This window comes from Camellia sinensis, chromosome 5, assembly GCF_055761805.1.
Source record: "Camellia sinensis isolate YWXY chromosome 5, ASM5576180v1, whole genome shotgun sequence".
Taxonomy (NCBI): domain Eukaryota; kingdom Viridiplantae; phylum Streptophyta; class Magnoliopsida; order Ericales; family Theaceae; genus Camellia; species Camellia sinensis.
The window spans coordinates 14,670,835-14,742,923 of record NC_138965.1 but is presented as its reverse complement, the minus strand read 5'-3'; the positions used below and the strand labels follow the sequence as shown (position 1 = coordinate 14,742,923).

Below are 72,089 nucleotides of genomic sequence, written 5' to 3'. Positions count from 1 at the left end.
TTTTAAAGATCATTTCATAAAATCAAAACCCAAAAGTATGACAATTGAACACCAATTCCACTTCAAATAAAAGAACATGATATAATTATGCCACGCATGTTTATTTGATTTCATAGCTTCTAACACATGATCAAATGAGCCATTCTTTCCAAAAACATGATGAATTCTTAGACTACAACTATAATATGAACATGCATGGAAGAACTTTATGCAAAATAACTTCAAACTCCATGATATAGACATGCATGCATGCATTGATGTTTCCTAAGCTTAAATCTCATATCTCACAATTCAATTCACTTGAAATCATAGGTGATTTAACTTAAATTCAAGACTAGGGACTTGGTTTCCTTACCTTAGATGTTCAATTGGGCTTAGGATAGTAAAATCTTGAGCTAGATGAACTAATCTCCAAAACTCCTTCAATTTCCTCCAAATTCAAGCAATACACTTGTTGAATTAAATTTTCCCCTATTCTTCCTCTCTCTCACGTTTTGGGAAAGGAGGTGGGTGGAGAATGGTGTCAACAAAAATGAAATCAACAAATGGCCTTGTAAAGGCCCACCAATGGCAAAAGTGTAATAAACTCAAGCCAAAGTAATTTAACATTATTTACTCTAATTTAACCAATCCAAATTAAATTTTAATTAAACCTACCATAAAATCATATAAATCCTAATTAGCATATAACACAAATCAATTTCTGAATCGGTCGCCGATAAGGCTTTCAATTCGCAATTCGAAATTAAAACATGAATAGATCATTCTGTAACAAACAGATAGAAATGCAATTGAAGCAACACACTCATGCAATCAATTTAGGATTTCTCTTAACCAATTACTTATCATTCTTAATCACAAATTAACGCTAATCAGAGGTGAGGATTGTCACAGTCTTCCCCCCCTTAAAAAGAGTTTGGTCCTCCAAACTCGAATTACCTTCATTTTAGAAGAACACTAGATCTAGGGAGAACAATTCAGGATATCTTTTCATCATATCGTCTTCTCTTTTCCAAGTGGCATAAACGCCACCATGGTTTTGCCAACCCACTTTCACTAACAGGATTTCCTTATTTCTTAATCTCTTGATTCATCAGTTTACAATCTGAATAGGCCGTTCTTCATAAGTGTAATTATCACTTAACACCACACGGGTAGGCTCAATAACATGGAAGGGATCCCGAAGATAATCCCACAACATCGAAATATGAAAGACATTATGCATGTGTTCCATTTCAAGAGGAAGTGCTACTTGATATACTACTGGATTAATCTTTTCAATGATTTCATACGACCCGACATGCCTTGGTGCTAACTTACCCTTGGCTCCAAAGCGAGTCTGTCCCTTCATTGGTGTCACTTTAACAAAAAAATGATCACCCACTTTATATTCCCTGTCTCGCCTTCAGACATCCGCATGACTTTTCTGTCGGCTTTGTGCGGTTTTCAACCTTTGTTGAATCAGTTTCACCTTTTCTGTAGTCTCATGTACAATCTCGGGCCAAAGTAAGGGCCCATCTCCGACTTTTGCCCAACAAATAGAAGATCGACATTTTTTGCCATATAAAGCCTCGAAAGGCGCCATACCAATACTCAAATGAAAGCTGTTGTTGTAGGCAAATTTAGCTAAAGGCAAATGACTTTCCCAATTCCCTTGGAAATCAAGCACACATATACGCAGTAAGTCCTCCAGAGTTTGGATTGTTCTTTCTGATTGGCCATCTGTCTGAGGTTGGTATGCACTACTTAGTCTCAATTCGGTACCCAATGCCATTTGCAGACTTTGCTAAAATCTCAATGTAAACTTCGAGTCCCTATCTGAAACAATGGACACAGGCACTCCATACAATCTAACAATCTCATTAATATAAATTGTAGCCAGCTTATCCGCACTGTAAATTGTTTTGACATGTAAGAAATGAGCAGATTTAGTCAACCGATCAACAATAACCCAAATTGAATCCATACCTTTACTGGAGCGAGGCAATCCAACAATGAAATCCATAGTAATATGTTTCCATTTCTACTCCGGTATTGGCAAAGGTTGAAGTAAGCCTGAGGGTCATTGATGTTCAGCTTTGACTTGTTGACAATGTAGGCATTTTGACACAAACTCAGCAATTTCTTTCTTCATTCCCGACCACCAGAAATTAACCTTCAAATCTTGGTACATTTTTGTATTTCCTGAATGGATAGAAAGTTTTGAACTGTGGCCTTCTTGCAAGACTCGCTTTCTCAATTCAGGATCATTTGGTACACATAACCTTCCTTGAAATTTGAATACATTGTTTTCAAATTTAAAATCTGGCCTTGGTTTGGATTCCTTTTCATCAATGATCTTCTTCAAAAAGTCATCTTGTTGTTGTTTCTCTTTGATCTCTTCAACGAGTGCTGGTTGAGCAGAAATAACGGCAAATATCCCACCTTGTTCTCATAAAGCAATCTCAACTTAAAATTTTTCAAGATCACATAGCAGTTCTTTCTGTCCGGTGAGTAAACAAGCTAAATTCCCAATTGATTTCTGACTAAGTGCATCAGCAATGGTGTTAGCTTTCCCCAGATGGTATAAAATTTGCAAGTCATAGTCTTTTATCAATTCTAACCATATCTGTTGTCTCATGCTTAACTCTTTCTGTGTAAAGAAATATTTTAAACTCTTGTGATCGGTGTACACCTCACATGTTGCCCCATAAAAGTAGTGGCGCTAAATTTCAATGCAAATACCACTACGACAAGTTCCAGGTCATGAGTTGGGTAATTCTTTTCGTGTGGCCTCAGTTGTCGGGAAGCATACGCAATAACTTTACCATTCTGCATTAATACACATCCCAAACCCTTATAAGAAGCATCACTAAAAATTGTAAATTCATCCGTACCTGAGGGTAGGGTGAGAATCGGTGCAGTCACAAGTCAAGTCTTCAATTCTTGGAAAGATGATTCTCTCTGATTGGTCCAGTCAAATGATATTCCCTTTTGAGTTAACTGAGTCAATGGCAAAGCAATTTTGGAAAAATCTTTCACAAACCTCCTGTAGTACCCGGTTAAACCCAAGAAACTCCGAACTTCGGTAACATTAGTCGGTCGAGGCCAATTCACCACTGCTTCAATCTTCTGCGGGTTAACTGAAATGCCATTCTTACTAATCACATGCCCCAAGAACATGGCATTATCAAGCCAAAATACACACTTTGTTAGTTTTGCATATAGTTTCTGTTCTCTTAAGGTCTGTAAAGCAATCCTCAAATGATGTTCATGTTCCTCCTTACTTTTGGAATAACTCAAAATGTCATCTATAAAAACAACCACAAATTCATCGAGGAATGGTTTGAAAATTTTGTTCATAAGATCCATAAATGCAGCAGGCGCATTAGTAACTCCAAAAGGCATAACAAGAAATTCATAATGTCCGTACCTTGTTCGGAAGGCGGTCTTCTCAATGTCCTCTGCTTTGACTTTCAACTGGTGATATCCGGATCTAAGGTCAATTTTGGAGAAAATCTGAGCACCTTGCAATTGGTCAAATAAGTTATTAATACGAGGCAATGGGTACTTGTTTTTCACCGTCACCTTGTTCAATTCACGGTAGTCAATGCAAAACCTTAATGAGCCATCCTTCTTTTTCACAAATAAAACTGGTGCGCCCCACGGTAAAGTATTGGGCTTGATAAACTTCTTATCCAACAATTCTTGCAGTTGAATTTTCAATTCTTTCAATTCAGTAGGTGTCATTCTGTACGGAGCTTTGGAAATTGGCTGTGTACCCGGTAACACCTCAATGGTGAACTCAATCTCCCTATCAATCAAATCCCCTGGCAAATCATCTGGAAAAACATCTGGGAATACTCTGACTATAGGAATACTATCCACATTAGCTTTAGTATCAGCAGGTATAGTCAATATGCAACATAAATACCCTTTACACCCCTTTTTAATTAATTTGAATGCTTTCATGGACGAAATCAGATATGGGGGAGGTACTATACCAACTCCGTTAAATACAAATTCAGGTAAACCAGGTGGACGAAAAATAACTTGTTTTGTTACACAATCACTAAAAGCATGATATTTTGTCAACCAATCCATTCCCAAAATTACATCAAAATGATGAAGGTTCAAGGGTAGCAAGTCAACATACAAAAGTACATCTCCAATAACAATCTCACATGCAGGATACACATGAGCACAAGTCATAGATCCCCCAGCAGGTGAAAATACAACTAACAAATAGTTCATGAGTTCCAGTGGTCTATTTAATTTTCGTGAAAAAGTATGCGAGACAAACGAATGTGTAGACCCCGAATCAATCAGAATATAAGCAGTTTGGGCACAAATTAAGAGCATACCTGACACAACTGTCTTGGTGTTCTGCACGTCTCCCGGTACAAGTGCAAAACCCGGCCTTGCCTTAAAAGTTCCTTTCCAGTAGCTTTGGGATTGGGTTTTGGTGTAACAGTTGATGTTGCGGCACTAGCTGCAGCCCTATTAGTGCCTTGAGACGTGGAAGGGCAATCTTTGACCATGTGACCTACCTTGCCACACCTGTAACATGCCCTAGAAATTCTTTAGCAAACCCCCTTATGTCTTTTGCCACATTCGGAGCAGAGTGCTATGGAACTGTTTCCCTGACTAGAGCTGCTTGTTGACCCTGTGTTTTGCTTCTTATTCAATAAGGTGTTCCGGCCCTTTTGAAATTAAAGCCTTGCCTCTTACCCCGCCATTCAGTTACCGGTGTCTTAGTTTGTTTCAATGCTGCAACATTTGTTTCGGCTATAATTGCTCGGTCAAGGACATCCACATATTTGAGCAGTTTCAAGACATTAATTCGATCGAGTATTTCCACGTTAAGCCCACCTTCAAACTTTCTGGCCTTCTTATAGTCGGTATCCACCATGTGTGGTGCATATCGGGCGAGCTCTGTGAACTTAGATTTATATTCCGTTACTGACATGGTACCCTGCTTCAGTTGTTCAAATTCCGTTACCTTGCGGTCTTTGACACACTGGGGAAAATACTTCTCATAAAAGGCTTCTTTAAACTAAGCCCAAGTCATAGCATCATTTGTATCACGAATAAGCATCCACCACCGTCTAGCTTTTTCTTGTAAAGTAAACGTAGCCAACAACATCTTATGTGCCTTTGAACAAGGAAACACTTCAAACAACTTTTCAATTTCTAATACCCATGCTTCGGCCTTTAGTGGCTCAAGACCTCCTTGAAATGTTGGTGGCTTCATTTTGTTAAACTTTTGCTTCAAGGCAATCACATCATCATTGATATTTGGTTCTGGCTATACTGGAGGAGGTGGGGGCTGTTGGTTTTGTTGTTGCCTTAGAGCCTCAGTCAACAGTTCAACCATTCTTTCCAACCTTGTTATTCTTGCTTTAGATGATTCAGATCCATCGACATTTCTTGCATTCTCCATTTCACTATATGCAATACGGTAATAATAAACATAGGAAAATTATTTACTTAAGCACATTAGCACATATATTCGTATCATGGCCACACACACTTTCTCATACTCATGCAATGCCCTAATTACTTTTCTAGGACATCCTATAGTTCATTTGGACACGTGTGTGCGGTATAACTCGTGCTCTTATACCACTCTGTCATGACCCAAAACCCATCCCTAAGGGTTTAGCATCGTAACCGGACAGTAATCCATGATTACCGAAGGCCTGAATGACAGTAATGACAGTAATAACAGTAATACAGTATAAAAGGGGCTGGCAGAAGCCAAACAGTAATAACAAGGTGTCCAATGAGCTGTGAAAACCTGAATGGGAGAAAGCTTTTATGGACTAATCCACATTCATAACCACACACATATATATATATAACAGATACACATAATATGCAGGTTAGGGATCCAATCCCTACACCATAAGTATACAACCAAGTCTTAAACATTCGATACATAATAGAGACAAAAGGGTGAATTTGAAACACCCCAAAAACAGCCTTGGCTCGAGCAAACTCGAAGCCTCGAAGTGAGGCACAGCGGTTGGCTAAACAAAACATGAGCTTAACTCGACGTTGCTAGCTTTGGTCCGGTGCCTGGCCACCTACATACATATATAAACTGTGAACTAAAGCCCAGTGAATAACAAATGCGTAAAGGGGTTAAGAATGAATGTCTTTTCAGTAATTAAAATATTCAATTGCATCTATAGATCAGTTATTCAATCAGTGACTCATAGTTCAGGTCATAACAGTAGTTTAGAAACCATAGCAGTCATACGTGGTACATCCAATAGTAGAACAGTACAGTAGGTCTTAATAGACCGAACAGTTAGTTGATGGCCATCGAAACAGTAAACAGTATTGGTTCCAAACATTGGAACTAACAGAGATCTCTGTAACAGTAGCAGTAACAGTAACAGTACAGTAGCAGTAACAGTACAGTAGCAGTAACAATAAGTTATTATGGATGCCATGAGTACAGTTCATAAAATAGGACAAACATTCATTCAGTAAATAATGTTACTTCAGAAAGTAGTACAGTCGATCGTTCAGAAAATAATCATAATTGAACATATCTTTACAACATCGTTACTCACAGATTCTTGGGCTATAGGCAGGCTAAACAGCGTCCTCGGGTGCCAACCTTACACAATTGCAGAACGAACACACACTAAATTACACACTCGAGATTAATAACTTAGCCCCTAACTTGACTTGGTGTGGTTCTATAACATTATCCTCATTATGATGCCTTAAACATGGCCTAGGAATGCCTAGGATGGAATAAGGATGCAAAAATATACTGAACAATATTTTTCAAAACTTGCTGAAAATAGGGGTCTCACTCGAGCGTGGCTTTCTTCGCTCGAGCGAACTTACCGAATGAGAGAGGTCGCTCGAGCGTAGACTCCCTCGCTCGAACGATCTGCAAAAGTGTGAAAAGTACTAGTTACTGAAATTCTCCGCTCGATGCTTACTCGAGCGTGAGACACAGTTCTTCGCTCGAGCGTAGGTCTCATCGCTCGAGCGTGCGTCTGGACACGCAAAAACCTGAGAGCTTGCAATTTACGCTCGAGCCAGCATTCCGTTGCTCGAGCGAAAGTCAAAAAACAAAGGTAGTCGCTCGAGCATAGAATCCTTCGCTCGAGTGAGGAAGCCAAATTCTGGGTTTTCCAGATTTGCTCTCAAAGCTCAAACCATGGATCAAACATTTCAAAACTCATCATTTTGGGCCAATTTTCTGGAAAATACTTAGAAACTCATAATACCTCATGTTTTAAAGATCATTTCATAAAATCAAAGCCCAAAAGTATGACAATTGAACACCAATTCCACTTCAAATAAAAGAACATGATGTAATTATGCCATGCATGTGTTTATTTGATTTCATAGCTTCTAACACATGATCAAATGAGCCATTCTTTCCAAAAACATGATGAATTTTTAGACTACAACTATAATATGAACATGCATGGAAGAACTTTATGCAAAATAACTTCAAACTCCATGATATAGACATGCATGCATGCATTGATGTTTCCTAAGCTTAAATCTCATATCTCACAATTCAATTCACTTGAAATCATAGGTGATTCAACTTAAATTCAAGACTAGGGACTTGGTTTCCTTACCTTAGATGTTCAATTGGGCTTAGGACACTAAAATCTTGAGCTAGATGAACTAATCTCCAAAACTCCTTCAATTTCCTCCAAATTCAAGCAATACACTTGTTGAATTAAATTTTCCCCTATTCTCCCTCTCTTACGTTTTGGGCAAGGAGGTGGGTGGAGAATGGTGTCAACAAAAAATGAAATCAACAAATGGCCTTGTAAAGGCCCACCAATGGCAAAAGTGTAATAAACTCAAGCCAAAGTAATTTAACATTATTTATTCCAATTTAAGCAATCCAAATCGAATTTTAATTAAACCTATCATAAAATCATATAAATCCTAATTAGTATATAACACAAATCAATTTCTGAATCGATCGCCGATAAGGCTTTCAATTCGCAATTCGAAATTAAAACATGAACAGATCATTCTGTAACAAATAGATAGAAATGCAATTAAAGCAACACACTTATGCAATCAATTTAGGATTTCATTTTAATCAATTACCTATCATGCATAATCACAAATTAATGCTAATCAGAGGTCAGGGTTGTCACAATAATATAAATAAAAATAAAAATAAAAATATGGAGCAAATCATTCAATATCTTGCCTGTTTGAATTCAGAATTCAAAGTTATGAATATTGTGTTATATTATCTATAATGTTCACATTGCCTACAAAAGAAAAGAAAAAAAAAATTGGCTCCATGTTTGAAAAAATAAGAAAAAAAAAAAAGGGGGAAAAGATGGTTTGAATTCAAAGATGTGAAAATTGTATTATATTATTTATAATGTTCAAATTGCCTTTAAGAGAAAAAACAGTGGCTCCATGTTTGAAAACAAAAAAGAAAAAGATGGTTATACTTTTATCATTTTTTCAAACATTATCTTTTGTGTGTCAAGGAGCATGCCCATGTAATCCATGATGTTAGTAAGGAGCGTCCTACCTCTAACGAATATATTTTTGGGTATAAATAGAAGTTTTGTGTGTGGAAAAAAATATAGAACTTGAAGAGAAAAAATCTGTGTGCTCCAAAATTTTGAGTGTTTTGTATTCTGCTATTTCACTTTCAAATCTAAGTGTAACTTTTGTTTTTACACTTTCATATCTATTCTTTGTTAGAGAATCATTGTAAAAGAGGGTTTAAGTACCTCTTATTTTTATTCATTATTTTCTCAGAGATTTTTGTAACGGTAAGGCATTTACTAATTGAGTGAGGCTTAACAGATAAAAGTAAGACCTGTGCAAAATTCACAAGCTTGATAAAGACTTGGTGGTGTATTGATTCATTTTGATAGTAAATAAATTCTCAAGGAGGTTCCTTGGGGAGTGGACGTAGGTTCAGTGTGCCGAAGCACTATAAATCTCAGTATTTGATTTTCTCTCCCTATCTCTCTTACTTTTATATTGATAATAATAATAATTATTATTATTTTTGTTAAAATTCTAAATATTATGTTTATTAATTTTAATATTGTAAATTTTTTTTTAAACCCAATTCTCCCACCTCTTGAGTTGTTTACCTGAGATAACAATTGTAATAAAAAAAATTAAAAATTGGAGGGTCCAAAAAATTTAGGCATGTGCTAATAGCAAGACTCTTTTAAAATTTTAATTGAACATACTTGATGAATTTTTTTTTGGAGCCAAGTGTTAGGCCTGGTTTGGGGAGTTTGAATTTTAACATAAAAATGAAAATGTCAAAAAATCAAAAAAGTATACAAAAAGTCAACTATTCTTGTAAAAAATTAAAAAACCATTACAAACATATAATTTAACTAAAAAATTAAAAAATTACTAGCATGTTCCAAATTATTTTACAAATATTTGCTTATGCTTCAATGTATTTTTAATTATAGTTTAATTTTTTGTGATTTTAACTTCAACTCCCTCGACTAGACTTTTTAGTTTAGTAAATATTAATTATGGTATTATTATTCTAAAAAATTAATAAATATATCATATGTTTGATAATATCATTTAAATTCTAAGACAAAATCTTAATAAAAGATATTAAATGTAATAAAATAATAATTCCAATTAATTGTTGCATTTCAAAATTCAACGGAATAAACTGGAAATGAGTCATGGTTATGATTTAAAGAGATACTGTAATTTATCTAAAAATTTAGGACAAATAATCGTGAGAGGATCATCAATTATGCGTGTCTTCTATTTGGCAGGGCCGTGGGGTATCGTGTCTGATTACGTTTGCGCACGTGTATGTTCATTAGATTAACAAAAATAACTGTTTAACTTGGAAACAAGTAAAAAAAAAAAAAAATCAAAAGTTAGTTTTTTAATTTATTTTGAGCCATACTTTTCACATAAAAAATTTAAAAAATTAATTTTTAACCATATTTTTAAAACATCTCATTATATCCTCCTTTGGCAAAAGAGTTGGGTTTTTTTAAAAAATAGGTTAGTTTTTTAATTTTTTAATTATTTTAATTTAGGATTAAAAAGTTTTATGATTTTCATGTAATATTTTATTTTATTAATTTTTTAATTTATTTTATTTTTTGGTGTCTATTTTAGTCTGGTAATCACATGCCAAACGAAATCTAAAAAAGTATAAAAAGGCAAAATAAGTTAAATAAATTAATAAGATAAAATATTATATCTAAATTATAATTATTTCACTTTTTCTCTCACAAAAAAATTCAAAAGTTAAAAAAAAATCTCAAACGAAACTAATTTGACTAGTCTAAAATTAGTCAAAAAAACTAAAAAGTCAGGCTAAAAAGTTTTTCTCAAATAAATCCTATGACTTCAAACTTAATTGTTCAAAAATTATTCATATTTATCATCTTATAATTTAAATTTATTATATATATATATATATATATAGATTCTTTACTATATAAATTTAATCTTCACCAAATAATTTCTTGTCCGGAAAAATCTAAGAATTTAAGGTCTTGTTTGGAAATAACCTACTTCAATATTTTTTAATTCTTTACAAAAAAATTTTAAAATTTTTTTTTAAAAAAAAATGAAATGATAACTTATAATTACGTATTAATTTTTAAAATAAAATATTTAAGTTTGGGTCCAGACTTTCTTTTGTTGGAGGCCTCGCAATCATCACTTTTTTTTTTTCATTTTTTTTAAATGTAAAGAAACGTAATAAAAAATTTGAATAGGAAAAAGATAATACTAAAATAATTAAAAGAGTTATTTATACGAAAACTCTTTAAATTATTGAGAAGCATTATTTTGACCCTCTAAATTTAGAAGAATATAAATTAATCTCCTAAATTATTGACTTAGTGGTTGTGTAACATCTTCGTAGTGTGAGATCTCGCGTTCAATTTCTATGAAGAAGAGTTTGATACTTTTTGTGATAGTTTATCTCTCTCTCATTATGTACTTAGTGGTGCTTGTGTTGTGCTTGGACTAGTTTGGTTGTTAGACTTTGTCAACTTTCTAATTATTATGGGCTAATAATTTGTTTGATGATTTAAGTATTTCTCATATTTGTAATTACTTTCCTATCTATTAACAACAACAACAACAACAACAAAAATTGAGAAGTATCATTTTGTCCTCCTAAATTATAAAAACGTACAGATTGACCCTCTAAACTATTGACATGTTTTATTTTGACCCCTTCCGTTAACGGTTCAATTTGTACATTTTTTTAATTTAGAGATATTTGTATGCTTTTAGAGTTTAGATGACAAAGTGATATTTCTCAATAATTTAAGATATTCATTTATATGTTTTTATAATTTAGGAGGTTAAAGTGATATTTTTCAATAATTTAGGGAGTCTTAATGTAAATAACCTAATTAAAATCTTAATGAATTTATCAGGTTTTTATGAATATTTTTGCACACTAACATAGAAACTAATAATAATAATTAGTCATTAATTAATTATTAACACTTTTCAGTCCAGTATACTATAAAATGTTTAACCCACGTAAGTGGTAAATCGCAATTATGACACATAAAATGATAAATCTTTTTACATATATAAATATGATCATTATAATATTATTATATTTGTGAAGGTAATTGTTGTATGTTAATATGTTGTATGCTGGTTTGATGTGAAAAGAAAATTATGAGTGGCAATAGGATTTTTAATTTGGAAAACATTTCATTAGAAAGTGAATTTTTTTTTTTTTCACTCTCAGATTTTTCTGAGCTATAAAGACCTCACAGTTTATTTTTAGAAAAATAACTAGAGATCAAAAAAGTTAAGGAAAAGGTGTGATTTTTTAACTGTTGCTAAATGGAGGTTAAGTTTATGTATTAATACCTATTTTTGGGTCAATTTTATCGAGAAAAACTTATCTAGATGTGTAATTTTTTTTTGACAATCAGTAAAAAAAAGAATAGAAAAAATGAAAGTTACATGATATAATGATAAGATTTAAATTCAAATATGTCATCTAATATTGAAATACCTCATCCACTAGGTTAACTCATTTTAATCTTATATGGTAGGATTCAGAGCGCCTATTTTTTGTGCTGAATATTGTTGCACATGAGCCGGGCATAGTATTTCATAGGAAAATTATTCAATATTTTCAGAATATCACATATATTTCTTAATCAATCATTATTCAATATGCCCTTTCATATTCTCTAATCACTTAACACAATATCTCATCTATTTATATTTTTTACCAATCACAATATTATGGAATACCATGGATTTATACTTTGGGGTTACTGAATAATTGCTTGTATTCCACGTTGCCAAACAAGCCTTTGTTGAGAAGCGTTTGCATATGGTATGGAGTAATTATATTGTCGTCAAGAATTTTATATTGGCGATATGTCTAATTAATAGTAGAGACCTAAATGATTATATAATCCTAAAAATAAAAAAAGTGGTGAAAAAAAATGATAAGATACCATTAGATAGGCACATAATTACAACGTCTTCCTAACTCAATGATAATTTCTAATATGGCTGATGATTAATTTTAGCTAATCCATGATGTTGATCCATTGCACGAGGCTTGTATGTACACGCACAAGTATAAGTGTAAGACACAATTATTACTATGGAGGAGTTTGAATTTTCTTAAATCATGTTTATTTAGACGGACAGTGTGATTTGATTAATAATTTATCAAATTATATAATTTGATTTTTTGCTAACAAAATTGAAATTCAAATTAAGAGTTCATCCAAATATACCTCCAATATGAAGAAACTATTAAATTTCATGAGATATAAAATGGATAATTAAGAAAATGTTCGAATTAATTAATTAAATTATAAAATATATAAAATTTTGTCAATCCTTCCACATAAATCTAGACCCGTTAAGCAGAATTTGAGTCTAAAGTTTCAGCTCACAATCAAAACCTGTTAAAAAAAGAAAAAAAAAAGAAAAAATTAAACTTAATCCACAGGTAAATCTAAACTCTATTTTGAAGCTCGACCCGTCTTACCTAATATGCCTCAAGGCACTGCATACATTAGCTTCCGACAACATGGCTGGCTCATCCTCACAAAACAGCATATCGATATGTGATTGGTCGATTGACTCCTCACACCCCATGAGGTTGAAATGTGGGTCCCAATGGCGATGACGTAGCATGCCACGTCAGAAATTTGGACACATATCACCCCATACTTTAATTGGAAACAATTTTTTAACTTCTAAGTGGAATCTAACAGTATATCATATTCGGTGGTTAGGGTTGATAATTTTAAAGTTTAAACTTGTTTTTAAAGTTAAGTGGCTCCATTCAAATTTTAATAAGTGTATCATGGACTTTTGTGACACATGGTGGACCATAGATCCTAGTCTATCATAAAATTTCTTTGATAGAGGAAATTAATTTTTTCAAAAACTTTATTCATGAAACTCTTGGTGAAACTTTCTAGATGTAATTAGTCAATATATGATAAAGCAAAATGCTTACTGTGTAGCCTATGCTTATAGAGTTCTATTTTGCAATAAAATCATGTCGGTTGACTAAAAATCTCTTACGTTACGTTTGGTCAGAGGAGTTAAGAAACGATTTAGAAATAAAAATAAAAAAGATATGTAAAATTATGTAAAATATAATTATACTTTATTTACATTTTATCTATATTTTTTCTTTCCCTTTTCAAATCTATTCCTAAAATTTTCAACTGTGGAGATATATTTTTGAGTACCAACACATGGCAAGGTGACGCCGACGTGTCAACCGAGGTGCCACGTGTCCTGGTCGATATGCCGAGGTCATCTCGGTTTGGCCGAAGTTATCTCCGAAGATATCGAAATCCGAGATAAGTGGATAAAAGATAAGGGACGAGAGTCCTAGAATAAAGAAGAGTTGTTTATGTACTTAGCCGTTTTAAAACATGCGACAAGTGCAGTACTAATCCGAGAAGAAAAAGGGGAGCAAAGGGCTGTTTACTATGTAAGCAAAACCCTAACTGATGCAGAAACTAGGTATCTACCCTTAGAGAAATTGGCACTAGCTTAATGGCTTCAAAGAAGTTGAACCATTACTTCTAGGCTCATAAAATTGTGGTGCTAACAGAATACCCTTTGAAGTCCTTACTGCAACAAGGAGACCTGACAGGAAGAATAGCTAGATGGGCAGTCACCCTAGGCCAGTATGACTTGGAGTACAGGCCAAGGACAGCAATCAAAGGCTAGGTTCTGGCAGACTTCGTGGCCGAGTTCACACCAGAATCCATCGAACCTTGGGCTCCGTTGAGCCAGGATGAACGATGTCCAACCAAGTAAGGAGAAACACAGCTAAAGGCAAAAGAACCAAGGAAAGAGGACAAACTCAGATCCTGCAGCATTTACATCGGCGACTCCTTTCGACTGTTTGTTGATGCGAGTTCAAACCGACAAGGAGCAGGGGCAGGAGTAGTATTGATATCCCCAGATGGGCAGGTACTAGAACAGTCAATTCGTTTGGGGTTTAAGGTCTCAAACAATGAAGCAGAGTATGAAGCACTCATTGCAGGACTGAAGTTGGCAGCAACAGTGCAAGCAGATGAGGTAATAATTTTTTGTGATTCACAACTAATAGTTAACCAGACAACAGGTGAGTTTGCAGCTCGAGATGAAAGAATGTCGGCCTATGCAAAAGAAGTAATCAGATTGTCAGTCCTGTTTTAGAACTGCCGACTACTTCAGGTAAGCCGAGATGATAACAGCCACGCCGATGCGTTGGCCAACTTAGCTAGTGCAGTACAACCTGGAAAGCAAGGACAATAATGATTGACTACTTGTCGGGCCCGAGCATTGAACCAGCAACCACAGAACATGAAACAATGTGTGCGTAGACATGGGACCAAGCTAAATGGACGTAATTGTTGCGTTCCTAAAAGAAGGAAAGCTACCAGACGACTGCAAGGAGGCACACAAGATCAGATTGAAGTCAGCAAGATTCAGTCTAACAACAGAAGGACACTTCTACAGAAGATCCTTCACTGGACCCCTTTTAAGGTGCGTACACCCTTTGTAGGTTGAAGATTTTTTTATACGAAATCCATGAAGGAATTTGTGGAAGCCACGCTAGGGGCAGATCACTAGCTCACAGGGCCATTACCCAGGGATATTGGTGGCCTTACATGGATCTCGTTGGGCAATTACCCCAAGCAACTGGACAAAGAAAGTACTTGCTGGTAGCAATAGATTACTTCACAAAATGGATAGAAGCAGAACCTCTTGCCAAGATCCAAGATGTGGATGTCAAGAACTTCATATGGAGAAACATCATCACTAGATTTGGGATTCCGGGAGCAATTATTGCAGACAATGGAACTCAATTTGACAGCAAGCTAATCAAGAACTTCTATGCAAAGTTCAAGATCAAAAACTACTTTTCAACCCCAAGCTTTTCACAAAGCAATGGACAAGAAGAAGCATCCAACAAAGTAATTTTGGATGGAATAAAGAAGAGGCTGCAGGCAGCAAAAGACAAGTGGGTAGACGAATTGCCCAATGTACTCTGGGCATATCGGACTATGCCGAGAAGATCAACAAGAGAATCCCCCTTCGCCATGGCTTATGGCACAGAAGCAGTCATTCAGCTAGAGATCTGCATCCCAGGAATCAGAACCTAGGGAGTAGAAAACAGGACTAATGATGTACTCTTAGCCCGAGATCTGGATCTTTTAGAAGAAAGAAGAGAGAAAGCTACAATCCAGCTTGCAGCATACCAGCAGCAACTTGCAAAAGCTTATAACAAGAAGGTCAATCCAAGAGAGTTTCAAGTCGGCGACCTAGTCCTGAGGAAAGTTTTCGGCAATAAGAAGGATCCCAGAGAGGGCAAGCTTGGCCCAACTTGGGAAGGGCCCTACAGAATCATCTCGGTACTGGGTAATGGGGCATATCGGCTTGAAGATAATGAGGGCAAAGAGTTGCCAAGACCTTGGAACACTTGTAGTTTGAAATTTTTTTATCATTAGAATTTCTTTGTTCCTTTGCCATTTGCCGAAGTAAATAAATAAAGATTCAGTTCTCTTTTCAAGATACTTGACATTATCTCTATAATACATGCATAATGAGAACCCAAGTGGAACTCAGGTTCACATTAGGGGGCAGAAAGAAGAAGAATATGTTTAACACTTGTTGAAATTTGTGGACAATTTACAAGTTAAGTTAAACCGAAATCATTGTTCATTTGTTACGATTTACAAGTTAAGTTAAACCAGTATAATGTACAACACTTGTTAAAAGTTTACAAGTTAAGATTAAAACCAAGAAGTTCGTCTACCCGAGGTGTGTCACTCCGAGAAGATTGTACAAAGAATGAAGAGTATGTTAAAGACATACAGAATATTTTAAGTATAGAATCACACAAAAACAGTCAAAAGAAGACAGTGGTACATGTAAAAGTTGTATTAGCATTCAACAAAGAGAAAGAACATCGGCCATACAGAGGGCTTACATTGTTTCAAAAACAAAGAAAAACAAAGTACAAAAGAAAAGACATGGAAATTAAGACTCCTCAGCGTCGGTAACAGGCTCGGTTTGGACCTTGGAAGGCTATTGAGAAGCCACCTCGGCCGCATTTTCTACCGCAAGCTCGGCATCAATTTCTTGCAAAGTTTCCTCAAGACTCTTCTCGGCAATGGTGACATCGGCTGATGTTTTCTCGGAAGTAGCATCTTTGCGAACCTCTTCATCCTCCTCATCCTCATCTTGAGTCAAGTCCAGGACTTGCTCATTCTGAGGAGGAGACTTGGCCCCAACAACATCTTTTGACTTCCTTACCAAAACTTCCTCCTCGGCCTCATCCTCATAATCAGATTCATCACCAAACTGAGCAGGAGTTGGAGTTGGGGCTGGAGAGAATGGAAGAGGAATGAGGTCGCCATTTCTGAAGGCGAGTCCTCGGGGACATTGAGATTTTCAGAAGGGACATCCAACTAAGGGTGAAATCCTTGTTGCATGCCTCCTTCACCTGTTTTTCATGAGCCTCAGCGACATTGGCCATGCCTTGGGCGTACGCCTTTTCATCGGCGTCTTTGATTTCAGCCTCTTTGGTGGCCAAGGCTTTTTGAAGCTCTTTTTCGGCTTAGGCCGTCTTCTTCTTAGCCTCTTTTCTTTGGGCCTCAGAGACCTTCCTGATGACCTTGGCAGATTCAGCCTTTTCTTTGGCATTAGTTTGGGCTTTGATGGCGGCCTCGGCTTGGTTTTCCAGCTTCTTCATTTTTGACTGTAAGCCTTTATTGGTCTTTTGAAGAGAAGAGAACTCCCTCTTCATCTCGGCCAACTTCTCCCGATTTTCAAAAGACTGAATTGAAAAGGAATGAGCATGCTGAATGGCCTAAAAGTAAAACGAAAGTTATTAGAAAATTTCTAAGTATGAAAAAGAAAAGTGCCAGATAAAAGACACTTACTTGGACAGAACGCTGAAGCATCAAGGCATAGTTCTCGTACTCGCTGAACCTGGCGTTTCGCTTCAGATCGCCTGGTAAAAGCAGAGCAGTACTGAGCATAATGCCGACATTGATATCCTTGGCGCTATCATTGGCCATGACTGGCTTATCTTCCAAAGTTATTTCAGGGGCCCAGGGGGCAGCATGCTTCTTAGACCCCGAGGTCGTTGCAGAAGATGATCACGGCTTCTTCGATTTTGGCGATTCGGATGGTTGGACCTCAGAGTGCCTCTTCCTAGTAGAGGGTTGAGATTTTTCACTCTCAGCCAACTTGGATATTGGCAAAGCATCCTCAGACTCAACTTGAGTAACTTTAGCCTTTGGCTGAGCTTTTTTTATTCTATTCGGCTTCGGTGGAGGAAGGGTTTGAGTTGGTTGTGCATCAACATTAGAAGGGATGCTGGCCAAGAGATCTTTTACAATTGGTTTTGGGCGACCCATCTCGGCAGAAGAAACTGTTCGGCATCGACGGCGGCGTTGGGCTATTGGAATCAAGTATGGAGCTAAAGTTGACGGTTGCTCGGCTGGATCAGAGGTTGACCCCTGGTCTGTCCGAGGTGTGGATGCGGTCTATGGCGTTGTGGCAGAGGGTGGAGAAAGGCTTTTCTTCTTCCTCTAGAAACGTCAGGCAAAGCTGACTTGTACGTTAGAATAAAATTGAGAAGCAGAGGCACCGTTCGTTTATGAACTGGCAGGTCCAAGAGTCTCTTCAAATCCTTGCTGGGAATGAAGGATTGACAAAAGTTCTTTAGTGGCTTAGGAACAACTGCAAGAAAAGCAAACACTAAGAAATAGATAAAGTACGCAAGACTTTAAAAAACAAGTAGGTATGAATGCAAGGCTCTTACCATTGCCCTCTACAAAGACTGATCGAAGGAGAGGGAAGAGATGGAGGTCTTCATCTGGGGCGAACTCCCAGTTCCCCCACTACAACAAAAGTAACCTATGGTGACAAAAAACAGTGAAGAAAATAAATTTCGTCACTAAATAAGAATAATTCGTGACGAATTATAACATTTTGTCACATATAATAAAAAAATAAAAATAATAGACGACGAAATTTATTTTCGTCAACAAATACTTCTTTTTAGGTGAGGAAAAATTAAGTTTCGTCACCAAAGGTTTTCCTGCTAATTTTTTTTGATGGCGCCAAAATTTTGAGACTTTTGGTGAGAAAAAAATTTGTCACAAATTATAAAATTATTAGTGAGGAATACATTTTTGTCACCAATAATTATATATATATATATATATATATATATATATATATTTTGAGAAACTTGATTTTAAATATTTTAAGACCTTTTGGTGAGAAATATATTTTTGTTACTAATAATTTTTAATATTTTGAGACTTTTTAGTGAGGAAATTATTTTGTCATTAATTTTGGAGGGAAAATTTTGACATATTGGGCTGTAATGGAAAAAAAGAGACTACTAACTTTTTCTTCCCCCCATTTTTTTTGTTTATCAGTTTTCCTCTCTCCTCTTTCTCTCTCTCTCAAACCAAAGCACAAGTTAATTAGCTCTCTAAGTAATTTATGTGACGAAAAGTAGTGAAAAAAATAAATTTCGTCACTAAATATAAATAATCCGTGACGAATTATAAAATTTTGTCACATATAATAAAAAAGTAAAAATAATAGGTGACGAAATTTATTTTCGTCAATAAACACTTTTTTTTTAGGTGAGAAAAAATTAAATTTCGTCACCAAAGGTTTTCCCTCTAATTTTTTTGGGTGGTGCCAAAATTTTGACGCTTTTGGTGAGAAAAAAATTTGTCACCAATTATAAAATTATTAGTGAGGAATATATTTTCGTCACCAATAATTTTATTTCATTTTTTTGAAAATTTTGATTTTAAATATTTTGAAACTATTTGATGAAGAATATATTTTTTGTCGTCAATAATTTTAACATTTTAAAATTTTTGGGGAGAAAATTATTTTATTACCAATTTTGGAGGGAGAACTTTGTGATACTGGTGGTAATGAAAAAAAAAAAAAAAAAACCCTACCAATTCCTCTACCTTTTTTTTTTTTTGGTGCTTCAGTTTTCCTCTCATTCCTTTCTTGCAAAACACACGTTCTCTGCCTTCAATCCCCCATTCTCCTCTTTTAGCTTGTTCTCCTCCTTTAGTGCCGCCACCAACATCACCCCATTCTCCTCTTTCAGTGCTGCTACCAACGTCACCCACGTTCTCTTCCGAGCAATCGTCAACGCTGTCGGCGTCGCTTATTCGATTGTTTCTATTTTTCTCTTTTCAGGTATGGGCCCTCTCTGTCTCACTCAATTTCTCTGTTTTTCAATCTTTATTTTTCCTAATTTTCAAAACTAATTTCATTGGTTTCCCTAATTTTGAAAACTACTAAGACACACAGTGTCCCATCACTATAAGAAAATGCAATTTTGGTGACAAGGTCATTTTTTCGTAGTAAAAGCCATATTTTTTGCAACACAAGGATCAATTTCGTTGGTAAAGGTTAGCCTTTAGCGACATCATTTCCATCCATTGCTAAAAGTCCAAACCATTCACTTGGTGCCAAAAACCAGGATGTGCGACAAAAGCGAATTAGTTTTAGCGAGGATTTTATAGTTTTGGCGACACATTATGTGTCGCTGTTAGTCTCCTTGTATTGGCAACAATGACCATGCATTGGCAAAAAGCTTTTCTTTTAGCGACAAAATAAATTTGTGTTGCTGAAAGTCAGCCACTTTTGAAGATTACGCAACTACTTCGTTTTGATGTGTTTTAAAAATTAAAAAAAAAAATTGAAAAAAAAAAACAGAAAAAAAACCCCCAAATCTTTATAACATAAATAAATAAACATATCAGTGTAAACCCTCTAGCTCCCAACTCCCCCTCTCTCTCTCTCTCTTCCCTTCTCACAGTAGCGATACGGTTTCCTGTAGGTCTCTTTCTCAATCGCACAGGCAAACCCTCCTCCATTGTTGTTGCGGCCTTCCGCCGTTGTATTCTTTCGGTTCTTTCGATTGCCTTATTCCAATGTGAGTTTATTGTCTCTGTTCTCTATCACTGTCTCATTCTGCCTCTGTTTCTTATCTTTCTTTTATTCGTTTTCAAAACCCTGCCTAAAAATGACTACCTCGCTTCGATCATCTGAGAGAAAATTCGTCTATGAAGAGAGTTCACTCACATTCCTCTTCTTCTTCTTCTCTATAGAGAACAATTTTTTTTTCTGTAAAAAAAATCTCAGACTTTAAAAATGGAGAGAAAAGAGGGATTCTTTTCTGCTTTGAAAGAAGAAGTAGTGCGAGGCTTATCGTCAGCGAGATCGCGAGCCAAGAGTCCTGTGCGAACCAGGTCGCCAATGTCGGGTCTGCTCCGACGGAGGAAGCACCACCGCCACCACCACGTGGCTAATCGGAGCCTTAGATCGGGAGATCCGGAAGCTTAAGGCCCGTCATGGAGGGTTCGGATCCAAATGGAGGCAAAATCAGGGATTCGAAGCGCAGCTTAGGGTTAGGGCAGTGGATGAAGGGGCAGCTTTCGAGGACTCCATTAATGGCTTCGAATGCTTACAAGCGGTCTGATCTGAGACTCTTGCTCGGTGTTTTGGGTGCTCCTCTCTCCCCTGTGCAAGTTGGCACCAATGACCCTTTGCCTCACCTCTGCATCAAGGACACTCCGATTGTATGTCTCTCTCTCTCACACACACACACACATTGTCTCTTACATGTTTTTGGAGTTCTGTTTTGCGTATAGTCTCTCTCTCTCTCTCTCTCCCCTAAAATTTGACTATGTGGGCAGTAGACTTCAAGGAAATTATAATGTTATTCAATTTCATGAGTTATCACCATGAAATTTTCTTTTTTCCTCCTTAGATTGCACCATATGGTTTTGGGTAATTTAGATTAGCTTGTAAAAATGATTAATTTTCAAAAGATGGATCACTTCCATTGTTTGATGCTTTTAGCTTGACTCGAAGCAGGGGCAACAGGGTTTAAGGTCTTTCCATTGTAAAACATAACACCATAGGTTTGAAAATAGGCATTTGAAGGGCATAATCATGAAATAGCCATGGAAATGCTTAGGAATCAATAAGAACACCTTAGCAAGGATAAAAGTAACTTGTAAAAAGCTAGCTGAGAGAGTTCAGTTAATCAATCTGAATTCATTCAATTAATTGCCAAATTCTGATGATACAACATTCCTATAAAAAATAAAACAAAATCTTCAACCTTTTGATGACTTGTAGTCAAATTAATAGAGATATAACAGAAACTGCCACATTTGGATTCTTTTCTGATTCACTTAGCTTTTGAAAGTACTTATCCATATATAAATATACTATACCCGAAAACCACCATTTACTTTATGGTTGAGGTGGCCCATACATATCACTCTTATATATGTTTGACTAACATTGGTCTCACTTTGGATTGGAAGAACCATATCAACCATAGATAGCACCACCAGTACTCATCACTTTGAGTGGCCATCCTCCATGTATGGCTCGAGAAATCCTATGAACTGCAAGAATACATAGATACATTACAATAGATTTAAAAAAAAAATAGAACCAACTTACTATTAAAATAAATATGCAAATCTTGATCCTTACTGCTTAGACATACTTCTAAACAGCCTAGTTCTACTGCTCACCCAGGTTTTGCTGCTCTGCACCCTATTTTTTTGGTCCAGCAACCCAGTTCTGTTGTCCTACAGCCCAGGTATGCTGCCCTGCAGCCTCCAACTCTACAGCTCAATTCTGCAATTCCTAGGTCTCCTTCTATGCCTCCAACTCTACAGTCTAGTGCTGCCGTTCCACAACCTAGTTCCCTTTTGCTACAGCCTAGTCCATTTTTTCTAGCTACTTCTATCCCTCTGCAACCTACTTCTTCAGACCATCTGATCTTGTTGTCTCCCCTAATCTTTCTATGTCTATATAGTCCATTTCTATACAACTTCCTTTCCAGCCTTCACCTCCTCCTACCAACACTCACCCTATGATCACTCGATCTAAAGCTTTTTTTTTTCTGTCATCAAGTCTTCTTCTCCTAACATTCTGCCTAATCAATGGTTTGCATCATTTAAACCTTTCTGAAAGATCAAAAGTTAAGCATCTTACCTACTGCCTTGGCACCTATAGCTTCTTGATAGACATTAGTCGCAAATAAGATCTCTGATGGCCTATCTACTCCCACAAATTTCGATATTCAACCTAACTGCTTGTTTCTTTCTTGTTCCTGCACATACTTGTTCCTGCACATAATAGTAGTGAATGATGATTTACCTAGAATGAAATAGTAATATAATAGCTTTTTAAAACAAAGAAATGCATTCAAGGAGTGTGTAATATACCCCCACTATGGTATCGAAAAATCCACACAAGTATTTTCTTTCATATTGCCAAATATGAGCCTTTGTGCCAATCTGCTACTGTTGGAATATATGTAACCTGAGAAAAGAGAAGCAAGAGTTGACATATAGTAACTTACACAAACAGCCATGGGAAATTAATTGAGTGCATGTCGAGGGAAATCAAAGTCACATAATCAAACCACCAAATCAATAAAGCAACAACAAATGACCACAAGTCTTGCAAGATAATTGAAATCAAAGTCACATTATCAAACCACCAAATCAATATTACCCTTAATTTTTTGTCAAACTTCCTTGTCTATGACATCACTACCAACTTTGTCTCTCTAGTTTTTTTCTTCGTTTTCTTTTCTTTTCGTTTTTCTTTCCTTTCTTCTTCCCTTTCTTGTCCCATGGTCTGTCCTATATCATTCCTCTCCCTCCTCTCATATAACACCTACACAGCTCTTGCCCTGAAGGATTAATTTATTTACAGTGATTTTTTTCAGTACTAATTTAAGTTGTCTATTGTTAATTGTTAGTAATTGCTTTCTTGTCCCTTGTTCCTAACATGAAGTTTGTTTTTATTCTTGCAATCTTTTGTTTTCAAATTTGTTATCCATGTTTCTTATCATCAAGGATCACTTCAACTCTTTGAAGTTTCGGATTTTTATATGCATTTCTACTAAATTGGTTTATAAAATAAATTATTTAAATATGAGTTTAGATGTAATTGCTAATATATTTATGTTTTCCTTGTTTATTTTCTTTGCAGATTAGTTTTTAACGACGTTTGGAGGTACACTTGCAAATCAAGATCAAGTGTTAAATTTTTTTTCTTTTCTTTCTGAACTGATATTTAGTTCTAGTTGTAAACCAAGATCTAGTGTTAATTTTTTGTGTGGACTCCACGTTAATTCATTTTGGGATTTGCTATGATAGTTCTTTTTTTTGTTATACTTAATGGATTATTACAGAAACCATTCTGTGATTGGCTTTCATGTTCCTATAGTAACAAATTTGGTTTCTTGTTTTGGATTGAAACTTTTTCCTTGCAAACAGATGCTTCAATTGGAATTCATTAAATGGGCCTGTTCCTTCAAACCTCAACAACCTTACAAGTGTCAGGGAGCTGTAAGTACACACACAGAAAATTTTCCAACTTCATGTAGAATTCAAGTTGTGTCATTAAGAAAGTGTTTTGGTTATGCCTTTTCAGGTACTTGTCGAACAATAATTTAAATGGACCCTTGCCTAATCTCACAGGGATGAACTTTCTCAACTCTCTGTAAGTTGTTGCAATTTCCTTCGATATTCAATTTTGTTAGCAATGCATGTGAAATCTATTTGCGTTTTCTGACCATAAGATGATGGTATGCAAGGACATGAGCAACAATAGTTTCAATTCATCAGCTGTTCCTCCATGGCATACAAGCCTAGAGGCTTTGACGACATTGTACCATCTTAATCCTCATCATCTGTTGATCTAGTTCTCACTAATAGTTTAGGGGATCTTGGAATAATTAAACATAAAAAATACTGCACCAAACAGGCTCATTACGCAATTTGAGAACTAGATCAACAGCTGATGAATTTTGTGTGTCAATTTCATGTAGGATATTAATCCACAATTTGCCACCATAGACATCTACATAAGGATGTTTTCCAATGTAAACCTGCATTTCCATTCCACTGAATGATTCCATGTTGATCACGACTCCTCTGTGAGCTTGTGACTGGCCCTGCATTTCCATTCCACTGTGAGTTTTCTTAATTTGTTTAATTATTTTCCCATAACTCACTGAATTCAGCCAAAATTCCTCACCTTCTTTGTGGTGTATTTTGATTTCTTTTTCCTGATCATATTTTGTGGTTTTTGAACCGAAGAGGAAAGAGAGAGAGGTGGGGAATTCCTACTAAGTTTTTCACCTTTTTCTACTCGAAATCTGCTAAAATTGTTTGATGTAGTTATTAAAATTTTTGTAAGCAAGAGGCTTGTTTAGTGGTTGAGTTCTTATTTATTCTTCTACCTAGTTTAAAATGTTAAATAAAATATTTTTCATATTAACTATTTGCTTATGAACTTCAGGTTGAACAATTGGAGCGAGAGGTTACTGAGCTTCGACATGCCCTTGCTGATAAGCAAGAACAAAAAAATGTCATGCTTCAGGTTTTGCATTGCTTTATGTTTGACAATTAAATATGTAAAAAATTGGTTCTTGTTCTCTCTTATGTGATAAAGATTTCTAACAATATATTGATTATGACTTATCTGATAGGTTTTGACGAGGGTAGAGCAAGAACAAAGGGTAACAGAAGATGCTCACAGATTTGCTGAGCAAGATGCAGCAGCTCAGAGATATGCTGCTCAAGTGCTTCAGGTTTTACTTTCTGATTTAAACTTATTTTTTTAGTACTGCTTTACTATAATGTTGGGTGGTTATTAGACTTTATACAACCCATGCAAATTAGAGATATCATGCAAATCACAACGTAAACAAAGCAAGTAAGCAAGCATAAGAATCTAGTTAGTCTTTTTCTTTTAAAAAAATAAAAAACCAAAATTATAGGATGCAAAATACAAGAAACTAGATTGTCATGTATCTTATCTTCCCATTGGCATCTGAGCATTGAACATTGTTTTTTTGTGTATGTGGAAGATAGATCATATTAATAGAAATCACTTAGTATACCTACTATGGTCTAGTCCTATTTCATATTAATAGAAATCACTTAGCATATACTCATTGCACATTGGTCTGTTGATGTCCTTCTGGACATTGTAGTTATTTAAGTTGATGTCAATTGGGTCCTTCTGGACATTTTGGTTGTTTAAGTTGATGTCAATACCTCCAAATGGACAATAGTGTTGGATTATTGAATGCATATACTTATTGCACATTGTTTTGTTGTCATGGGGAACATTAGATCACAACATATGTTAAATGTTAACTGTTGACTTGTAGACTCTGACCGAAGAACACCTAAGTTGATTTTTGTTTAATTCTTCAGAAAACATAGTTCAAGGTCAACAATAAAGTGTTAGATGGGACTCTTTCCTTTTGTTTTTCTTCCCATTCTTGTCCCATGGTCTGTCTCATATCATTCCTCTCCCTCCTCTCATATGACACCTACACAACTCCTCTTGCCGTGAGGGATTAATTTATTTACAATGATTTTTTTTCTCAATACTAATTTAAGTAGTCTATTGTTAATTGTTTGTAATTGCTTTTGTTCCTAACATAAAGTTTGGCTATAGTGATTGATCAATACACATCATTGGTTTAATGATTTCATTAATAACATCTTAATAATTCTCAGCTTAGCTGCCTTAAAAAATGACAATGTCTCTCCTCAGTCTCGTACTCAACTATATAGCATTTTCCCCTAAATTTTCTACCCCATTTTCATTTTCATTGTTTTTCTTTTCTTGGAGTTTTCATAATTCAGAACTTAAAAGGTGATTCGTTGCCTTTAGAACTTGAGTTTAGAACTTTCTATTTTTAGGTTGTTAGAGGGAGATGAGTTTTAAATTTTACTTCCCTGCGAGGAAGAGAAAGATGAGAGGGATGAAATGTGCTTGTCCACTAGGTGTTAGGGTTGGGTTTGGCCATGCATGGTGGTGTCCTGGTGGACTGTGTCTTGCTAAGTCACTCAACCTAGGTGTTTGGGGAAGTGGATACTGGGTTTTGTTTTAGAGGTGGTTGATAGCCATGGTGGCCCATGAGGCTATTGGTTGGTGGTGGCATGTGAAATATAGGAGGAAGTGAGAAGGGGAATGGCGAGTGGGTCTGCTGCTATAGAAAGGAGGAGGAGGGAGAGGGAATGAAGAAGAAAATAATAGAAAAAGGCAAATTGAAAAAGGGGCAAAAGTATCATTATATATATTTCTTAACACACGCTCAATTTAGTGTGTTAACGCATGATTAACTTAACCAGAATTTGCAACGTTTGCACTTTACTCCAAATTTCAAGAGGGTTATGTGTATATTTTTAAACATGAAGGAGGTAAAGTGTTTTTGGACAAAACCATATAAAATATAATTAACCCAAACTGTTTGGAGGTCTAATTGTGTTTTTATTTCAATATCTATTCATGTGTATTTGTTTTTGTTTTTATGTTTGCTTGCATGTGTGTTTTGACCTTTTACCTCGTTGAAGTTCAAAATAAAATAGGAACATATTTAGATTTAAATGAAAATGGTAACTCCTATAAAAACTATGGATTGATTAGTTTGTGAACACGTCATGTGATTCTCTTTGGTTCTTGTTGGCATTAGTGCTAGTGATACATGATATTCTTGCAATCTTTTGTCATCTTCTGTTATCTGTGTTGCTTATCATTAAGGATTACTTCAACTCTTTGAAGTTTTGGATTGTTATATGCATTTCTATTAAATTGGTTTATAAAATAAAATTATTTAAATATGATTTTAGATGTAGTTAATAATATATTAATGTCTTCCTTATTTATTTTCTTTGCAGATTGGTTTTTGATGATGTTTGGAAGCATATTTGCAAATCAAGATCAAGTGTTGAATTATTTATTTATTTCCTGAGCTGATACTTAGTTGTAGTTGCAAATCAAGATTGAGTGTTGATTTTTTTTGTGGACTCCACATTAGTTTATTTTGGGATTTGCTTTGATGATTTTTTTGTTTTACATAATGGATTATTATTAAAGTTGTTTGATGGATACATTTTGATTTATAATATAATGGTTTAGTGAATTTTTGTGTGGAGTGGTGTATAATAGCTAGTGGATTTCTTAGTACAATTAAAAGGCTATTGGGATCTGAGCAGGGATATTTGTGAAATAATAACTTAAATTGAATATAAAATATAGAACAACTTTAGTGACGAATTTTTTCGTCATTTGTACTTGTTATTATGACAAAGTGATTATTCGTCACTAATAAACTTTTTTTGTGACAAAATTTACTGCAGTTTATATATGAAAGTTTTTATTTATTTTGTTGTTTGGTGACTAAAAATTTTGTCACGTGTATATATATTTGTGACGAAATATATTTCGTTACCCATATATGACTTTTGAAGACAAAAAATTTCGTCACCTTTACATCTTATTGTGACAATTATTTCCTCATCAATGATCAACATGCGTGACAAATTTATTCGTCAACTAAAGTTATAAATATGGTACTGAACAACTATTTGGTGACGAAAATGAGAATTTTTGGTGACAAAATTTTGTTTTATTGGTGACAAAAAATTATGACTTTTGAAGATGAAAAATTTCGTCACCTTTACATCTTATTGTGACAAAATTATTTCCTCATCAATGATCAACATGTGTGACAAATTTATTCGTCAACTAAAGTTATAAATATGGCATTGAATAACTATTTGGTGACGAAAATGAGAATTTTTGGCGACAAAACGTTGTTTTATTGGTGACAAAAAATTTCGTCACTGAAGTAATTTCATTGGTGACGAAATTATTTTTCGTCACGTTGGTTTTTAGTGACAAACATTCAATGACGAAACCGGTGACGAAAATATTTCCTCACAAATATCTATAGTGACGAAATTAGCTCTTTGGAGACAAAAAAAATTCGTCATTCAAGACCCAACTTGTTGTAGTGCCCGAAGTAATGAAATAATCATCCCCAGCTCCCTTGTTGGAGTCAGGGAGGTCAGCGACAATTTTGTATTTAGTGGACCTCGGCTTGAGGTAGTAAATGTAGTCGGTGTCTTTTTTGAGGCCACACATAGTGTAGCAATACTGGATATCGGCTAATGTGATCCTAGAGTTCTCTTGTTTTGCTAAGGTTATGATACCATTGATGGTTCAATAGGAGTTAATGGAAAGTTGCATTGGGTTCAACTTATAATAATGAAGTATTTTACGAAAAAAGATATTGAGTGGGAGCCGAAGTCCACACTCAATGAAGGCTACCACAGGGAAGGGCATGGAATGATCAGTAGGCATGATGGAGTTATCATCCCCAGCCAACCTTAAATGGACGTCGGCTGGGATTTCAAACTCTTGTCTAAAGAATTCTAGTTTAGATAGGGTGTTTACTCTATGTTTCCACATGCCCATGATGTCGGCTTAAATGGAGATATCAGATTTTAGGAAGAAGTATTTTTGGAAGGTTTAAAGGACCTCGGCTAAAAACCTAAAAGTACACTTTGATAAATGTTTGTATGGATCTAAAGGCAGTTCGTTTCAGTTTTTTCCTAAATTATGGGTTCTACAGACAAATCCCAAAACCTAAGTCTATGGAATCGAAGACTGAAGGCACGAATCTGGAAAAGACACAAAAAATAGAAACAAGAACGAGTTTCAGAATCAAGAACAGAGATGGTTTATCAAGAGCATAAAGAATACACGAAGTATAGGGCCAAGAACAGTGGCAAAAATACAGGGAAGTGGTGAAACAATGCGTATGTTCAAGATATGGACAACGGCAAAATCACATACTCAAATATATGATTCACAGGTTGACTGTTTAAGCAAAGCAGTAATGGCAACAAATTCAAGAAAAAATTAAGAAACTGAAATAAGAAGGAATAAGTGTATTACCAGAGGAAGAACGAAGCCGGTGTTGAATATTTCCGAGGTCAGACGACGGCGGCGGCGGACGGGAGAATCAGCACGAACTTAGTCGAAGAAAACGAACGACGGTGGTTGCAGAGCTTTGGAAGCTTGAGCAATGGAGGATTTCGAAGGGTAAAGCAAGAAAGAGAGAGAAAAAGCTTCAGACGAGGAAGAGTAAAATGAAAAGACGGGGGAAAGAGAAAGTCTTGATTAAACTTGAAACGGCGGCAAAAAGGAAATCAATGACTCTAGAAGAACGTATACGTCAGACGGCACACGTAAGAGAGAGACGGTTTACAGGCGCGTCACAGGTACGAACCAGTAAGAAAGAAACGCGTGGCTAAAAACGGTTGAATTATGGTGTATGACAGCTCATACGCGTGAAAGGGTTCTTGAAGTTCTTGTTCTTCAACAAAGACATGTCGGCTAAAATAATGATCTCGGCTGAGATACTGTAAACCGACGTACTGGAAAAACGGAGTGATATAGGTTCCATCACCTCAGAATACTGAGGTAATAGAACCTAGGGGGCAGTTGTGGGGATATATTTTTGAGTACCAACACGTGGCAAGGTAACGCCAACGTGTCAGCCGAGGTGCCACGTGTCCTGGTCAATATGCCGAGGTCATCTCGATTAGGCCAAGGTTATTTCTGAAGATATCGGAATCCGAGATAAGCGGATAAAAGATAAGGGACACGAGTCTTAGAATAAAGAGGAGACTTAGCCAAGATAAGGATAAAGTTCTTAGGGAATTTATCTTTATCTCTTGAGGAGTCCAAAGTAAGTACTAAACAGGAATCCATAGAAGTCAGGCTTCTATTGGGATTAGGATTGAGGAAACTATAAAAGAGAGGCACCCCCATGGGTCTAAGGTACGCAATTTTATGTTTTTGATATTCTATCTAGTGAGTTAAGCACTATTGATTATCTTTGAGAGATATTGAGTACTGACTTGATCGTCGGAGTGCCCCCGGGTGAACGAACCACCGCCGGAATCTTCTCTTTCTGTTGTAGGTCATCCAGGTACCATCTATTCTGCCAGTGTTCTCCAGCTAGTTACTAAACAGGCAGTGTGATCAGAAAATCACTCACATAATTTGACGCCGTCTGTGGGAATGAAAGTAAAATAGATGGCCAGCAACGGACAGAAGGAAAAGATTGGGGACGACACTCCTACTGGGAGTGGGAGACCTATTGACCTTGATGGCGAAGGAGAAAGGTCGAACGCAGAAACTCATGAACAAACTCATGGAGTAAAAGACGTCGGCCAGACTGGCAACACGCCAAAGAAACCTGATCAAAACAAGTATTACAACGAGGACGACCTCCAAATTTGGAAGGATAGGTGCCTACGGAGGGACGAAGAGGTAAAAGAGATGGCAAACAAATTGGCAGACCTACAGTCGATCGTCAATTTCATGATGCAAAATAACGTCATGCAGCCACCGTACCCCCTACAGGACACGCCGATTCCAGCGGCCAATGCCCAGAAGGAAGGGTAGAAAACAATCCCCATAGCCCCTCAGCACAACAGAAGCGAAAGACACTCTTACCAACCTTCTAGGGAGGTCGGACGAAGAGAATCTAGAAGAGAAGAATCACGGAGGACGCATCGCACATGGGAGGCAGATCCCAAAGGACATCGGCATGTTCAGGGGCAGGCATTGTGCTTCGACACAACTCATGGAGAAGGGTCGAAAAGGGCTCATTACGAGGCCGAGAGTAGTATATCGAAAAGACTAAAGTCAAAGGATAGCCGAGCTCTTGGGCAGAGCAAAGAAGACTTAAGAGATTACCTCATGAGGAAGCAACAGAATGCCGAAGCCGAGGTAACCTCTCCAGATAAGCCGAGGACACCATTCTCGGTGGAATTAGACAGATTTGAGGCACCAAAGCGATTTAGTATGCCGAGGTTTCAAATATACGATGGTAAGTCAGACCCCAACTTCCACGTTGGACTATATTTGAATTCAATGGCATTGTATAGTGGGAACGAGCCGTTGCTCTACAAAGTGTTCCCCTCATCCTTCGAGGAGATTGCATCAGATTGGTTCCACAAACTACCAAAGGGAAGCGTGAAGACTTGGAAAGGCCTGGCCGAGATGTTTGTTGCCAGGTTTGTGACAAACAAGCTGCAGCCACTAAGGGTGGACGTATTGATGGCTCTAAAGATCAGCAAGGATGAAGGCCTTAAGGCCTATGCAAAAAGATACTATGAGGTTTTCAATCGAATACCCGAATGTAATCAAAAGGTGGCAGTCGTATCTTTCAAGAACGGCTTGAAAGACAACTGTCACTACGAAAGTCTTTGGCAAAGACATTGCCAAAAAGTATGGAGGAGCTCATGGCAAGAATCGAGAAGTACGCCAGAGCCAAAGAAGACACGTCGGGAACCAGGGAGATAAAACAAGAGAAAGGAAATGGCTCGCCGAAGCGAGGCCGAGGTAACAATGGAACATGCAGGCAAGAGGCAGAATTGAGAGCCACACAAGCAGTAACAACTGTGTTCCGAATCCCAATTCCCAAAGTCCTGGATCAAATTCGGAACCAACCCTATTTCAGAATGCCAGAGAGGACTCCAGGAGAGTTCATGGGAAGAAACATTGGCAGACATTGTGCCTACCACAATGAAGATGGGCATACAACTCAGGGTTGTAGAGCCCTGAAAACATATTTGGAAGACCTGGTGAGACAAGGACATCTGAGAGACCTTGTCGATGAGACCAAGACAAGGGAAGAACGGGCAAGGTTGCTTCAAGCACCAGCAGCTCCACCTCCTCCAGCACAGCAGCCGCAGGCAGGAGGACCTCGGGTAATCAACGTAATCCACTCGAAGGTCAACGAAAACGAAATCCGAGGAGAGACCCAAAAAGTGAAGCACCTGCAACATGTCTACCAAGTCGGGGAGAAAAGACATCGGGCAGAAGAGTGCTAGGGACCAATGATAACTTTTACTGAAACCGACCTAGAGATGGTCCAACATCCGCATAATGATGCCTTAGTAGTATCCCTCCAGGTTGGAGAGTGCCAAGTGAAACGCATCCTGATTGATCAAGGCAGCTCTTCCGACATCATGTACGTCCGATGTTACAAGGAGCTTGGCCTTCACCCAGATGATATGGAATAATCCAATGGCCCAATGGTTGGGTTCAATGGAACGCCGACATGGCCACTGGGAACAGTAAGCTTGGAGGTGCAGGCTGGCACCAGGAAGATCAAGACAGAATTCACCATCATCGACACACCCTCCCCTTACAACATCATCTTGGGAAGGCCATGGTTGCATGCAATGGGGGCAGTTCCCTCAACATTGCATCAACTATTACGATTCCCAACAGAGCATGAGATAGAGGAAGTCAGAGGCGATCAGCTGCAGGCGAAGAATTGCTCCATGGCAGCAATGAAATCTACCTGCAGCGTACGAGAGCCAGAGAAGGCAGAAATTGAAGATGAGGACGTGGAAGTCTTAGAAGATGTCGGCAAGGAGCTAGCCGAGAAGAGCGAAGAGGCACTAAAGAAAATCCTCGTCCAGGATAGGGATGAAGAATGCTTCTTTCTTCTCGGCTCGGGCTTAGCCAAAGAAGACGAAAAAGAGTTGGAAACTTTTTTGAGAGCAAATATTGAGGTGTTCGCTTGGACAACTTACGAAATGCCTGGCATTGACCCCGAGGTCACTTGCCACAAGCTGAATGTTGACAGGTCGGCCAAACCTGTAATTCAACGAGCCAGAAGACCGACGTTGATGCACATCGAAGCAATAGAGGAAGAAGTAGACAGACTTCTGGAGGCCAGGGCCATTAGAGAAGTACACTACCCAACATGGCTATCCAATACAGTGGTGGTAAAGAAGAAGAACGGTAAATGGAGGGTCTGCGTGGACTTCACTAGCCTCAACAAAGCCTGTCCCAAAGACAGCTTTCCTCTACCCAAGATTGACCAGCTAGTAGATGCCACTTCAGGGCATGGAAGAATGAGCTTCCTAGATGCCTACAGGGGGTACCACCAGATAGCCATGTACCCCCCAGACGAAAAGAAGACCGCGTTCATCACTCCAAAAGGCCTGTACTGTTACAGAGTAATGCCTTTCGAGTTGAAAAATGCAGGAGCAACTTACCAAAGACTGGTAACCAAAATGTTCAAACACCTGATTGGCCGAACAGTAGAAGTCTACATCGACGACATGGTCGTTAAGACCAAGGAACCTGAGGGTCATCTTGCCGATCTAAAAACAGTCTTGAAATACTTAAAACATATCGGCTCCGACTCAATGCATCAAAGTGTGCATTTGGAGTTGGATCTGGTAAGTTTTTAGGATACCTGGTGACTAGAAGGGGCATCGAGGCCAGCCCAGATCAAATCAAGGCCATTCTAGAGTTGAAAAGCCCGACATCGGCAAAACAGGTGCAGATGCTAACTGGAAGGGCCGCAGCCCTAAACAGATTCATCAGCAGAAGCTCAGATAAGTATAGACCTTTTTTCAACTTGGTGAAGAAAGCCACAGACTTCTTGTGGACAGAAGAATGCGAAGCCGCTTTGGCCGACCTGAAGAAGTACTTGACCACAGCTCCAGTTCTTTCAAATCCAGAACCTAGGGGGCAGTTGTGGGGATATATTTTTGAGTACCAACACGTGGCAAGGTGACGCCGACGTGTCAGTCGAGGTGCCACGTGTCCTGGTCGATATGCCGAGGTCATCTTGATTAGGCCGAGGTTATCTCCGAAGATATCGGAATCCGAGATAAGCGGATAAAAGATAAAGGACAAGAGTCCTAGAATAAAGAGGAGACTTAGCCAAGATAAGGATAAAGTTCTTAGGGAATTTATCTTTATCTCTTGAGGAGTCCAAAGTAAGTACTAAATAGGAATCCATAGAAGTCAGGCTTCTATTGGGATTAGAATTGAGGAAACTATAAAAGAGAGGCACCCCCATGGGTCTAAGGTACGCAATTTTATGCTTTTGATATTCTGTCTAGTGAGTTAAGCACTATTGATTATCTTTGAGAGATATTGAGTACTGACTTGATCGTTGGAGTGCCCCCGGGTGGACGAACCACCGCCAGAATCTTCTCTTTCTGTTGCAGGTCAGCCAGGTACCATCTATTCTGCTGATGTTCTCTAGCTAGTTACTAAGCGGACAGTGTAATCAGAAAATCACTCACACACCAACCAAACATAGTATTAATATCTTTTCTCTTGAAAATGATCTAATATAAAACAAGTAATGTTACAAACTCAGAAAAATTGTCTAAAAAGAAAAATCAATAGTCTATAATTATTAGTCCACACTCCACTAATTTTAAATTTACACTACAGGCTCACTTTTTTCAGGATAATATGGGGTACATTTTTATGATCCATGATATTTCTTTAAAAATATAAAATAAGAAAATCAAACGGCCCACAAACACCCAATGCAACTTTATTCAGTACCCCCCAATGACCTACCAAACCAGAGGTCATTTTTAGTTAGCTGTATAAAATTGATAGGCACCACATTTCATTTCCTCCCCAAACAAACAAGAACTCTTGAATTGAATTTGTCCAAACCTTTTCCACCAACAAAGCTAAAGAAAAAAAGAAAAAAGAAAAAAAGAAGAAGAGAGACCATTTTGAGTGATGGGTTATTATGGAGGAGGATGCAAAACATGCTATGTGAATCCAGGTCCTCAGCCATACTCAGTTCTCCTAATCCTAGCATTGATCTCCATCTTTCTTCTCATCCAATGGCCAGCCTCTTCTGGTCCGACAGTTGTTGAAGAGACCAAGGCTAGCTTCAATTGGCTTCTTTTATTCCTACCAATAGCCTTACTCTTCGCGATTCTGTGCTTGTCGAGTTTCGATGGTTCGCGGCGGCCCTGCCCTAGGCCGCCGTGCAACCGCTGTTGTCGGCCCCGCTGCTATTGCCTCTAAGCTTGCGGCAGGTTTGTGGCAGCCCCACCTTGATGTTACTACTGCTGTTGGAATAAATATTGAATAAAACGGTGCACGTTGGGTAACTAATTATGTGTTTTGGTTGGTTCACTTATATTATATTGTAATTTGATGGTGTAAAAATTGTGGTGTGTTTATTATAGAAGAGATATGCTATATATCAATGGTGCAGTATCTTTCATTTTATGTTTATATATATATATATATATTTAAATTAGAGCCTATGATGAGAGAATTTTTCGTTGAATGAATTACTCTTAGAAAAATTCATAGACTTGTCATTAGAACAGATATTGTACATTGTTTGAATATTTGTTGTCTGAAATCTGATTTGGATCACACACAAAAAACAAAAAAACAAAAACAAGAAGAAGAAGAAATATGAATGGAATAGAAGGGTTTTTTTATTATTTATTTTTTTCTGTACAAATCTAAGATTTAGACGTAACATTACTATTATGTAATTATTTTATCCAGAGCCTATGATTATATATTTGAAAACAAGAAATATTAGCAAAAACAAGTATAAAGTAATTATAAAAATATAAAGGCGTCGCAAGACCCTGATTTTAGAATTGGTCATCCCGATCGAATCAACCGAGATCCTGAAGACAATAGCTCCCTTCCAACGCAAGAAGAAGAAGTTCACTTTAGAGCACACAATTGGCGAAAATTTAAATTTAAAAAAAAAAAAATCTAATTTCTTGCTCGCATTTCTCTCTATAATCAAAAATCATGTAGCCATTTGACAATAAACCCTAATCAAAAATCACGATTTGAAAACAAAAAAGTTCGATGAGCCTTTTTTTTAGTTTTAAAGATGATAGAGAACACTAGTCAAAAATCACGATTTGAATAAAGAAAAGTTTGCTTAAATTTTTTTTTTTTAAATTCAGAGGTACTTACTTAAATTCAGCTCATAACAAGGTAAAGGGTTACATGCATATGCACTTTTTTTTTTTTCTTTTTTTAATTTACATTAAATCACAAAATCACTTACACTAATATTTTTGTAATGTAATTACTTGCTTTATATTTAGCCAGAATGAGTATTGATTTCGATCAATTTTCTCCCCATGATATGAGAGGAAGATTCATGTAACAGGGTGGGCAACTCTGTTCACATGTCGTAGTAGTAGTGCGTGGGACATAGCATGTGAGTAGGAAAGTTAAATATGACAACGCCACTTTATCTACTTTACTAATCCTCCCAAAAACACCTCACTTCACTGTCCTTCCCTGTGGTCCCACTGCTACTGTTTCAAGCCTAGGAGGACCCCCCCTCACCAAAACATAAATTATTTGGACAAAAAAGGTCCCAACAACTTATTAGATAGATAGAGCCATAAATCCACACATTTTTTTTTTAAATAAGAAAGTTTTAAAATAATTATATTATAAGTAAAAAAAAAAAAGTGCTAATCTGACACAAAAGATTTGCACTAAGGTTAGGTTTGGTATTTTTTAAAAAAGTTAAAAAGTCACTATTTTATTTAAGTCACATCATCTCTTTATTACATCAGTTTAAACTTAACTCATATTTTATAAAAATTCAAAAAGTACACTTATTTAGTATATTCCAAACAGCTCCTAAGAATAATATTTCGTAGCTCGAAACATTATTGATCCGAATGGCTTGACTATCAAAAATAACGTCGTTTTAGATTTTTTTTTTCTTTTTCTTTTTCTTTTCCCCCTCTATTTGCTCTCTCAAACAGACAGAAAAAGAAGACTGAAGAAGAGAGAAGAGAGAAGAAGAAATGGATTTGCTCGCAGAAAAGGTGATGGCGTCGCCGGTGGGTGGAGGGGTGGAGTCATTCTCTCCCTTGAACTCTCCATCTTCATTGATTTGTTCATTTCTTGATTTATTTGTTTTGGTTTGTGGTTGTGGGTTTGATTTTTTGTTTTGATTTTTGGGTTTGATTTGTCTGGTTTTGGTTTTTGATTGGTTTTAGTTTTGGGGTTTTTTGATTTTTGGGTTTGATTTGTCTAGTTTTGATTTTTGGTTTATGGGTTTTAATTTTTGATTGGTTTTGGTTTTTGGATGATTTTTGAGTTTGTTTTTTTCTGAGTTTTGATTTTTAGGATTGATTTTTTATTTTTACCCATTTGTTGCCATACACTCAGTGAGCTGCCATTAGCCTCTCCTCTTCTTCATAGAGGGAGAGACAGAGAAGAGACAATGAAGAAAAATAGAGGAAGGAGGGAAAGGGGAGAGCGAGAGGGGTTGAAAAGTCAAATATCAAGCTACTCGAGCCACAAAAAACTCGAGCTACATAACAAAATTGTTGCGCTAAATACAAGAAAGACTTACGTCAAAGGAAAATGAGCCATAGCTCGAAAATCTTGGCTTGAAATTGGCTCGAATGTCGTTTTGGGCGTTTTGGGTGGTCTAACAGAGGAGAAAGAGGGAGAGAAGAAAGGAAGAAGAGAGAAGAAGAGAAAGAGGAGGTGAAGAGGGAATGGAGAGAAGAGAGGGCCCCTCTGCTTCTACCGTCGGTCGAGCCCCTCCGCTTCGTCGTAGCACCACCGCCGTCGCCTCCGATCCCGCCGAGCCCCTCCCCTTCGTCGCAGCACCACTGCCGTCGGCCGAGCCCCTCCCCTTTCTCCTTCCTCCTCCTTCCTTCTCTTCTCCCCCTGTGATTATGCCCCCTCCAGTCCTCCTCCTCCTCCTCCTTCATTCTTTTCTCCTTCTCTGCTTCTGAAATTGAATTCGAGCCAATTTCGAACTCAACAATACGAGCTACGTAGCAGTTCCGTACATCAAATACACAATAGACTTGTAGCATCATGAAATGAAATAATATTTTCACTGTTTAACTGAAACACAATTTTCGCTCTTTTTTTTTTTAGAAGTTACATAAGTGAAGAAATTATCAAGTCGTGTCACTGTTTGCAATAAGAAAAACGGTATAGTAATTGAATTTCTATATAATAAAATATTCATTTAGAATGTTGGCAGAATTGTATTTTTTTAATTATATGTCAGTGAGTATTTTGTTTTGAAATTAAGATATTACCAAAAATAAATAAAAATAAAGAGTCAGATCACAAACTAATTTTTTATTAAGAATACTCATAAAGTCCCACATCTTTTCTTTTTCTTTTCTTTTCTTTTTTTTTTTTTTTTTTGTTCCCCACTCATTATATTATGAGTAGGAAAGAAGTTACACAAGTGAAGAAATAATCAAAGGTCATGTCATTGTTTTGCAATAGGAAAAATAGTTACAAGAATAGAATTTTTATATTAAAAAAAATCATCCAAAATGTTGTGAGAATTGTATTTTTATTTTATTTTTTAAAATTTTATGTTACACTAGTGAGTATTTCATTTTGAAATTTTCAAAAAATAAAAAAAATAAAGAAAGAAAAAAAAGAAAGAAGAAGAATAGAGTCATATCACAAACCAATTTTTCATTTAAGAATAGCCACAAATACCAAAACAAATGTATAAACCAAAAAATAGACACTTATACATCGGCGAGTAATGTTACATTTATCGAATTTTAGTTTGCCAAATCGTTCGAATTTGTGCATGTCAATCGACAAGGCAATCATATAGCAACAAGAGTGACAGTCACGATTGACAAGGGTGACAATTGCGATTAACAAGGGTTGTACCGGACGATCGTCCAACATGTACCAATTCAAACAATTAAGACAAATTCAAATTTAATAGATGAACCATTTTTTACATTCACAGAACTATCTTACATTGACACAAAAAAAAAAAAAAAAAAAAAAAAAAAAAAAAAAAAAAAAAAAACATCCACCATTTACTTACCAAGTAAGCAAAAGGTTACAAACACAATATCTTTTTCTTTCTTATTTATTTATTTATTTATTTTGGCACATTAGATGAACATGACTTGTAACATAAAGTCAAAGTGTATATACATATATATATATATGCATATATATTTGGGTAAAAAAGAAAAAGAAAGATAAATTACACTTAACACCCATATATTTTATACACAAAATCACACTTTAACCCCTTTATTTTTTATTGTGATAATCAATTCCAACATTTCACACCACAGTTATTTTTCAATGGATCAGGACTTTCTTGACTGGGTAACACTGCAACTTGTCATTGACCATCACAACCGAAAATAGAGGTCCAAAGTAAAATTTTATGTAAAATGTTGGGTGCTAAGTGTAATTAACTCAAGAAAACCCAAAGGGAGAATTTCTTCAACTAATCTAACCTAAAAACCACTTCGGGTAAAATGAGGACCCATAAGAAACCAACAACAGAAGCACTGCCACCAAGACCGCAGCAACACCCCAAGGCGAGCCACTTCTTTGGTGGTGGTGCTCAGGCCGCGAAGACCAGAAGCCGAACGTCATCCCATTGGTTAGTCCTGAAAGCAAGATGAGGACCACCAATATGGGCAACAAGACAGGGAAGAACAGCTGGAACTTGCTCTTGGTGTGTTCCATGATCTGAGTCTTGTAGTTTGTATACTGGGAAAGTGACAAGAAGAAAATGACAATGGCGAAGACACTGAGCAACGGGAGTGGCGGGGCGGAGTTGGAGGCTGAGTAACTCATCTCTGTGTGTGTGTGTGTGTGTGTGTTTGGGGGGGGGGGGGGGGGGGGGGGGGTGTTGGTGGGGGGTGGGGTTGTGCATGAATGGTTTGTATAAGCAGTGAGAGAGTGACTGACTTTGCTTTACAATTTGGGCAGCTTTAGCATATATGCTTTGAGTATGGATTCTTCCTAACCAACTTTGTTTTTGGTCTAATGCCCACTCAAGGAGCTGATTCCAGTGTATGAAAGAAGTGTGCGAAACATGCATTTACTTGAATAGAAAGGTTTTCAACAAGTTACGAGAAAATAAGAATGTGTTATCTAAATTGCATTGAGTAGATAAAAAGGAAATCCCAAAATAAACAAATTTCATGAGAAAGTAAAAATTCTCATGTTTTTGCAAAAAATGCAAAGCCCTAATTTCTAAAAAAAAAAAAAAATCAATTATATGATTTCTACTAAAGCTCATCATTGGACTCAAAAGATCAGGCCCAGCGGACTTTAACTGGCCTGAACTGTATGAGGCTTGGGTTGCACCTAGGCCTAGGGTTTGTTTGCAGTGTAGCTCAGCCTGGCTACCTACCTACCTGTTGGCCAGTGAGAGGAGGCTCAATGGATTGCAAGGCAGACAAAATATATATATATATATATATATAGAAGGAAACAATATGGGAAACTGAAAATAAAAACCCCAAAAAAATAGCCTAAATCTCGGCCCATTGGGTTAGGCCTGCTGGCTAGCCCGCAAAAGCCCTCCTATTAGCTCATTTGGGCCAAGTCCTTTGAGTAGTGCTTGAGCCCAAGGTTTTGATAAACAGCCCAGCCCGTTAAAAAAGCCTGCTAGCTAAGCCCACGAGCGGGTTGGACATCATTTGTCTGGCCTGTTCTTTCTTGATGCTGACCCTTGATTTCTACTTTCTTGAATACTTTTCCTTTTCTTGCATGCCTAACACCAGAAAAAGAAGAAAAAAGAAGAGGGTAATATAACTCAAACCATGTTGGTCAGTTGTCAGAACATGCAGTGTCAAATTATCATTCTAATGAGCAAGTCAACATAGCATCAAATTAAACATCTATGCCATTATGTTGACAATTATTCAATACGTTAATATTTCTTGCTCAAACAAATGGCGCAACCAAATCAAAGCGAAATGATTGTGGCCGGGAAAATGTAAAATGATCAAAATCCTACCAAACTGAACTAGTTCAAATGCTTGTCATGTGACGCTTCCAACATAAAGGTGATTCCATAACCATTTATTTGCCCAGGTGCCAAAACCACCATGCATGATCATGCAGCAACCTTCTTGGAAGTTACAGAATTGACAATGGTCGCAAACTCGGGACCCTGCACCACATAAAATCAACTTTTGATCATGAATACACCAACACCTTTTGAGGGAATGAAATATCCCAAATCTTCTTTGTTTTTCCATGACAAACAAGGATTATACTTTCCACATTGTCAACAAGTAGCTGATATGAATATCAAAAAGTAGTTATCACCATCTTAACATCTTTTTTGTTTTTTTTTTTTAATAGGCTCCAAGGAATTGCTAACACCTAGGAAGTTTGGATCTCTGAATCTTGCAGGAAGCAAACTCCCAAGACCCAAGGCCTTATCACCAGACCAACCCCTTGGGGTTTCTATCTTAACATCTTTTTGTTTTTATTCCATACAATAACGACACAAAATACATACACCATGGCACAGTTTATATATATGTTGGTATGCTAAAATAATGTCTACTGAAATATGTATATAACATTTTCCTTTACTAATGATGATAGAAATCTTTTCCACCCTAACATTAACATGCACGCTCACAGGACAAAGAGTCAATTGAAAATGCAGATATCCTAGTGTCCGATTCACAGTTTATAGATAATCTTCTGAATATATTTTATTTTAATCAACATGGAAAGACCAATCATATGATACAGTGCATAAAGGATTTATAGTCTCGTTTGGGAACCCTCATTTTTAGTTAAAAAGCCAAAAAGTTACTAAATTAGCCAAAAAGCCAACAACCCATACTAAAAAGTCAAAGATTCTCTTTTCTCTTTACTTTTTGCACATCTTTTCGTAAAAAGCTAAAAAGTCATCCCAAACATACTAATTTTTTTTAGCTCATATTTTAGCCAAATAGTCAAAAAGTTACTAAATTAGCCTGTTCCCAAACGAGGCCTATTGATTACATATAATACCTTCAAGGAAGCACCGCCTACGAGAAATCCATCAATATCTTCTTGTTTTGCAAGCTCAGCACAGTTGCCACCATTTACAGATCCTGCAGAACAAATTTGATTTCTGATTAGTGATTATGAGCAAAACAACTAATGCTAAATCTTGAATTCTTATTCAGACAAATAGAGCTTGTAAGGACAATATGGAGGGCACAAATTGCAGAGTTCATAATCATCGGTAAGTACATAATACTCGCTGACATGATTGGAAATGAAGTCTGTCATTAGAGAGAGAGAGAGAGAGAGAGAGGGGATGGGCAATGAGAACAGTACGCGCATCAGAGTTGCTCCCCGTTAGTCCTTGTGTGTGTGCGTCTTCAAAAAAGAGTACAAAATAATATTTATCAGCCTACGCAGATTGCATGGAATGGAGGCCAAGCAGTTATTGGCATGATGAGTCTAATATGGGAAGGCAGCGAGTATGCTTTTTTTTTTTTTTTTCTGATCAGCAAAATGGCAAAAACTTTATTGATGAAAGAAAGCAATGTACAAGGCCACTAATAACAAACATCAATAAAGGAAAAGGAGAGTTCTCCAAGCATCAAAGCAAGCAAAACCATCCTAACTAGGTTGGCACCGTTAAGCAAGCACAATCATTTGCAAGCGCTACACTGAGGGTGATGAGTAACCAACCGAAAACACAAACAAGGGAACAAGCACAAACAAAAAGAAATACAACACAGAAGCCCGGTTCTCTTCTGCAGCCAAACAGAGAAGAAAACAAAACAACCCCACCAACTATATCTCCACCTTTCATGTGTTCAAGCACCAGCCATCCAGGAAAGGTTCATAACTTGGGAAGACAATAGCAAGAAAAAACCACACCCACCCCAGACATTAATGCAGACAGTGCCGAAGAAGCTCCAGGTTATGGATAATGTCATTCACCAAGCATGCTTTGTCCTATTAAATTTTCATGCTTTAATTATCAAGCTGACGGTCTAATAAGTGCATAACTGGTTTTATGTTCTGATGAAGCATATTGGTGTGGATCAAATTCCACGAGGCCTCTAACCAATCTTCAACTTTGTTACTTTAAAAGAAAAAAAAAGTCGTGTGTTGTGTATATATCTCAAGCAACTCAAGAGGAAACCATTATTGACCATATTGCACCTCTCAACCTCATGTTCAGAGAATCTTATTATCATTCTTCCCAGTTCAAGTATGTAAGTAATATCACAGAGTAATATCACAGAGTGGATTATGACATGAATGCTTCAAAAAATGAAGGCTGTGAGATCTTTCTTTATATCTTTTAATATAGGACCAAACAATATATCACAAACAGCGAACTGCAAAAGAATAATTACATGATTATACAGATAATATAAAAAGAAGAATACCTCCATAGATAACACGTGTCTTAGAAGCAACTTCTGCTGAAACATTCTTTCTTAGCCAATCACGAACAGCTACATGTACTTCCTGAGCTTGTTGAGGTGAGGCCACTTTACCAGTTCCAATTGCCCATACAGGTTCATAAGCAATTACTACATTATCCCAACTGGGAACAGCATCTGCATATCATGGACAATGATTTACATGTGAAAAGATGGAAGACCCGTTTCTGGTTCACAATAAAATCCCATAGTCGATGAATTTCTGAGAAAATAAACACAACCAAGGAACCTTACCTGCAAAAGCCTTCATTTGTTGAAAACAAACATCGAAAGTTTTTCCTTCTTCTCTCTCATTTAATAGTTCTCCAATGCAGGCTATAACTCCAAGACCCTCACTCAAGGCATAAGCAGCCTTCTTTCCTATAAACTGAAAGTCGAGCGTTTCAGTCAAGTACTAAATACATCGTACATGGCCTCGATTTGTCATAAAATACAATTAATAACCCAATGACAAAATCCACACAAAACTTCTGCATCATTTTATCTTTTGGAAGTTCCAGAAGTAGAAATTTGATAAACAATTACCTGGTCATCTTCTCCAATAACGTGTCTCCTCTCAGAATGCCCAAGAACAACCCACTTGCAGCCAATATCTTTCAATTGTTCCACACTGCAAACAGAAAATGTGAATTTGTTAATTGAGTGAAATTACAAAATTTTAACATAGGCACAAAAGCAACCTTATCTTCCACGGCCTAGGAGAACATGAAAAAGGAACACAATAAAAGAAAGATCGACAACAAAACAAGGGTCATATCCAGCTCATAACTTCAGGAAATAAAGTCGTGTAAAGATGACCGTGCAGTTTCCACTGCATATCATTACACACTAAAATGGTATCCCAACAGCCTAAGACCCCAGACCTTATTCGTTAAAGATTCTCAATCCTGAACTCAAACTGATAAAATAATCTGTATTGTCCAAAACAATGCTGCCTCAATTACAAACTGGGGACCCAGAAAATAATTAGCCATGCAATCCAAGCCCATATAATTGTTGAATTGATAAGCACACAGAGACATGGAATAAAAAACAAGGAAAATGAAGTTAGACAAGCTGGCTGAGCATATTCAAAATAAACTTCTAAGAATGTGGGTAATATTATTATCACCAATTGTGAATAAAAAAGAAAAGAAACAAAAAAAAAAAAGTTTGCAGGGGTTATATTTACTTATCATGTTGATAACTGGACCATTAAACATCTTTTACGTCAACCTTCAATAAATTTCCAAACCAACAGCACACTTCTCTAGGGTGAAGCAAAATACATTACATAAATTGAATTTTATTATAAAGGTAGACCGTATTAAAGAAACTCTTTCAACTCAACTCAGGTAAGTCTTACGCCAAGGAAGACTTTTTCTGACTCAAATGGAAACATACAATGGCAAGTGCGGTCAATATTTTCATTCATCAAGAAGAAACAAACTAACCTGATTTCTCCAGTGAAAGCCCCACCTTTTCCGATCCACGAATTTTGAGCAGCTATCTCAATCCGATCTGTCAATGAGTTCTTTACTTGATCAATGTAAACAAAGGGAGGCGCAACAACAACATCTGTTCAACCAAATAGAATAGAGATTTAGATATTTTCTGAAATTTAAAGCTGATAATCAAAGTAACGGGGACCAAATGACTTCTACAACTTTTTATATTCTTTAAAAATAAAAACAAAAGTAAAAAGACTTCTACAACTTCTAGAATAACATGATGTACATACAAAAACTTCTAAATTTATATACTACTTAGAATCTATGAAGCGGACATGCTAGGGACACTTGGGAGGGGTGGCCATCGGCCCGATGGACCGCTCATCCCAAGCCGATATTTTTAGGGTTTAGGAAAATTATTTTGCCCATAGAGCCGGATTGAGCTCGTATTTAGTGCCCATTGAATATTTAGACTGGACTTTGGCCAAAGAGTTGGAATTTTTACCAGCCAATCCCAATAATTGAATCTATTACCTATTAGGTCCTAAGTTTCTAGTTCATGCACCAAGAAGTCCAGTTATATTTTTTTATCCTGATTTTGCCCCTGCTACCAGCTGGTAAAAATCCCTATTTAAATCATCCCAAACACTCTCTAAATCTTTAATTATTTATAATATTTATTAGTCATTAATTTTTTCAATTTGTATTAACTTCTCTCTTGATCATTTTCCCAAAACTCTTCTTCTTTCTCATCTCTCTCCCTCTCTCTAGAAAATACCACCATTGTAGCTATGGCCATGGCCATCCACTGCAACCACCATCGTCGTCCGTCACTAACCACCGCCACCTCCACAGGTCACCGCCACCACCTTCACTGGCCACTACCACCACCATTGTTCACCAACCATCTTCACTGTCGCCGATCTATACTTCACCATTTCTCAACCGTTTGACTCGCTCGCCTAACATTGTCGTCTTCCTTCCCCTTTGCCATTACCATCACTCTTTCTCCATCCTCCATCATTCATCTGCCATCACCGTCGTTCTTCTTCAATCATCAATCCACCATCTTCATGTCGAACTTCACCAATAGCTTCAAATCTAGTTGTTTTCAATGCCGATCTACCATCTTCGGCGCCAATCTAGTACTTTACATAGCCACCGATGAGATCGAGACTTTTTCTACAGTGTGTTGGTGAAGATCTACATTTGTAAAACATGTTGAACTAATCTGATGAATTTATCACTTAATTCAGTGATAAATTTATCATTGATTTGTTTAATATTTTGTGGATTGCTGCTGCTGGAATTTTGATATTAATACAATGATAAATTTATCATTGATTTTTGTTCATGTTATATTTATCACCTCCCTCTTCCTCACTCCCTCTCTCTCTTTTTATTTCTCTTAAACCAAATCTACTGTATCAGTGATAAATGTATCTCTGATATATTTCTTTGAATCTTGTGTTGATTTGTGACGATGATGACGAGATTTTTTTTTTTTTTATAATCTTTTAACAAACAACTAGTGAGAATTTATCAGTGAATGTGTTTATCACTGCTAAATTTATTACTGAATATGTCTTTGAATCTTGTGTTAATTTGTGATAATGATGATGAGATTTTCTTTTTGTAATTTTTTAACAAATAGTTAGTGATAAATTTATCATTTTTTCACTAGAGAGAGATGAATATGAAGTATGATTAATCTATCAGTGATAAATTTATTATTGATTTGTTGAATATGCTATATATTGTTGTTGATTTTTTTAAAATAACTATTAATCTATATTTAATATATATTTTTAAAATAACTATTAATATATATATATAGATATATATTATTGCTCTTCAAGGCGCTCCTAACCTAAGAATCTTCTATCGGCTCACGCTTCCTCGCTCTCGCCCCTGTTCCCACTTCGTGCAACTAAGGTACAAGCCCAACCCCTAAGGACCCATTTTCTTTTTTTTTTTATTATTATTTTTTCACCAGAATAACATACCAAGGTTGATGAATTTGATAACAATAAATATTTGACTAAGAATAAATATAAAATATTAAAAAATATGACATACAATAATTATATAAAATTGTATGCTTTGCACGTGCCCCCGACGTATCGTATACTACATTTTTGAAATTTTGCGTGTTCGCATGTCCTTATTGAGTTTGTGTCATGTCACGTGTCCTATTTTGTGTCCGTGCTTCTTAGCTTAGAGTTTGCAATTTTGCATTGTTTTTGACAATTTATAAGAACTAGATACTATGACAATGTACTTGAATGACGTTGATCTCTATATACATAACGTAAATTAAAGAATATTATGTAAATTAAAGAATCAACCTATATAACGGATTATGAGAAAATACATATACTTCAATCAAACTCAAGTCCAAGAGGCTTAGGCCCAATAAGATGCTTGCCTCCTAACTGAAGTATATGATACCACAAATAACTAAGTACACTGAAGATATTATCTGGAAGCAAAACAATGACTCACCAACATCAGGCTCCAACTTTGCTCCATTCAAGTCAGAGACAAGCTTACTAATAGACTCTTTTGTCCCATTCTAAATAAAAAAATAAAAGAATAGTCAATAAAATTAAAAAGAATAAAATGCCTGTACTGCTTACAATTTCCAACAGCACGGTAAGTAAAACAGTGTAAAAACAAAGTTCGTAAAGTGTATGGCACAAAAACATTGAAATATATGCACGAGTAACACTACAATACTCAAAAGTTGCAGAGCGTAGTGAATACAATATAATCTGTGGATTAACACTTTCAAAATCTTGGAACGAAGTTGAAACCAGATCAAATGGATGGAAAGTTCCAAATGAAAACAACAACATACATCACTATTATTGCACTATTTCAATTTGAGGGACCAAGGAAAAGTACACTGACATAGTTATTACATAAGAGTCATACTAATAAAGAAATAATGAGCTTATTTTCTTGTTCTCTTTTAGTCCTTAGTTCTACCTATTTTTTCTATACTATATTCTCCGAACCTTATCTTCCAATAAATACTCCAAGATACTGAAACCACATTTTTTTTGTGATAGCTCATGATTAGGAACCTTCAAACCTATTAAAAATAGACTGAAGAAAGAAAGTTAGTGTGGTTATTGTTTTTACAAATTCTTTTGAAACTCCTCAATTTCATCATCCCAAATGAAGAGCAACAGAGAAACTGAAAAAAAAGGAAACCAACTATCCCAGACATAATGTTGAGTAAATCCACTTCTCAACATTAAACAAGCCCCCCAAGTTGCTAAAAGAAATTTAAGAACAAGAAGAAGAAATTCTCCCTCATGAAGGCTCCTTCTAAGTTGAAAGGAATGGACACCCATCATCGAGTAAAAAGGGTAGACGGCCAAATGCAGACTCTAAACATTCCCCATAAGTTCAATACATAAGCAAGTAAGAGTTCTTAAATTAATGAGATATTATGGTGCCAACACATTTCACTCGCCAAAAAAGAAAAGAAAGGAAATGAAACAAAATTACTTAATTGGCAAACCCGTTGACCACATTTATTATTTCTTGGTGAAATAGCAGATGTTTGGGCTGTTACACCTGAAGGTTCACATTATCCTATTCGGACCATTCAAGTTAAGTTTCTCAAATGAATCCTTTTATAAGCTTTCTTTGGTGTGTAAAAATGACAGGGCTCCTAATTTTTGGAAGAGTACAATGTCATTCTGTGAGTTGCAAAATTCTCTTGCTTATATCCAATAATATCTTAAATAAACTTATATAATGGGTAAGGTGATAATTTAAAAATTGTTTCTATGGAAGTATCATGACTTGCAAATCTCAGTATGCCCAGGTTAATTTCTTTCTAGATATCTAGATTGGCATCTAAGTGGCTGTCCGAAAACCATTACGAAAATTGTTAAGCCTGTGCAATGATAAAGGTTAGGCAGCTACATTGTTATCTTCTATTTTATATTTTGGTTGAATTAAACACACTTTACTCCTTGGTTTACGTTCATCAGAAACCCTTCTCAAGATCTAGCAATAAAGTACCCACTAGCCACAAAAATAATAATGCGGAATCACATTAACCATAAATGAGATATAGACTATTCTTTTATGACAGCAATGAGAGGAAAAAAAATTACTTACACACTTCCAGTTTCCACCAACAAAAAACTGCACGGCAAAGGAAAGGCAAATAATCAAACTTTGAACAAATAAATATGTAACATGTAAGAAAAAAAAAGAAGCAACATTAGGGAGTAACTGACTGAAGAACCAGGAGAGAACTCATGGCCATTATAGTACGATTTGCATTTTGCAGAGCAAGCCCACTTCAAACTTTTTTTAGTTAATCGGGTCAAATGAGAACGGCCAACGCAAGTAGTTATAAGAGTGAAGTAAATGCATCCTGATGTGATAACAACCCCAATGAATCTACTATCTCCATAGAAAACAACTCTGGGGTAACTTGGTGTTGGCCCCAGTGGTTAGGGCTGGTTCATCAGTTCGGGGGTTCAACGCCCGACAATCCTCCCACCTCCTCCTTAGGTATACTGGGATATAAATGAAGTTCTCGCATGTGTATATATGGCTACATAACCTGTAGTTTGACAATTTTTTATGCTTAGTTGATTCAGTTTTTAGCAATTGAGGACAATGTTACAGCCAGATATACCGAAGTTGTTGCAGCCAGAGAAAAAGTGTTGTTTCATTGACTGAATTGAGTGGGCTGGGCTTCCAAAACAGAATTAAAAGGTGCAAGTTATTAATACAGTTGACTGGAATTACCAACCTTAAGACCCTTTGGAAACAACTAGATAGCTCTCACACTAATGCAGCCAACCCAATTCATTTTGAAATAGTATATTTTATCTTCTAGCCTCTTACTCGTCAAGTCAAGTCAAAGTCGGGCCACATATTTGTTTTCCTAACACCAAAACAACCCATGTAAAGGAAAACAATCTTTTAAAAAGTTCTTTCCTTTCATCTTCTCATATTATTGTAGTTCACTATTTCCATTCATCAGGCATTTACAAATTACAAATTACATTAATCTGTTATATTATATGTATTACCTTATTGAATAAATGTCAATCAAATAACATAAACAGATTTATTAAACACATACTGATTTGGCAACCTTCAGTTTTAGTATAAAAAAATATATATATATAAAAAAATCAAAAAATCTTTATAAGTTATTTCATCACTTTCTCTAATTTTTTTACACAATTTTTCATAAAAAATTAAAAAATTATTAAAATAACTTGTACCCATATTCGCTTTGCCCCCTCAAAAGCATTACACTAGTGTTACTTTAAGCCATGAACTATCAATTTGAATTTTTTTTCCCCTTAAGTTTAATTGGAAGGCATTAATGTTAGATCTAAAAATAATTTTTAAAAAAAAAATATGAATTGAAAATGAATAAGGAATGGAAGTAAGTAAGCACCTTTCCAGAACCGGCCATGGTGGCTAGGCTTCTGCAACCTGGCCTGGAAGAGGAGAGGGGGAGGTGTTGGAAGAGAGAGTGAGTGGAGGAAGAGAAAGAGAGAGACTGGTCGAGGTTGGAGGAAGATCGTCGGAGTCCAGAGAAGTGAGGGCAAGAATAGGATGTTGTGGATTTGGGACCCCAAGGTTGCGATGCCAGAGATGTGGGCGCGACCGCCATTGCAGGGCTCAAGCTTCAACACCAACTACTACTGCTGCTGCTGCTATCTCTCTCTCTCTAAGACTAAGTTCTAGCTGAACATTTTTGTGGCGTAGTGCGTTGTGGTAATCAATTGGTTTAGTTGTACCAAAACCATGAAGAAGACATCACGCCTACTTGCGGCGCGTTAACTCCACGCCCCATTGTTTTTATCGTACAAAATCAAAATAACAATGATTCATCCCCTTTTTCTCCCACCCCTTTGACCCCCTCTCTCTTTCATTGGTTATATTTTCTTTTTCTTTTTCTTTTTTTTCCTGCTCCTCCAATCACCACCTGCCACGTGGCAAGGGGGTGAGGGGTGACTCCCAAAAGGGGGTCCCAAGCATTATTCAAATCAAAATTGCCGTACATATATACACGTAAAATATTTAGGGTGTGTTTAGTTTGTATTTGTAGAGTAATTTTTGAGATAAAAAGTACGAAAATTTATTTGGTTTATTTTTTTCAGAAATGATTTTGAAAAATTATTTTGATGAAAGAGTTTAAAAAAAAGTGATTGATTTGATATGTATGAGAGAGAATGATTTTGGAAAGTAGGTAACCAAACAAAATTTTGAAATTTTTTTTTAAAAAATTTGTTTAGTTTAATTACTCTTGAAAATTTATTTGTAAAAAAATTTTTCCAAATTTTTTTTTGAAAAACAAACCAAACAAGGCCGTAGTCTCTCGTTTTATTTTTATTATTTTACAATAGGAAAATGATTTTCCCCCCGAATTTTGTACTCTCGAATCCCCTGACTACCCAAAACGATGTCGTTTTGAACTGTTTCTTTTTTTTCTTCTTATGCAATCTGAAAGTCTGAAACAGAGGAAGAGAAGAGAGAAAAAGAGAGGAGAAAAGAAATAGGAAGGCAAGAGGAAATAGAGGGGTAGAGGGAATGGAGAGAGAGAGAGAGAGGGCCCCTCCGTTTCCGCTGATTGATCGCAGATTGCCCGGCCGATCGTCGCAGCTCGTTGTCGATCGTCGTAGCCCCGCCTTCGCCTCCGCCTCTGCCCGTTGTCGCCTCCGCCTCTGCCTCTTTCTTCTTCTGCTTCTCATCTTCTTTCTTCTTTTTCTTTCTGCTTTTCATCTTCTTTCTTTCATTTTCTTTCTTCTTCTTATTCTTTTCTGATTGAAAAAAAAAAAAATCAAAACGACGAAACGACGTCATTTTGAGTTCGGGGGATTCGGAGGAAGAAATGATTCGAGCTACGTAGCATAATTGTTTACAATATTAATCTCTCTTTAAAAATTAAATAATAAAGTAATATAAATTTATTATTGTGTCCTTCTTTTAAATTCAATAATAGTATAAAAAGTATAATTATGATAATTAATATTTTCAAAAAGATATACTATCAAAGAGAAATTTTGAAAAATTAATATTTTTAAAATTTAATAATTGTACAATAAAAGAAAAAGTTAGATTTCCAAAAGAGTAATTTACTATTTACAAAAAAAAATATATAAAAAAAAATAAAGAGAGTAATGCGATAATATATAGTAATTTTTTGATTTTTTAACTAAAATATATAATTGCCAAACAAACCCTTAAAGCCTTGTTTGGCAAAGGCTATTTTGAGGCTTTTTGGGCTAAAATTCACAAAAGCACAAAATAGGTTAAAATAGTCAATAAGACAAAATGTCACATTAAATCCATAATCATTTTATTTTTTTTCTCACAAACATCACATCCAACTACAAAATCTAATCATCTACCCAAACACAAAAAATTTAACATACTAAAATAGTTAAAAACTAAAATAACTTACTAAAGTAGTTAACATTTCAAACACCCACTATAAGTTTACTTATAACTAAGTGCTCGAACCGTTAGTTGCTGTTGAAAATTCTTAGGCACTTTTCCCTATTGCGATGTTTTCTTTGGGATTGTATCTCATATTTGCCATATTCTAAGAATTTTCTTTTTGAGAACAAGTAAATCATCATCATATATTAGAAACAAAGAAATCATACAACTAGTACCAACAAACAACCATAAGCAAATAAACACAACAAAGTTAGGACAAATACAGAAAAACCAAGCCCCACAAACAAACTTCTAACCATCACTCAAACTCTGGGCACAAAATACATGGCACAGCGGCAGTCGAAAGAGACTGAGATTGTCGTAGTAATCTTCAATCCAATACTCTCTCTTGTGCTTACCATATGCATGAGCAAATGATGGTTGGCTTGACCTTGAGTTGCGCTTTCTAGGAGCCCGGCTTTTCCTAACGCCTCCAAAATCTGGGGTAGAGGTGGGCACAATGGACCTTGAGCTACGCTGTCGAGGCGCATAGATTCTTTTACAACCTTCAGCACAAAAAATCATAAAAGACTTAGGATTAGGATCAAGAAACAACGATGTTTTCGGGTCCGGTGGTGACAAGATGTCGTGATTAGCTTGCGAAAGTGGGGATAACAAAAAAGAGGAATTGACAATAGAAATAGATGAAGGGTGTGTTAAAGGTGACACTGCACTTGTAGGAATCCCCTCCTTATCAATTTGCATATTGGAGATGGAATGCCTTTGAAGCTAGATATCAACAACCGACAAACTTCGTCAGTGTAAAAATTGAAATGAGCCACTAATTTGCAAATTTTGGCACAACTTTGAATCAATGAGAAGGTAGTTCTTGCAAAGACACACTTTAGGCCTTCACTTGGCCTCTATTGCAAATTTAACACCCCTCAATGGACCCTGGTTCCTTCTGTATTCATTAGCACATACCTCACTAGACAAGTTAACATTGCCTCCACCATATCCACTATCGCAATTAGTAGAGTAGGGCGACCTCTTAGAAGAACCACCCAGACTAGAACCAACACCAATATGTGAAGACTTAGGCAAATCATGGCACGTCATTGAGGGAGAGTCAGTCTTATAGTCCGCTTCATTGAAACCCATGGAATTTTTAAATTAGGTCAGAGCAGAATCCTAATCAAACGGAAAGTCATCTTCAAGAGAATCCTTGATCAAAGCAATGTCTAGAGGATTCAAGAATTTGAACACATCAGAAGGCAAAAAACCTTTGGTCTTAGCCTGCAAGACCTACCATTCCATGACTATACCTTTACCTTTATCTTCCTTTGATGAGCGTCGGACGATTGACCTAGATGTAAGGTGGAAACTTTTATTCAACATGAATGAATCCAGCCAATACGACAAAAGAAAAACTCAAGGAACTGACATACACCCCAAACACAAATAACGAAAAAAAAGCCAATATAACCGAAAAAACCAAGCAAATACAGTTGATACCCAGATCAAGACTAACACACCGTAACAGGAAATACCCACGTCGAAACAAACCTGTGGGTCGTTGGATCAGAAAAACCATTAAAAGGCGTCAGAAAAATGCCCACATCGCAGTAGGAGAGGGGAAGATCAAATCTAAACCGAAAAAAAGAGCCAAAATAGCTCAAAGCATAACCGGCGAACCCTTCCTCCCCTCGTCGGAAATCACTTGTCACCGAAGTTGATGCCGCAAATCGCATCGAGAATCGCGGCGAAAATCGCCTAGAACCTTCCCGAGTAATCCATATTGTAAGAATGGATAAACATGTTCCCATTCATAGTGGACTTTCCATTATAATCCACTTTCTACTCGATCTAAGTTGTTTAATCTACTAGGAGATCAATTGCTAGCTCGTCGACCCCATCACATGTTCCATTCAGCCGACTTACTACCGTGCAATGAGGTAGCTCGAATTTCACCTCTAACAAATTAGGATAGGGTTTGCAAGAAAGGATGAAAGGAAAGATGAAAGAGACAACGAAGAGAATATTTTGATAATTTACCACCCCCAAAAAACTGTTATTGTTTGTAATAATTTTACATACTTCCATTTCCATGGCAATTATTTTTTATTCCCCACTCTTTTGTAATTACTTCTAATCTTCCTATTTATCTGCATTTTGTCCAAATTTTTAATTATGAATATATATATATATATATATATATATATTAATTGAGTAGTGCTATACAACATAAATTGAATATAATTTTTTTAAATTGAATTTATCTTTTATGATCTTATTTCAAATTAAAATATTCATTTTTATCACTTATAATTCTAAAACTATTATTGTCACATTATTTTAAGTATACTTTTTGTTTAAAAATTTTATTATGAATTAATTTTTGTTTATATTATTTAGAATCTTATTAATGAGTGTCCTAAATACATTAGTTAGCAAATTTAAAATTGATATACATGCCTTATAACATGTATTATCATGAGTGTAAAATTATTTCAAACTAGTAATACTCTCATTAACAAAATTTTATTTTCTATCTGCTAGGCATAAATAAATGGCAAATATTAACAAATATTGTGAAACATTGTTTAATATTTGAATTTGTGTAAAAATTACTTTTAAAATAGTTAAAATATTTTTTAAAAAAATTAATTCAATGAAAAGTGTTTTGATATTTGCAACACACACACACACACACACACACACACACAAAAAGAAGAAGAAGAAAGTATTGTATTCTTTATATATGTCCTTTATTTAGACTATAAAAACTTGGGAAAATTACTTATAAATCCTATTTAGGGAAATGTTACTCCATTTAGTCCTGGATGTTTTACTAAACCATTTAGTCCCTTTTGTATTTTTGGTATGTTGTTATGTTTGTATTATTGAGATTTGTTCGACTTGTTTGCCCTTGGTTTTGAATTTCAAACAGATTTTTTGGTGTTTTGTGGATAAGGCAAAGTTTTAACATTATTATTTTTCTGGGAGAGGGGTAAACGTGGCTCTTTTTGGAAATTGTTGATGTTTACTTAGTTGATGTTTTTTGTGCCTAATGTGTGTTGGTGTGTATTTGTGTTCCCTAATAGTTTGTGGTGTTTATTGGGCTGACGTCCTTTGCGGCTCACTCAGGTTGGTGTTATTCAATTCTTCAGTTATTTATTTTGTGATGTTTGTTCGGTTGTCGATTTGGGGTGTGTGTTGCATCTTCGAGTGTATGATGTTTTCTGGTGGATGTGGTTTTGTGTTTGATTTGTTGTTTTTGTTTTCCGTTGTCGGGGGTTAGAACGTATATACAATTTTCTAAAGATTATGAAGTTGTAACATTGCTTCACACATGATGTGTATGTTTCGTTTTTCAATTTCAAACAAAAAACAGTGGCTAAAATTTGATGTTACATTGTGGTACACATGTAATGTTGGTCTATACAAGTTTCATTGCCAACGTTCTTTTTCCATATGTACAGGTTTACTTGGTCAATGTTTTGTATAGGTTTACATTGTTGTTCCCTATTATGGTTGATATTATATTATTGTGCAGACGTAATGGGTGTTGATATTACGTTATTTCATTTATTTGCCAATGACTTCTCCTATATGTACAGGTTGATCTATCCATTTTTTTGTACACATGTGATGTTTTTTTTGGCTTGTTTTTTCCCCTTTCATCTTCTGTCTTTGGGATGGTTTTTCGGATTTCGATTAGGGGTGTATGTTGCATCATTGGGTGTACGATGTTTACGGTGGATGTGTTTTGTCTTGATTTGTTATTTATTTGTTCCATGTTGTGGTTGGAACATATATATGATTTTCCAACAGTTACGAGTTTGTAACACCACCTTTCCATTATGTTCATTTTTCATTTTATTGGATTACTTGGGATACTTTTCCAATTTCAAATATAAAACAAATTATTTTGAAGATATACCAAACACCAAAAAACATCATCTCCCCAGCCCATGTGTGAACGATGTCAACCATACCCATTGAGCAATTGGAATTTTTTTTACAATGGTAGTGTTTTAAACCACATGGTAATGTTGTGACCATGCAGTGTGTAATAGACATTCGAAAGTTGCTAAGGTTATTTCCCATTTGCACAATTTTCATCTATTCATTATTGTGCAAAATGTAATTTTTTTTTTGTATTGGTTTTTTTTCCCTCTCCTATCTGCAGGTATGGAGTTCACAGTGCTGCTATTGTGTACTTTCGGACAGACAAATGTGGTGTTCCGTCTTTATCAAACATTGACATTTGCACAGTTTGTTCATGGTGTCTGTGATAAGTTTGACAGCTTGGACCCTAGATTGGTGTATTTCTTTTTCACTATTCCTGGATACAGTAAGTTTAAAGTTGATTGTGATGACGATGTTCAGAACATGTTGTCTTTTGTAAAGTTATTTGGTCTTTACCATATGGATGTGTTAATTCAAATGCAGAGTCATGGGGTGGACGTTAAATGTGACGTTGTAGGGTCCCCTACGGATGGATTGTGTGACACCATGGGTGGACCGATATGCGATATTGAGGACCAGACAGATTTGTTATCATCATATTGTCCTGACAAATTGAAGACATTTTTGTCTGTTAGGTAGGAATTCAGTATTACACATGTTGGTCAATTTTTTAGGGGGCAGTGCACATGAATTCATGATAGTACTCTGCAAGTATGCAGTTGAATATGGATTTCAGTTTAAATACGTAAAAAATGATTTAGTGCGTATAACTGCTATATATAAGTTTGCAACATCATTTGGGTGTGTGTGGTTGGTTTATGTAACGGTCTCTGCGACGAACGGGGTATTGCTCCTGAAAAGGTTCAATAGTGTGCATTCTTGTGGTGCCACTGTACGGAATTTTAGGCACGCACTCGGATTTGGTGTTTGATGTTGTTGTGGATCATGTCAGAGTACAACCATTAACCTGCCCCATAGAAGTGGTGTTTGATATGAAAGACAGCTATGGGTTGGACATTAGTTACAGGGTTGCTTGGTTGGGGGTGGAAAAAGTGAGGAGGGAAGTATATGGCGATCATTCAATGTCATTTGACCAACTAAGGTGGTATAGCGATACTGTTATGGAAAATAACCCACACAGCTACACTAATTTGGATTTCGACCAACAAACTGGAAGGTTTGTGCGGTATTTCATATCTTTTCATGCATGCATAGATGGGTTCAACCATTGTCGGAGATTCAAGGGTACATTGCTCGCAGCTACTGCTAAGGATGGTAACCAGGGTATGATAAACATATTTAATGCTTTTCGAGTAATGCATAGTGTTATGTACATTTGTCATAAAGCACACATTTTGGCTCACATTCATCATCACTTAATTATTTTATTTTTATTCATTTGTGAATAAACGTTTGCTGATGTCATCATGTGTGCAAGTTTGTACCGTATCGCTTTTACGATTGTTGATTTCAAAAATTCATGCAACTGGGAGTGGTTCTTGCGTCAATTGTTGGAAGTTATAGATGATTCTAGAACATTAACATTAGTATCTGATCATAACGCTGGCTTGTTACAATCAATGCATGTCGTCTTCCCGTAATGAATCTTAGAGACCAGATAAAATACATTAACGTCGAACACAAGATTGGCCTCATGCGTAAGTTACGAGAATGTGCTTATGCACCTACAGTAACATCTTTTAACAAAAGATCGAGATTCTAAATATAGCGATCCTGGTTTTTTTCCCGTCATTTATTGTATTCCAAACTTGAGTTTCGTGGTTGTTGTGATTGTCTATGTCTTGGTTCCATCCTTTAATTCCTTGTATTTGAGTTGTGGGATGTGATGGGTAAATTGGAACAGGTTGGTTGTGAGTTGAAACAAAAGGTCGCTACCCAGGATTTTGCTTCTTCGCTCGAGCGAGGGTTTGTGCGCTCGAGCGAGTATTGTGGGTCTTCAGGTTTCTTTTTTAGACGCAGCCTCCGCTCGAGCAAGCTTTCTTGCGCTCGAGCGAGCCTTGTGTCTTGTGTCTCTTCGCTTGAGCAAGCATTATTGCGCTCGAGCGTGGGTTTGCGTCTCTTTTAGACCTGAAGGATGGCATTCTTCGCTCGAGCGAGCTTTCTTGCGCTCGAGCGACCCCTGTGTTGTTTGTTCCGTCGCTCGAGTGAGAACTCTTGCGTTCGAGTGTGCGTCTGCATTGGTTCAGACCTGAAGCTTCTCATTGTTTGCTCAAGTGACGATTCTTGTGCTCAAGCGAGGTCCTTTTGTGTCTGGTCACTCGAGCGACCACTCTTTCGCTCGAGCGACCACTCCTTCGCTCGAGCGAGCCCTGTTTATATCAGTTCGCAGCAGCGTGATTCTACATCACTTTTTCATCCCCATTTCTCTCAAAACCCTAAATCCGACTGTCTCTTCCTCTACAAATACACCTTGTTTTAGAGGCTCTATACCCTAGTTCCTTTGTATAAAAGTTAGAGCTTGGCTTGGGCTATCTATTGATCTGAAAAAGTTTAGTTTTGGAACATCTTCAAGTTTCTCTTCCTTCTCCTTTGAGTTTCTTCATTTGAGGTAGGGATAAACTACTCTTTATTATGAGTTTTAACATAGATGTTGGTCATTTGTATAAATGGTTGGATTTGGGAACTTTGGGTTGTGAAAGAGGGGTTTTCAATTTTAAACTCCATATGTGTATGTGGGCCTTAAAAATGGGGTTATTGGTGTATAATTGTTGAAATTGTGAGATTTGGACCTTTGGATGAATGTTGTGGAATTTGAGGGAAATAGCCCTAGTTTGGGATTAAATAACTATTTTGTATAAACAATGAATTCATTGTGGAATTATGGAATTGGGAAGGATTATGATTAGATGGTGTGGTTGGATTGAATAATCACCCACCTATGGGAAAGTTGATAAGTTATCTGTTTGATAAATTTATTATTTGTTTAGAAAATAACTGTTTTGGGTTATCGGTGGAGGATAGTCTTGAATGTTGTAGACACTGTATGATGATTAAGTAAATTGAAACTAATGAGTTGAATTATGTCATTGAATATGACGGTTGGATTAAAATGTTGAATATGTGAATTGTTGGGCCATTGTATATGCCAACATGTTTAATACATTGCATATGTATCTTTGTATGAGAGGAGATAGGGGATGTACTCCATTGTGTGGGAGGAGATAGGGGATGGACTCTATTGATAACTAAGTTGGCCGGAGTGTCTTGGGTGAAAGTCCCGAAATCTTATTTATCTATGGGTGCCGGTTCCCTCGAATGCAGTTCCGTAAAATGGCAAGTGAATGGAAGTGCATGAAAAATGTTTCTAATTGAAGTGTTAATAATATGAGTTGTAGTCTCATTTTAAATTGATTTGGATAAATAAAAGGAAATTGGTTGAAACGTGGATGTAAATGTTGATTGGGTATGGAAAGCGTATAAGTTGGTCTTATGTGTTAAACATTTATCGGATGCTAATGTTTTAGTTAATTCTCATATCCTGTTTAGCATATCTCTACTGGGTTTTGGCTCACCCTACTTGGGATATCATTTTCAGGTACAGGTGACATGCCGCCTCCAAGGTTGTAGCTTGGGAGGTCTTGGGGCTAAAGTCTCTGTTTTGTTGTTTTCATTTGATGTATATATGTTTTTCCTTCCAAACCGTGGGCTTTAAATTGTAAAGGGCTTCTGACCCTCTTTTGTTATAACCAAGTTATACTTGGAAAGTTATAAGCCCGTAGGGCATATATTTTGTTGTTAAAAGTTAGAATTTACATGCTATAGTTTCAAGATAAACAATTATGAAAGTGTAATGCATGTAATATCTTTTGTAACATTAACTCTAATGAATCAGAATAGAACCTTTCTATCATGTTTTATGGATCTTGTGAATGGTTTGGGTGGTGCCATATTTTGAGGGCGATACAACTTGGTATCAGAGCGTACCGGGTTTGAATATTTTGGGTACGTAAGAAATGGTTAGCACCACAATGGGTTTGTCTCGCTTGTTAGAGACTTAAGTGTAATGTTATGTGCTTATGTGATAACATGTTTATGTGATTATATGGGTATGAGATTTAGTTTCTAGGATGTTGATCGGGTCTATGGGTTTCTGGGAGTCCTGTAAGAAAGGCACTTGATCACTGTCGTTTCTAATTGGAACTCTAGCAACGCCACGTGACGGTTATTATCTGAAAACGAAATTCGTATGTGTTTATGTGATTATGTGTTTAAGTGGAGTGAATTATAATTGTCTATTGTATTAGGACGCGAGTGAAATAGTTTCAGCACATTTGTAAATGTGCTAATGTCTTTGTTACCTTTATTAGGATGTCAGGACGAGGTCGTGGTGGTCGGCATGGTAGGCCTAAGAGGCAGGAAATGTCCATATCGGATGAGATTCCGGCGCAGGAGGAAGGAGTGAGTCAGGCCAATGTGGCCGAACTGGTTGGTCAGCAGGCCATGGGTGCTTTAGCTCGTGAAATGGCCGGAGCATTGAGGGAATCTATGGACATTCTCAGGACTGAGAATCAAGTCCAGACCCATGTAGCTGAGGCAGGGCCATCTTTTCTGAAGAGGAAGTTCTTCCGGTCGAATCTGGATGAGTTTCTAGGTGACCCTAAGGAGCCACTGAAGGCTGATGAGTGGCTTGAGTAGATGACGAAGACATTTGAGATGCTTGGCATCGAAGACGGGGGTTTGCGAGTGACCTTGGCGTCCTTCCAGCTGAAAGGAGACGCGGGTCAGTGGTGGAAGTATGTGCGGGGGTGCATTGGAGGGACTTGGGAAGCCTTTGTTGAAGCTTTCCAAGACAAGTATCTGCCGGCTACTGTGAGGGAGAAGTTGTGAGACTAGTTTTGTTAGCTCAAGCAGTTGAATACACCAGTGGTGGAGTTCGAGGCCACTTTTACTAGCTTGTCTAGGTTTGCACCAGAGTTGGGGGCGGCCGAAGAGCGTAGGTGTTTGGAGTTCGAGAAGAAGTTGAGGACTAGACTCATGTTCAGAGTTGCCGGGTCCATGATTAGGGATTATGGGCGCCTTGTGGAGGCTGCAGCCCATCTTGAGACCCTTATGCATGCAAAGGAGAAGAGAATGAAGGGCTCCAGGAAGAGTCAAGATGGCTGGAGGGACGGTAAGAGGCAGAGGGGTTCTAACCCTTAGTAGTCCCAGGGTGTGCAGTCGAGATTTACCTTTCTAGTACCGAGTTTGGGTTCTGGGAGAGGCAGTCAGGGAGACATCAACTATTACAAATGTGGTCAGTTGGGCCACAAGTCTCCAACTTGCCTACAGAAATGAGGAGGGCCGCGAACAGTATCATCTTCGGCCCGTTCTTAGGGCCAGAGTCAGGGCAGAGGCCAGCCGCTCACTTGTGATCAGTGTGGGCAGGCGAGGCACCTGAAGAGGTTTTGCCCACAGTTGGGTGGCACACCTAGTGCGTCTGGTTCAAGGCAGACACAGGGTCACCAGCTAGTACAGTCAGCTTAAGCCTCGAGGGCTAATTAGGGAGCCTCTTCGGCTCAGTCTGTGTAGCAGTCTTATGCTCCGAGAGGTGAGCAGGTGGATCAGAGGCCTACGGGGAGCGTGTATGCTGTTACAACACCGGATCTTATACCTGCTCCATCAGTAGTGAGAAGTACCTTTCTATTTTTCAACTCGGTTGCTAATGTGTTAATTGATACAGGTGCATCCCACTCTTTTATATCTTCTGCATTTGCATTTGTTTTTTTGGGGTTGGAGTTGGCACAATTAGCATCTCCTATTTGTGTTGTATCACTGTAGACACCCCATTTTTGACCGACCTTAAGACTCAGACGTCACCAATTGAGCGCTTGGTGATGTTGCATATCGTACTCATTCAGAAGTTTCAGAGTCTCGGCTGCGGGCCTTGCCTCTAGACTTCCGGACTTTTTTGTGCTTTGCCTCGGTTTGCGAACCAGGCTCGGTTTTCTCTGTTTTCTCTTCCCAAAGGGAGGGAGAGGTCTCGTAGATCATCTCTCAGTGGTCGTAGGCTACGTTTCGTGGTCGTAGGCCATTTTTTCTCGTTTGGAGTCCGGTTTCCCGTTTTTCGAAATCGTTGGCCGTGTGCCTCAGTTCGGGACCGCTTAACCATCTCCGTTTGCTCCGATTTTTGGCATACTTCTTATTTGCTCCCTTTTGAGGGACACTGTGGTCCGAGAGACCAACTTCGTGGTCAAACACCACTCCCGGTGCCTAACAGCCGGTTTTCGGGGCCTCGGGCTGCGCGTTTCGGCCCCCGAACCTTCGTTTTGCATCGGTTTTGATTCGTTTTTGGCAGGGACCTCTGTTTCATTGGTAAGAAGGCCGTAGAAGGACGGGAGGCCAGTAATTGTTCTGTCAGCCAACTTTATCCCTTCATCGCCCTCCGTCGCCCGATTTTCCTCATTTCAAAGCCAATGTTGACCATCCTTGGGCCATTTTCTTGCACCCTAAACCCCATATTTGTGATGTACACATCTGGGAGGCCACCAATATTTGGTGGCCGGCCAGTAATTGTTGTTGAACCTTTTGAACCCCTTTGAAAAGTGGGTTGTTCTCTCTCCTGGTTCACTTTTTCCAGTGTTGTGCACACATCAGAGGCTACCTTTTTGATATGGCCGGCCACTAATTCTTCTTGAACCTTTTGACCCTTGGCCGGCCGGCCATGGGAAGTAGCCAGCCGGCCACCTGCAACCTAGATAGCTGGCCGGTCATGATCCTTGCACCCTGTTCCTTATAGCTGTATATCTCTTTTTCCCCCAGATTGTGTATCCGGGGGGGGTGCATTTTTGGAGGGAAACTTGGATTGTTTTCCCTCCATTTTTCCTCCCTTTCCCCCCCTTTTGTCTATACAACAGCAGCTCCAGCTCTGTTATTAGGGTTACAAAATTTCCCCCAAGTCTCTTGCATTACATCCCCCTCTCTCTACACTTCAACCTTTCAAACCTCTCAAACCCTACACCATTTCTTCACCAACCCATAGCCCCAACCTTCCATCCTTCATTCCAGCAGCTTGAGGTTGTTCTCCAAAGCTAAAGAGCCACCAAACTCAAGCCAAGAGTTGCCAAAAGATTGGTCTACAAGGGTAAGCTCCATTTCCCCCTTTTTGGTCCATATTTTGCATGCTTTCTTAGCCATATTTTCTTGCTGTTTTGGGCTCCGACTCTAACTGGAACTAGGCTTATTTTGAGCTATTTTTCATGTTTGTTTAAGGGTATTTACCTGTTTGAGGTCTCCTTGTTGCACTTGCTTCATTATCTCCCTTGTATGTCATCTTCTTGTGTAGTATTTTTGGCCTATGTATAAACTGTTTTGAGCTCTTTCATGAACTGAAAAATTGCTTATTTTGATCACTTCTTAAACATTTTTGAAGGGCTCATCACTGTTTGAGGCTTCTATTTATCACTTGCCTTTATATCTTTCTTTTGGCTCCATTTTTGCATGATTTGTTAGCCTCTTATGCTTCTGTTTTTGGGTTCTGTTCCAAACTAAAAATGACCTTATTTTGACCCCCTATTCATGTTTCATTAAGGGTCTTTCATTGTTTGAGGCATCCTTTTTATACTTTGTGTTATAACTCTATTTTTGGCCTCATTTTGCATAGCATTTTGAGCATTCTTGTACACTGTTTTGGGTCTGGCCACCAACTGGAAAATATCATGTTTTGGGCCTCTCTTCAACTTTGTTGAAGGGCCCTCTCGGGTTTGAGGCCAGCAGCCATGACTTGCTTCTTTATCTCACATTTAGGGCCATTTTTGCATGCTAGTTTTTCCCTATTTGTGTTTATTGTTTGACCTTGCTTAGAACTGTGAATGTGCTTATTTTTGGGCTTTCTTGACTTTTTCTTTACATTCCATGATCAAATAATGCATGTTTGATGTAGCTACAAGTCATTTCATGTGCTTAATCTTGCATTTCAGGACCATTTCATGCATCGGGTGCTATATTGTCATGATTCGGGGCTGTTTCGGGTCATATTTTAGTGCTGAAATTTGCATGCTTGTAAGCCATATTCCATGCCTTGCCATGCTTTGGTAGAGTGACATTCGTGCCTTAGGTTCGGTCCTCGGTTTGCGTGCATGTGTGCACGCATCTCGAGTTGTCTCATTTCCATCTAATGGCCTCCTATGTGAGTGTGGCTGAGGTCCACTTGTGTTGGTGTAAGTCCATTGTGCATTGTGTATGCCATTTCATCTCATAGCATTGCATATGCTAGGTTGTATGTTAGAGCATTGTGTATGCCATGTTACCTCGTGCATCGTGTATGCCATTTCATAGCATTGCGCATGCTAGGTTGTATATTAGTTGCATTCATGCACATCATGCATATTGCATTGTGCTTGGGATAGGAGTTAGCCCGAGCACGGGAAACGAGGTACGTTTCGTACTCCGAGTGACGGAACGTGTCTCAATTCCCAGTCACCGACACTCCGGATTATCCATGATGGAGTTAGGTTTTAGTTGAGTTTTCATGTGTATTCATTCTATATTGAGTAATGCAAATCGACCCCTCGGCCATCATGCATCGAGATGCGTGATTAGTGGCACGAGGATCGAGGCATGCATATATCTGTGAAAATACATTGTTATGCCCCTCTCCTGCTCTCTGTTGCAGCAAATCAAGAATCAGCAGTCTTCCGGAGCTTGGCGCGCTTTCCAAGAGTTATTGTGAAACAGAGGCTAATTGGGGCATCACAGTGGATTTCCGCGCAAAGACGACCCGGAGATGCATCATCCAAAGAAGAGTCAAGACAGTCCCTGGCTTGCATGCTAGTTTATTATTTTTCTTAGTTAATTTGTAAATTAATTAGGAATTTATTATTTGGACTGTACTATTTATTCGGACCCTCTGCGCGAGGGCACAACTGTAATAAGTGTGCGTGTGTGTGATGTATGTCTTCCAACCCCACGTCTTTCTCCCTTTTATTTACCTGCTTATGATGGTTAGATTAGGGCATGTTTCAATTAGCATACAGTATGACAGCATGTTCGCATCATTCATCTGTTTTGCATGCACCGGGCTCGGCGCATCATACTTACTGCATTTGTATTTCAATTTCAAAGTTGAATACTTGTTAGCTGTTGCATCTCATATGCCATGTTTAGAATAGCCGAGCCTGCTATAGTTGCATTTTTGTATGTGTTGCATTAGGCACTTCTGTATAATTAGGATCATGCATTGATTTCTAATTAGCTTCTTTTTTGGCTTGGAGTACTCGATAAGTTTTATGCTTTAGCATCTTTGCATGCGTGTGAGTGACTGCCATAATAGCATGCTTACCATGAGGCTATTTGCTTATGTGATATAACTGCCTGAGTGCCTGTGGGTGAAGGTTGGGTTATTTGGATTGGAACAATTCATCAAATGTGTGTTTTAAGCCCACTAGATAGTGGCAAAATCATGTTTTTCTAAGCCCACCCGAGGGTGGCAAATCCACATCTTAGCCTACTTGCGAGTAGCACCATCAAACCATTTTCAAAATAAACAAACATGAAATGTTTTGTTCCAATTCAGACGACCCAGTCTATACTTGTATGCTGTGCGCATCACATAGTAAATCTAGGCTAATAACCGGAATAAGAACACATAATGTTTTCAAAAATAGATATCATGGTTAGTAGAGGCCGATCTTTGATCGGGCGAGCGGGGGTGCTCACGAAGTGACCTTCCCCAATCGTACCCAAGTTCCCGAGCCGAGGCAACTTTGGTGATGACGGACACGTGGCCTTAGGCAAACGAGTCAGGGTTTCCTAAATTTCCCCAAAAATAAAACATTTAGGTGGCGACTCTGTATCTGGCAAAGCAGTCCATGTTTTGCACTTCTTTCAAAAAATCTGTTTTCTCAAAACGATTTGCCGGATTTGGACTCTTTGGTTCAGATTACAAACCGTGACAATTTTAGAGTCCTGAGCTATAGTGACCCCAAATGAACAGAATGGGACTCACCCTCTCGGGGCCTTCGGGGACGTCTACAATCACCTATTGGGGGCGAGATGGTTCTGTAACAGGGGTGTCGAGGCTGTGATATAGAGATCGCCGATCGTTGGCTTTCATTTTCTTTTGTATTGATGAATATGTCTGGGTTTGATGTGATTTTGGGTATGGACTGGTTATTGTCATACCGAGCTGTTATAGACTGTTATCGCCAGAGGGTTACTATATGTACCTTGAGCGGAGATTGTTTTCATTTATTAGGAGATCGGGTTGGTAGAGTCTTACCACCGGTGTATGATCCGCGAGGGCGGAGTGAGCTTAGTTGTTTTCTCGCTAGCTTTATGAGGTGAGTGTGATGAGGTCCAGATTGAGTTGCCAAGAGTGGTTTGTGAGTACTCGGACGTTTTTCCCGAGGACCTCGTTAGTTTACCACCCTATCGAGAGATCAAGTTCTCTATTGACTTAGTGCCTGGCACAGCACCAATTTCCATGGCACTATACTGTTTTGCTCCAGCCAAGTTGAGTGAGTTGAAGGTTCAGCTCCAGGAACTGTTAGATAAGGGTTTTATCCGCCCTAGTACTTCGCCTTAGAGAGCACCGACCCTCTTTGCTAAAAGGAAAGATGGGGCTTTGAGACTTTGCATTGATTACCGAAAATTGAACTAGGTTACGGTTAAGAATAAGTACCCTATGCCTCGTATAGATGATCTGTTTGACCAGTTGAAAGGATCCCATTATTTCTATAAAATAGACTTGAGATCGGGTTACCATCAATTGAGAGTCAGGGAGGAGGATATCCCAAAGACGGCATTCCGTATGCGGTATAGCCATTATGAGTTTCTGGTAATGACTTTTGGGCTTACCAATGCACCGGCTGTGTTCATGGACTTGATGAACCGGATTTTCCAAGAGTTCTTAGACCGCTTTGTAGTCGTCTTTGTGGACGACATTCTGATTTATTCACCTTCTGAAGAGGAGCACGAGGAACACTTGTGGGTGGTGCTTGAGTTGCTTAGAGCCCATAAGCTATATGCTAAGTTTGGAAAGTGTGAGTTCTGGCTAAGAGAGGTTAAGTTCTTAGGCCATGTGGTATCCGGGGAAGGGTGACCGTAGATTCATCCAAGATAGAGGCGGTGCAAAATTGGGCACAACCTAAGAATGTTTTTGAGATCCGTAATTTTCTGGGATTGGCCGGGTATTACCGTCGGTTTGTGAAAGATTTTCTCCAAGCTAGCTTTGCCATTGACTAGATTGACGCGGAAAGGGGTCAAGTATGTGTAGAGTGAGACTTGTGAAAAGTCGTTCCAAGAGCTTAAAGTTAGACTTACCATCGCTCCAATCTTGATTATTCCGGAGAGAGGTTTGGGTTATGCAGTATATTATGATGCCTCACGAGAGGGTTTGGGATGTGTATTGATGCAAGAGGGGAAGGTGGTAGCCTATGGTTCATGTCAGTTGAAAACATATGAGAGGAACTACCCTACTCATGACCTAGAGTTAGTAGCTGTGATATTTGCCTTGAAGATTTGGAGGCACTATCTTTATGGAGAGAGATTTGAGGTGTTCTCGGACCATAAGTGTCACGACCCAAACCCGCCCCTATAGGTTTAGCATCGTAACTGGCCAGTAATCCTTGGACTACCGAAGGCCTCTGAACAGATTAACAAGATTAAGGGGCTAGCGGAAGCAAATACATAAATATAGTTGTTCAATGAGCTGTGTTGACTTATATGAAACGGAATATTTAAAACTTTATATACATAACCAGTAGTCAACCATACATTATACCCACACACATTACAGTATTTTAAGTACAGCCAACGACATCAAATCAAGTTTTAAATAAACAGAAACAACAGAACTTAAACACTGGGCACTTCGGGAACCTCCACGTGAGGCACAATGGTTGGCTAACAACAGAACACAGTTCCAGACAAAAGCCTTCAAGCTCGGGCTCCAGATGCTCACCTATACATATATATACACACAATGAGCTAAAGCCCAATGAATAACATTAACGTAAAGGGGTTAGTGAACGAAATCTGAACATATCATAAGCGGAAAACAGATCATAACATAATCATCCTCATATCAGAACATAATAATGGTACATCCCATAGAACACATCATAGAACGTCTTTCGACTAGAGTAATCGGTTCCGGATACCGATTAAACACATATCACCACAATGAAGTGGCTAACGAGATCTCATAATTACTTGTATGTCATGGACCCGCATTTTCATGTCGTCCCCCATGACTTGGGACTATCTATGGATGCCATAATTGATTTCAAACTTGGGATGTTCGTTCACGTAAACATATATCATTTCAGAAATCATAGCTTATCACATTTCATTTGGAACATAATTCATATCAACATATCTTTACAGAAATGTTACTCACGGTAGTTCCCGTAAATGGTCAATCAATCCTCGAGTCTTAACCTACAATCACAAAATACATAACACAAGCATGTCTTATCATTACACATTCAAGTGGCAATTAAGGCTTAGCTTTCATTACATTGGTTCTTATTCTTTCTTATCACATTGCCTAAAACACAATCTTGAATCTCATAACTTAGTACATTCTTGTCTTAGTGTGTTCTAATCCATAACCTCATTACTATGGCTTAATTAAGGCTTAGGAATGCCTAAGATGCAATGAGGATGCCAAAGCATGCCTTGGAACACTTAGGCAAAATTTCTGAAAATAAGGTCCACGCTCGAGCGTAGCTTTCCTCACTCGAGCGGACATGCAAAATGTGAATGGTCGCTCGAGCGCACATTCCCTCGCTCGAGAGATCTGTAAAAGACATAGAACTTCTGGGAGCTTGCAATTCACGCTCGAGCGGACTTTTGGTCGCTCAAGCGGAGTGCACGCACTCAGAGTGGTCGCTCGAGCGTGAACTCCCACGCTCGAGCGTAGATGCAAATTCTGGAATTTCCAGATTGCACCTTCAAGCTCAAAACTCAAATTCCAACCTTCAAAACACATCTCTTGGGCCCCAAAACTTGAGATAACATAGTAAACTTGTAAAACATGATGAATTAAAAATTATTCCATAAAATCATGGCCCAAGAGTTTGTTAAGAACTCACAATTTCAACTTAAAACATTATGAATGTTCATGAACACAACATGCATGAATTTTTCTTGTATCAAACTTCTCAAAACATGATCAAACACCACAAAACAACTTGAAAATTGATGATTTCGCCAAATGAAGATGAATTTCAAACATGCAAGAGAGGATTCATGGAAAATCATGCTCAATTTGTAAGAAAATGTACATGCATGCATGAATTGCAACTCAAATCTTTATTCTAAGCTCAATATACACATCAAACTCATAATCTTGAAGAAATTTCATGTTAAATGACTTAGTTATACAATCTAGAGGTTGTAATCTTACCTAGAGTCTTGAATTACCCTTGTTCAAGCACAATCTTGGTGAATTCAACACAAAACCTTCAATCTCTTCCTTTCTCTCTCTAGAATTGCACTCTCTCTCTCTTTAAAATTAATTCTCAGATTTTTCCACACAAGGGAGATGAAGGAAATGAGCTCAAATGAGCTTATAGGTTACATATAAGCTTATGGTGCTAAAACACATTAATTAGAACATAAGGCTAACCAAACACGGCTTAATTAATCAGACTGAATCAATTTTTAATAAAATTTGCCAAATGATTCTAAAAAAATTCCAAATAACATATCGGTGTAGTCAATTTCGGTTTCGGATGCCGATAAGGCTTTCGATTTACATGTTAAAGTGAAATTCCAAACATATTTTTCTATAAGTAACAGATAGAAAGCCAAAATCATACAAAGTGCAGGATAAACACATAATTTATTTTAATCCTCTCATTAACATCGTTAAATACAAATTAGTGGCTAATTACGGATAGGGGTTGTTACAATAAAAGTCTGAAGTATCTGTTTACACAGAAGGACTTGAATTTGAGGCAAAGAGGTGGATGGAGTTCATAGAAGATTATGACTTCGAGTTGTATTACCATCTGGAAAAGGCCAATATTGTGGCCGATGCCCTTAGTAGGAAGTCCATTAGTGATGTAGCTTATATTGCTATCTGAGAATGGGAAATGTTGGGTGCTTTTGGGGAGTTTGCCTTGCATCTAGGCGAGTCTGTTGAGTCTGTAGCCTTGTTTTTTGTAGTTGCACAACCTACACTTGTGAATCGGGTGTTAGAGGCACAGAAGGGTGATTTTGAGGTAGAATCCCTTCGGGAAAAAATCTCTAGTGGGAAGGTAGAAAAGGGTTTGATTGTGTATCCTGACCTGAGTGTGAGGTACCGAGACTGCTTGTTTGTGCCGGAGTCTTGCCGAGAGGAAATACTCCGAGAGTTTCATCATTCATGCCTTACGGTGCATCCGGGAGGCATGAAGATGTATCATGATCTGAGTCGCTAGTTTTGGTGGAGAGGTATGAAAAAGGATGTGGCGGTGTTTGTGTCTAAGTGCCTTACTTGTCAGCAAGTGAAGGCTGAGCATCAGAGGCCAGCGAGTTTGTTGCAACCCTTGCCTATAGCCGAGTTGAAATGGGAGCACGTCACGATGGATTTTGTCGTGGGTCTTTCGAGGACTCAACGAGGTAGTGACGCCATTTGGATGGTAGTTGATCGGTTGGCTAAGTCAATGTACTTTATTCCTATGCGCGTGAGAGATTCAGTAGATCATCTTGCCGACTTGTATATTTGGGACATAGTAAGGTTGCACGGGGTCCCAGTGTCGATTGTCTCAGATAGAGATGAGCGTTTTACTACTAGGTTGTAGTAGAGTTTGCAGAGTGCCTTGGGCACTAGATTGACTTTTAGCACGGCTTACCATCCTTAGACTGATAGGCAGTCCGAGCGTACTATTTAGATCCTTGAGGATATGTTTCGAGGTTGTGTCCTTGACTTTAAGGGGTCGTGGGAGAGACACCTACCCTTAGTGGAGTTTGCCTACAATAGCAGTTTCCAATTAAGTATTGGTATGGCACCGTTTGAGGCTTTGTATGGCCGACCATGTAGATCTCCAGTGTGTTAGGCCGAGGTGGGTGATGCACCTTTGTTAGGCCCGGAGTTGGTGCGAGAGACGACGAAAAAAGTAGCACTTATCCGTAAGAGGTTGGTTACGGTCCAGAGTCGCCAAATGAGTTATGCCGACCATAAGAGGAGACCTTTGTCATTCGAGGTGGGTCATCACGTCTTTCTAAAAATATCACCTAGACGGGGTTTGATGAGGTTTGGGAGGAGTGGGAAGTTGTCCCCTCGGTTTATTGGCCCTTTTGAGATCCTTGAGCGGATTGGAGAGGTTGCTTACAGTTTAGCATTGTCGTTGCAACTCTCCGGGGTGCATGACGTGTTTCATGTTAGTATGTTTCGAAAGTACGAGCCGGATCCATCGCATGTATTGGATTGGACCGACCTAGAGGTAGAGGAGGATGCCTCGTATGATAAGAGATCGATGAGGGTCTTGGATAGACGGGACCAAGTCTTGCGAGGCAAGACGATTCCCTTGGTCAAAGTATTGTGAAAACATCACAGGGTTGAGGAAGCCACTTGGAAACGTGAATTGGAGGTCCGAGAGAAATATCCGGACCTATTTATTAATGCTTGAGTTATGTTGAAATTTTGTTTTGTTGATGAACTCTAAGAACATTGTATATGTTTTGGATTATGGAAGTATTGTAATTGTTACATATGTCTCGGGAATACGAGTTTAATTTAAACATTATATATGTTGAATGTGTTTTAGAAATGCAATTATGTTATTAACATTGAATATGTTATGGAGTTATGGAATATGTATATTGAAGTTAGTTGAATTTCAAAAGGATGCACGTTGAGTTATATTGTAAA

The 72,089-nt window shown here is 37.5% G+C and overlaps 1 protein-coding gene and 2 long non-coding RNA genes across 5 annotated transcripts; 1 reads left to right on the top strand and 2 right to left on the bottom strand.

The window, feature by feature from the left end:
* The first annotated feature begins 23,719 nt into the window (after nucleotides 1-23,719).
* Nucleotides 23,720-27,485, top strand: LOC145790046 (uncharacterized). 2 transcript variants are annotated; one of them, XR_014328677.1, is made up of 4 exons: nucleotides 23,720-23,906; nucleotides 23,992-24,942; nucleotides 25,052-25,153; nucleotides 27,258-27,485. It is a non-coding gene; the product is annotated as an uncharacterized LOC145790046 (long non-coding RNA). The 2 variants fall into 2 exon arrangements; XR_014328678.1 differs by having other exon boundaries at nucleotides 23,720-24,228; nucleotides 24,389-24,942.
* A 13,325-nt stretch (nucleotides 27,486-40,810) lies between these two features.
* LOC114303826 (triosephosphate isomerase, chloroplastic-like) lies at nucleotides 40,811-50,789 on the bottom strand. 2 transcript variants are annotated; one of them, XR_014329158.1, is made up of 9 exons: nucleotides 50,328-50,706; nucleotides 49,022-49,048; nucleotides 47,387-47,456; nucleotides 44,885-45,008; nucleotides 43,977-44,061; nucleotides 43,686-43,818; nucleotides 43,395-43,568; nucleotides 42,013-42,366; nucleotides 40,811-41,152 (listed from the first exon to the last, which is right to left on the bottom strand). XR_014329158.1 is itself a non-coding variant. In XM_082868277.1 (9 exons), the coding sequence occupies exons 1-9, from the start codon at nucleotides 50,544-50,546 to the stop codon at nucleotides 41,096-41,098; spliced, it is 972 nt and encodes a 323-aa protein (XP_082724403.1). In that variant the 5' UTR covers nucleotides 50,547-50,789; the 3' UTR covers nucleotides 40,811-41,095. The 2 variants fall into 2 exon arrangements, 1 of the variants encoding a protein (XP_082724403.1); XM_082868277.1 differs by having other exon boundaries at nucleotides 42,013-42,095; nucleotides 50,328-50,789.
* Nucleotides 50,790-52,488: 1,699 nt separating this feature from the next.
* LOC145790445 (uncharacterized) lies at nucleotides 52,489-54,329 on the bottom strand. The gene is made up of 2 exons (XR_014329157.1): nucleotides 53,854-54,329; nucleotides 52,489-53,684 (listed from the first exon to the last, which is right to left on the bottom strand). It is a non-coding gene; the product is annotated as an uncharacterized LOC145790445 (long non-coding RNA).
* Nucleotides 54,330-72,089: the final 17,760 nt, after the last annotated feature.

Bases quoted from the DNA above. Each gene is read 5' to 3' on its own strand.
- LOC114303826 (XM_082868277.1), bottom strand. From the start codon at position 50,546: ATGGCGGTCGCGCCCACATCTCTGGCATCGCAACCTTGGGGTCCCAAA. The intron at 47,457-49,021 runs GTAAGTAATTTT...TTTTTTATTTAG, and splicing joins TTGGTGGAAACTGGAAGTGT to AATGGGACAAAAGAGTCTAT. The intron at 44,062-44,884 runs GTTAGTTTGTTT...TTCTGTTTGCAG, and splicing joins GCTTTCACTGGAGAAATCAG to TGTGGAACAATTGAAAGATA.